The sequence below is a fragment of the Daucus carota genome, chromosome 7, assembly GCF_001625215.2.
Source record: "Daucus carota subsp. sativus chromosome 7, DH1 v3.0, whole genome shotgun sequence".
NCBI lineage: Eukaryota > Viridiplantae > Streptophyta > Magnoliopsida > Apiales > Apiaceae > Daucus > Daucus carota.
Window position 1 is genome coordinate 11827572 of NC_030387.2, and position 72089 is coordinate 11899660.

General features: G+C 33.6%; 4 protein-coding genes across 6 annotated transcripts in view; all 4 read left to right on the top strand.

Annotated features, from left to right (window-relative positions):
• The first annotated feature begins 15823 nt into the window (after positions 1-15823).
• On the top strand, positions 15824-22637 carry LOC108193876 (uncharacterized). 2 transcript variants are annotated; one of them, XM_064080899.1, is made up of 8 exons: positions 15824-17568; positions 17697-19289; positions 20018-20112; positions 21031-21214; positions 21305-21546; positions 21660-21747; positions 21860-21983; positions 22063-22637. In XM_064080899.1, the coding sequence occupies exons 4-7, from the start codon at positions 21177-21179 to the stop codon at positions 21930-21932; spliced, it is 441 nt and encodes a 146-aa protein (XP_063936969.1). In that variant the 5' UTR covers positions 15824-17568; positions 17697-19289; positions 20018-20112; positions 21031-21176; the 3' UTR covers positions 21933-21983; positions 22063-22637. The 2 variants fall into 2 exon arrangements, with proteins under 2 accessions (XP_063936969.1, XP_063936970.1); XM_064080900.1 differs by having other exon boundaries at positions 15824-17348; positions 17494-19289.
• An 8248-nt stretch (positions 22638-30885) lies between these two features.
• LOC135146744 (serine hydroxymethyltransferase 4-like) lies at positions 30886-33596 on the top strand. Its single transcript, XM_064081790.1, has 4 exons — positions 30886-31642; positions 32297-32687; positions 32773-32874; positions 33101-33596. Exons 1-4 carry the CDS (start codon positions 30965-30967, stop codon positions 33343-33345), a joined length of 1416 nt encoding a protein of 471 aa, XP_063937860.1. The 5' UTR covers positions 30886-30964; the 3' UTR covers positions 33346-33596.
• A 2831-nt stretch (positions 33597-36427) lies between these two features.
• On the top strand, positions 36428-43027 carry LOC108193898 (3'-5' exonuclease). 2 transcript variants are annotated; one of them, XM_017360745.2, is made up of 6 exons: positions 36432-36832; positions 40528-40707; positions 41422-41552; positions 41680-41841; positions 42488-42598; positions 42703-43027. In XM_017360745.2, exons 1-6 carry the CDS (start codon positions 36538-36540, stop codon positions 42796-42798), a joined length of 975 nt encoding a protein of 324 aa, XP_017216234.1. In that variant the 5' UTR covers positions 36432-36537; the 3' UTR covers positions 42799-43027. The 2 variants fall into 2 exon arrangements, with proteins under 2 accessions (XP_063938399.1, XP_017216234.1); XM_064082329.1 differs by lacking the exon at positions 40528-40707 and having other exon boundaries at positions 36428-36832.
• A 28695-nt stretch (positions 43028-71722) lies between these two features.
• The window catches only part of LOC108196659 (UDP-glucuronate 4-epimerase 6), a 1697-nt gene continuing 1330 nt past the window's right edge, over positions 71723-72089 (top strand). Inside the window, exon 1 of the mRNA XM_017364053.2 lies at positions 71723-72089. This exon is cut by the window's right edge and continues 1330 nt beyond it. Within this exon, the coding sequence (XP_017219542.1) occupies positions 71804-72089 (286 nt within the window). The 5' untranslated portion in view covers positions 71723-71803.

The window sequence follows — 72089 nt, forward strand, 5'->3', positions numbered from 1 at the left end:
CATATCATCATCTCATGCATCATATATGTAAAGTGCAGTATGTAAACGTGCATGGTTATGGCCTTTATCCTATATGATTCTTTCAAGCTAATGAAAGAATCTAGGTCAATCTATGGTGAAGATGTATAACTATTACAAGTCTTCATGCTCCTTGATTGCCCCTCCTTGTGGATCATCCTTCAATCTTCAAGTACATTACAATGAATAATTGAATACAACCTATTCTAATGTACTTACATGAGAAAACTCGAGTTACATTCGAGATTAAAATTACAAGAATGAATATCACGACATGCAAGTCGTATTTATACAACCAAAACCAAAAAACATTAAACTAGGGGTCCTTAAGGCCATAACCAGCACCATGCTCAAGTAAACAAACAAGAACACATAACCATACAAAGCGGGGGTCCGGGGGCGGCAGCCACCGGGCGGGGGTCCGGGGGCGGCAGCCACCGGGCGGGGGTCCGGGGGCGGCAGCCACCGGGCGGGGGTCCGGGGGCGGCAGCCCCAGGCTGGGGTCGAGCTGCCAGGTCAGCTCGGAAATTTTTGATTCCTGAATACAAGTGCTATACAAAAATCATCAATTTCGGAACAACAGATCATATCTGTTACCTTCTGCCACTACTGCATCATATGCAGTTTCAGAAGCATGTATCATATACATGCTGATCTTTCCCCAGTGACCAGATCATGTCCATACACCATCTTGTTGAACAGTTTATATCATTATATAAACAACACATCATATGCAGAACATACAAATCGCATACTAATCAGTCATGGCAAATCATAATCATGCTGGTATCATCATATCACTATATTTAACATAACAGAATCATATATGATCAATATAGCATGTTATAATCAACATATCTCAAAACCATATCAAGGCAGATTCATAAAACATGCATACATGCATCGAATACTGTAAACACGTAACCAAATCAGCCCCTTATAGACGTAGCTCTGATACCACTGTTGGGTTTCGGGGAAACAAAACGCAGCGGATAATCGACGTAAAATAAAAAATCCGAAACCCTAACCCGAGGATCCATCTATAAAGAACGGCTGATCATGGAGATACGAGATAATACCTTGTTGAAGCTTTACGTTAGCGAAAGATGGAGGTCCGGAACAAGCAATCACCACGCAGCCCTCGTCTAAGGATCGCGTCTCTAAGCAGTCCACACGAACGTCTGATCGCCAAAGATCACCGGAGCCGGTACTAGCCGAATGCAGCCTCTCTCTCTCTCTCTAGCCTCTCTTGATGTAGAGCTGCTAGGGTTTTATATTAAAACGAATTTTATGTTACTTAACCCTAAAACAATACATCATTATGTATTTATAGGGAAGAGAGATAGATGGGCCAAACCCTAATCGGATCTGGGCTTCTCCAAACCTAATCCGATTTTGGTTTTAATATTAAATTCGAAATTCTAATTACTTAATTAAGACTGGCTCAATTAAATAATTTATTTCGAACTTAATCATTTAATTTAAATTCAGAATTTAAATTAAAACTCCTTTAAACGTTCAAAGTGTGTGACCCTTTAGGTTATTATTACGCTGGCAATAATTTTAATATCCAATAATAAAATTATAAACAATGAGCGGCATCTAGTAATACATCATTGCTACCCAAGTAATAATAATAATTGGTGATTCAATTAAACCTTTTGTGAATAATGTACAATGTAATATAATCCCTTTAACCTTATATTATAGATCAGACTCAAGGCATGTATTGTGTCATCCTCCTCATCGTCTAATCCGAATTTCCTTGATCAATGAGTAGACTATTAAACAAATCAATATTTGAGCACGGCCATGCATTTTATAGTCTCACTCAATCAAGAGGCCAATAATATCACTCCTAAAATAGGAGGGTTAAATCCTTTCTAGATCATTCATATTTCTCATACGATTCATAATATACCCAATGTACATTTCATCATTACTTGGTCAAAGGTAACTTTTAGTGCAACCAAAGTATATTAATTCTCATATAGAAATATAATGATATCAAGTCAGAGGATCATTACATCATTATCACAGTGAGAATTTCTAATGACACTTATTAACATGTAAAATCTCACGGTGGGTCATTCCAGTGCCATGTGTCGATACATGCACTTATGTTCTTGACTTTAGCATCACTATACCTATGATCAATGAGATGTGATCATCAGTCAACAAACATACTAGTCTTAATGCATCATTATTGTCCCTTAACAATGATACTCGACTAGGGACATTTAGGAATATTGATATTATTCTCATAATCTCATTTCTAAGTCACGTACTTAGAGATATAGAATTACATATAATATTCCAAGGACATTTATTATGCTTTCAATTTATTACGCAGTAAATAAAGACACAATAAATATTTATTCCATAATCAATATAACATAATCCATAAATGTCTACGATAGAACACAATAGTATTGTCTCTAGGACATCAATACTAACATTTCCGACTACACACATGAGGTCAACCAAATGTTAGAATCCACCATTCCTACAATGAGTGAAGAGCGTGATGTTGAACTCGAGCATTTGCCATCACCAAATAAAACCGTTGAGTCACAACCGCCGGAGTTGGAACTCAAACCTCTTCCCGACACTCTTAAGTATGCTTTTCTAGGCCCTAACGAGTCCTACTCGTTATCATTGCCTCTAATTTGACTTCGTCACAAGGGGAAGAACTTTTAGGAATCCTTAGAAAGCATAAGGGAGCGATAGGGTGGAGCATCTCGGACATTAAAGGAATTAGCCCGGCGATTGTCCAACATAGGATTCATTTGGTAGAAGATGCAAAGCCCGTGAGAGAACCTCAAAGGAGGTTGAATCCTCCCATGATGGAGGTAGTTAAGCAAGAGATTCTTAAGTGCTTAGACAATGGGATCAGTTTGTTAGGGTTATACTGAAATATTCGTTTGAAGTATATAACAATTATTTGAGAATCTTGAATGCATGTTTTCACATTGTCTGAATATTATATATTGTAGACAATCTAGTATCAAACGGGATAGCAAAAGATTAGATTGTCGAGTTCCTTATATAATATAATAAAGGTTCACAGTCGAGGTGGTGTTAGACAAACCACTGGAACGACTGAAGTATAATTTGGAAATAGTTTATCTTGACTATTGAATAATACTTATATACTTTGTGTATATTGAACGGGATCAAAATAGTGGAATAATTGTTTCTTTAATTCTGACAATAAAGAACTAAGATTCTACGAAGTTATTATTGCTTAGGTTCTTAATCCAGATATATTGATTGACACTTGTATTTAATGCACATGCCTTGACTCATAAGTTAAGTAATTTATTTTAAATTACGAATATATGTATTGGGCAATGACATTATATACAAAGTGGGATATTGACTATAAAAGGAAACCGTGTCCGAAAAATATATTCGGGTGATGATGTCCCCCTGAAAGCTCATAAAGATAATTATGCTTTAGTCCTGCAGGCAGATTTGTTATTGCATAATTATAAGGTTGAGTGGATGATCAAGGATAAAAGATATTGATTAAATTAATTGTCAGAAATTAATTTAATTAATGGACATGCGATATCTTAAACATGGGGAATTTATAAGCAATTAATATGGGAGCCGAATTAAATAATTAATTTACGGGATTAGGAAAGGTAGTGCAAATATTAATTCTTTAGTGGATTGAATAAATAGTTAATGACATTGGGCCTGGCCCGGAATGTCATTGGAAGGCCTGACCTAATGGTCCATGATCCCTACTGTAGCCTATATATATTCTCGTTCTCCTAAAGCTGAGAGACACACCAAAAATAAATTCATCCTAGAGTTTGAGAGGGGCAGACGTTTTTCTCAAGGAGACAGCTAGGGTTTTGAGTTTTCGGAGCTTTAAGGAGAGGCACACCTTGGGAGATCGAAGGCCACACTTCGTCCAAGGAGAATCAGGGAATACAATAGAAGACGTGGATTTGAATCGCTTGCGCCGTAGCGATTAAGGTTAATATTATGTTCGAACTTTTAATTAGTATCATAAAACGCAGGGCCAAGATCCGATTGTTCCTACACATTTATCCCATTTCCGATAGTAAGCGGGTGAGTCCCGTCCATGTTGTGCCTAAGAAGTCGGGCATTACTTTGGTGACCAATGAGAACAATGAGCAAGTTCCAACCCGTGTCCAATCCGGTTGGCGAATGTGCATAGACTATAGGAAGCTCAATGCCGTCACTAGGAAAGATCATTTTCCTTTGCCCTTTATCGATCAAATGCTAGAGAGGTTAGCAGGTCATGCGTTTTATTGCTTCTTAGATGGTTATTCGGGATATTTTCAAATCCCGATTGCTCCCGAAGACCAAGAAAATACCACCTTCACTTGCTCTTTTGGAACCTTCGCTTATAGACGTCTAGCTTTTGACCTAACCACGGGCCCATCCACGTTCCAAAGGTGCATGACTAGCATTTTCTCGGGAATGATAGGTGACTTTCTAGAAGTCTTCATAGATGAATTTTATATCTTTGGACCATCTTTTCACCAATGCCTTAACAATCTAGACTTAGTTTTGAAAAGATGTGAGGAAACGGATCTAGTGTTAAATTGGGAGAAATGTCATTTCATGGTTGAGGAGGGAATCGTTCTAGGGCATAAAATTTCTGAAAATGGGATCGAAGTAGACAAGACTAAGGTTGACTTAATTGCTAATCTCCCTCCTCCCAAGTCCGTTAAGGAAATTCGTTCTTTCCTTGGACATGCGGGATTTTATCGTAGATTCATCCAAGACTTTAGCAAAAAGGCCCGACCTTTGACCAACCTTCTAGCTAAGGATGTCAAATTCGAGTTCACAAGTGAGTGTGTTCATTCTTTCGAAGACCTTAAGAAAGAATTGACTTCGGCCCCGATCATGAAGTCGCCCGATTAGAGTCAACCTTTTGAGCTCATGTGTGACGCATCCGATTATGCCATCAACGAATAGATAAGAGGCCTCATGTCATTTACTACGCTAGTAAGACCTTAAATGATGCCCCAACTCAATTAGTCTACCACTGAGAAGGAGCTTCTAGCCGTAGTCTTTGCTTTAGAAAAATTTCGCTCTTATCTTATTGGGTCCAAAATCATTGTTTACACCGACCATGCCGCCCTTAGGTATCTTTTCTCTAAAAAAGACTCAAAAGCCCGCTTACTTAGATGGATTTTGTTGCTCCAAGAGTTTGACTTAGAGATTAGGGATAAGAAAGGTTGTGAGAATGTTGTTGCCGATCATCTCTCTCGATTAGTGGTTGAATCGACTAACGACTTGCCCTTAAGCGAGCCCTTTCCCGACGAACACCTTCTCTCGATTTCCACTCTGCTTTGGTTCCCCGACATTGTCAATTACTTAGCAACCGGTGACATTCCCTCGACATGGTCCAAGAATGATAAAGCCAAGTTCTTTTCTCAAGTGAAACATTTCTTTTGGGATGACCCGTATCTCTTTAAGCATTGTCCCGACCAAATCATTAGGAGGTGTGTCCCAAATAGTGAGTTTCATAGTATCCTCTCATTTTGTCACGATCAAGCATGTGGCGGTCATTTTAGTGCGAAAAAGACCGCCGCTAAAATCCTCCAATGCGGTTTTTATTGGCCTACTTTGTTTAAGGATGCCGCCGAGTATTGTTCCGCTTGTAGTAGGTGCCAACATCTAGGAAGAATCACTAGGAGAAACATGATTCCTATGAGCCCAATCCTTGTTGTTGAACTTTTTGATGTGTGGGGCATAGATTTCATGGACCCATTCCCTAGTTTATTTGGCCACCTTTACATCCTTCTCGCGGTTCATTATGTTTCCAAGTGGGTAGAAGCCATTCCGACCCGGTCCAGTGACAACAAAGTTGTCCTTCGCTTCCTTAAAGAGAATATCTTTTCTCGATTTGGTACACCTAGGGCTATCATTAGTGACCAAGGGACGCATTTCAAGAACCGTCAATTCGAGTCACTTCTTAAGAAGTACTCCATCACTCATAGGCTTGCTACCCCTTATCATCCTCAAACTAGTGGCCAAGTAGAGGTTTCAAACCGGCAAATTAAGCAAATCTTAGAGAAGACGGTCAACTCAAATAGGAAAGATTGGTCAACCAAGTTGATAGATGCCTTGTGGGCCTATCAGATCGCCTTTAAGACCGTCTTAGGAATGTCTCCCTATAGACTCGTGTTCGCAAAAATCTACACGCAAGCGCACGTGATCACAAGTAATATATTAAGTTCGATCCCACAGAGACTGGTGAATTAAGAATACGCACCTATGCAACAATGTATAACCAATTTCACTGCTAAGACAATTAACAAGGATGGTTTCTTTTATACTAATAACTAAAATTACTAATCAAATTCAGAATAGGAAAACACATGGGATTCTAACTTCATTATCGAATTCATCTAGAATTGAAATTACTGATTAATATGCGACTGTTGATCCTAATCAGACAACACGAAAGTAATACATGCCAACTCTCGTTGCACACATATCATACCAATCAAAATCCGCAATTAAGACAGAAATCTCATGGACACCAACAAAGCTCAGACCCTATATCTCTATAGCGGTAGTGTAAGCAGAGAGGTTTAATAACAAGTCATCTATCGTGATTACACAGGGTGATAAAAATAGTTCAAGTCTATCACAAATTATGTTTCATTCATATAATCCTATGTTTACATGGCATAGTTCTAAATTCAATCATCCACTCTCGCTTCAGAAAGAATTAACAAACAACTTAGAAGTTAGCTACGCTTCTAAGAAGAATAAGCACGGCTCATGCAAAGAAATCAACGTACGTCACAAAATCAAGTAATTAATATTCGATACTAGATTACATCGATAAATCCATTAGAATCCCATGAAGGCGGTTAGTTCATAATCGAACTAATCGACATCATGGGTTCTAGTGAAAACATTATAAAGAAAAGACAAGAATTGAATGGAATAAAAATGCTTGAATTAATAATAATAAGGATCACACATTACAGATTTGATGTTCACGATCTCGCTCGAAACTGTCACTTCCTCGCAAAGAACGATCCAATACAACTGATAATGTGCTTCGATAAAAATTAAACTATGATATTGTTCTCTACTCAAACTACTTCTCTTCGGCTAGGGTTTTACACACGAGAAATTAAAATACATTGACCAAGTCAACCGGGCCTCGACCGCTGCGAAAATCCATCAGAAAAGCTGTAAAAATCGGCCCGGGGAAGTTCTGCTGGGCGCGGCCGCGCTAAACTAGCGCAGGCGCGCTAGTTGCAGCAGTCTGTAGTGCGGGCGCGCTAACAAGTAGCGCGGGCGCGCTACTGTCTGTCTTGGCAGCTCCGTTTCTTCGTTTCTCGCTCGTTCTCGCGTGCATGTCCTTCCTCGCTTCTAGTACCACTTCCGTAGGTGATCACGGTTGCATTTAGCACATGCAACAAGCCCTTTAAACCCCTAGATATCTCTAGTGGACGAGTGTGTTCTCGTGAGGGTTTGTAGAAGATGTACCCACAAAATCCCAAGTCGTGAGGAATCCACAATTCTCTATTCTTGCAAATAATGCACCAAAAACAACCTAAAATGATAGAAAATCACTTCATCACCTCAACTCGTGACCTGCACAGAAAAACACTAAAAACACATCAAAAGACACTAAACACTTAAGTACAACCAACCAATTTAAGTGGAAATGAAGGCCTATAAGTGCGTATAAATACCACTTATCACACCCCCAAACTTAAACTGATGCTTGTCCTCAAGCGTCAACGACACTAACAATAATACAATGCAATGCATGAATGCAACTACGTGATAAATGAGTAAACTATGAAGTAATTGCCTTGCCAATTTTTATACCTCAGATTGTGCTAATGTTCTCGAATTTCATCTCTCTCGCTACCAAGTCAATTACTCTTCTATTTACACGTGTGGAGTGCCAGTGTGTGCAAGCATGCTCTTTTATTGAGACAAGACAAAAACTACTACTCCCACCGAATCCCCATCAAGAATCGTAAAAGTTTAGAACTAACACCCCGTCACTCAAGTCCAACTAAAAGCCAAGGTCCCAAAGAATGTCCACACCCTTCTATTTTATTCACTATATATTTTTTTTTTCTATTGGTGATTAATTGCTCGGTCTAAGGTCAGAGCGCTTCGCAGTGTAAATGCGTTACGAACACCACAAGACTTCACACACCAATTATTCACTTTATTCTAGTGGTTTATTTAACCGTGCAATGGTTGAGATCCCTAAAGATTTATGCACTAGTACCCATGTAGCGAGCGTTGGGTCAACAATCCCAAACCACGAAGGGCTTTAGGTTGTTAGGCACAAAGTCCCCTCAGACTTAATTACTCGAGTACTAATGAGCTCAACCTAGTTAATTCTACCACTTATTTTTTCTAGTGAATTTATTTACTACTAATTTTTTTTTTCTTTTTCTTTTTTTTTTTTTTTAGAAAGGCATATCTACCCCTCAGTTCCCCCAAACTTAAGATTTACAGACCTAAGCTGAAGGATGCTCAATTCAATCCTAGAATTCATGGAATTTCGTCTAAATCCTATCTCAAGAACATATGTGAATTACAATTTCCAACACAAGCAATTTCCAAGTACTAACCTAGCATTGCAATTGAAACTACTAATCAAGAACTACGCACATAACTCATCATAGGCAATTAGCTTGGCTTAACTTCATAATTCATGCAAATGCTCGTGATACTAACTACAACAATTACTACTAAACATGCAAAATAATAATAAAAAAAATTGAGAAAAAATAGAATTAAACGTGAGAGATAATCAAAACAAAATAATAAAAAAAAACGTGAACTACATGAACTAACTAACACATGCAATAAAATATATAATATATGCTCTTCCTTAGATTACCACCCCCAAACTTAAAATTTTCAATGTCCCCATTGAAAGTGATAAAAAGGCTAGAGCACCCACATACCTACTCGGAGTCCGAGTCCTCCCCCTCCTCTGCTGGAGGTGAATCAGGTGGAGGGTACTGCATCCCTGCTCCGAATACTGGCCACTGAACTGTGACCCCCTGTGCCTGGAAAGCACTACCTAGAGCCTGTGTCAAATCAAACGCAAACCTCTGGTGGATGTCATGCATGGTGTCCATCCGTCTCGCTAATCGGCGATAATGAACATCTCCCATCGGTTCGGAGCTCCTCTCCGTCTGAGAAGTACCAGCTCCAGAAGCTCTAGGCTGCTCCCTCCTCACAAATGCTGGACGTCCCCCTGGCATCTCATCATATATGTATCCTAGGCCTCGAGGGTGGGGAACTCCTCCATCCCACTCTGTCATCCGACTGATCGCCGAATGATCAATAGGTGTCGCCGGCAACTGTAATTGCTCGTTGGCCGGCCAACGAACACCGCTTGATCGACAGAGCTTCGTCACAATTGTGCCATATGGAATGGCACCAGTGGTTCCTCCCTGTAAGAACCTCAGAATCCCCTGATGAATAACATGTCCCAGATCAATATACTTGCCCGAGACAATCCCAAAGAGCAGAATAGCTCTATCCACTGTCACCTCATGCCCATGTGAAGATGGCATGATGTTAGCACAGATGAAGGCGTTCCACGCCTTCGCATACCGGTTCAACGCGGCTGCAGGAAAAGAAACATGTGCCGGCAAAGGAGGTGCAGTCATCTTCCAATGCGTATCCGGCACACACATATCATACACCAACCGCTCAAAACCTATCGGATCATCATCAAACCGGCGTTTAGCACGCCCGATCCTCTCCACAACCCAATCTTCTTCATTACGGCGCTTGGCACGCCCCCCAATAACTCTACGGATCGCCTCCGCACTATAATCCACCCGGATTCCCCGCACCACCGTGAATCCATCGCGATTCTCCTTGGCATTAGCATAAAACTCTCGAATAATAGCCAAGGGAACCGCCTCCGGAGCCTCGCAAAAAGACTCCCAACCCCATTCTTGAATCATGTTCAAGAGCTCACCATCTTCCGCCGTGGGTAAGAATCCTCTCTCCTTAACTATCGACTTATTCATAAGCCGTTGAAATTCGGTTCGTGCACCATCGGAAGTGAACTCAACCTCACCCATCGAGGAAGAATCGCTAGATGTAGGGGCTTGGGTGCTTGGTCCTTGTGATCTTCGGGCTCTTTTGGGTGCCATTGATAGAGATTTAGAGTTGCAAGAGATTTGTGTGTAGTGGGTTTGAGAGAATTGGAGGTAGTTGTGTGTATGGATGTGTATATATAATTAGGGTTTAGAGAATTATAATAGGATTTGGAGATGGGTTTTGTGTTTATATAAGGATTGGAGAGCTGGGTTAGGGTTTTATGGGATGTATTTCGGGCTAGGCATGCAAAATTAGGATTGTGGGCTTTTAAAAACGAAAAGAAAATATTTTTGGGAGAAAAATCGCCAATCCCGACAGTCAGTAGCGCGGCCGCGCTAAGTGTAGCGCGGGCGCGCTGTGCAACTTAGCGCGGGCGCGCTGGACACTAGCGCGGGCGCGCTAGTGTCTGACACCGGGGGCTGATTTTTCTCGATTTTTGTGTTTTTGAGGTTTACAATGGTACAATGTGGTTCCAATGCGTGGGTTGCCTCCCTCGAAGCGCTTGTTTAACGTCGTTAGCTCGACGTGAAGTCCAGAATTAATCCGATTCCGATGAAGTATCCTGTGGAGGATACCTCGTTCCATAACCAAACGAATCCCAAGTAACATTAACATCTAATGCCAAGAATGCTTCAGCAAGAGAGTCCGTTAATATATCAGCAAAGCGACCAATTCGTTCTTCCACCGCATCAATACGCCGGATTATCCTTCGGTACTGTACTTCATTCAATGTTGAATCAGCAGGTGATTGAATCACAGATTGACTACTCGCACTGCTAGAGAGTAGAGGACAAGTGTCTCCACATGCATTAGGAATTGAGTCTGAGTGAGCTCTAATTCTGTGCCAATTAGTCATCTGAATTTCCTGAGTGACTTCGACCTCTTCATCATTCTCTGATTCTTCCTCTTTTGGAATTTTCCACTTTAGGTCTCTGTGCTCAGCAGCAGCCAGGTTCTCTATCAGTTCGTAAGCATCCTCGAAGCTCTTGCTCCAAAGATTTCCTCCAGCTGCAACGTCTAACACTGCTCTACATTGACCATTAAGACCTCTGTAGAAATAATGAATTGCCATTCCAGGAGGCATGTCATCTTCATTGAGATTTTCGAGAATCTTCTTGAATCGGTCCCAAGCTAGACAAAGATATTCTCCCGAGAATTGAGAGAATTTACTTTCGGTGTTTCTGATAGCTGATACTTTAATTAGAGGATAAAACCTGGTACAGAATATTTTCTCCAACTGGTTCCAGCTATTAGTAGTGGTTGCCGAGAGAGATAGAAACCACGATCGTGCTACATCACGTAGCGTGAATGGAAAGAGTCTCAGCTTCACTAGATCCTTAGGTCCGATATTGAAATTCAATGCAGTAATAAATTCCTCGAAATTCCTTAGATGCAGGTTTGGGTCCTCGAGAACAGACCCCCCAAATTGAATAGTATCTTGCAGCTTGAGAATGATTGATGGCTTGATGCGAATACCACTGGCTGATATCGCTGGCTCAATTGTGTCAGCCTGATTATCATTGATTTTCAACCGAGAAAATTCACGTGACGCCTCTCCAACTGCTGTCCTAGCATAATCCATTGTTTCAGAATCAGAAGAAAAAGATGAATCCATTGCTTTCTTACGGGTTTGAGAACTCGTTAGTATAAACGCGATCCAAGTACCTGAAATAAAGAAAAGAAGAAAAGTGAGAAGAGAATAGAATCCTAGTCAGTGAATTTTAATGCACACTGATGACAAGTACATAAACTAATTAATTAACACCGAGTCCCCGGCAGCGGCGCCAAAAACTTGTTCGCAAAAATCTACACGCAAGCGCACGTGATCACAAGTAATATATTAAGTTCGATCCCACAGAGACTGGTGAATTAAGAATACGCACCTATGCAACAATGTATAACCAATTTCACTGCTAAGACAATTAACAAGGATGGTTTCTTTTATACTAATAACTAAAATTACTAATCAAATTCAGAATAGGAAAACACATGGGATTCTAACTTCATTATCGAATTCATCTAGAATTGAAATTACTGATTAATATGCGACTGTTGATCCTAATCAGACAACACGAAAGTAATACATGCCAACTCTCGTTGCACACATATCATACCAATCAAAATCCGCAATTAAGACAGAAATCTCATGGACACCAACAAAGCTCAGACCCTATATCTCTATAGCGGTAGTGTAAGCAGAGAGGTTTAATAACAAGTCATCTATCGTGATTACACAGGGTGATAAAAATAGTTCAAGTCTATCACAAATTATGTTTCATTCACATAATCCTATGTTTACATGGCATAGTTCTAAATTCAATCATCCACTCTCGCTTCAGAAAGAATTAACAAACAACTTAGAAGTTAGCTACGCTTCTAAGAAGAATAAGCACGGCTCATGCAAAGAAATCAACGTACGTCACAAAATCAAGTAATTAATATTCGATACTAGATTACATCGATAAATCCATTAGAATCCCATGAAGGCGGTTAGTTCATAATCGAACTAATCGACATCATGGGTTCTAGTGAAAACATTATAAAGAAAAGACAAGAATTGAATGGAATAAAAATGCTTGAATTAATAATAATAAGGATCACACGTTACAGATTTGATGTTCACGATCTCGCTCGAAACTGTCACTTCCTCGCAAAGAACGATCCAATACAACTGATAATGTGCTTCGATAAAAATTAAACTATGATATTGTTCTCTACTCAAACTACTTCTCTTCGGCTAGGGTTTTACACACGAGAAATTAAAATACATTGACCAAGTCAACCGGGCCTCGACCGCTGCGAAAATCCATCAGAAAAGCTGTAAAAATCGGCCCGGGGAAGTTCTGCTGGGCGCGGCCGCGCTAAACTAGCGCAGGCGCGCTAGTTGCAGCAGTCTGTAGCGCGGGCGCGCTAACAAGTAGCGCGGGCGCGCTACTGTCTGTCTTGGCAGCTCCGTTTCTTCGTTTCTCGCTCGTTCTCGCGTGCATGTCCTTCCTCGCTTCTAGTACCACTTCCGTAGGTGATCACGGTTGCATTTAGCACATGCAACAAGCCCTTTAAACCCCTAGATATCTCTAGTGGACGAGTGTGTTCTCGTGAGGGTTTGTAGAAGATGTACCCACAAAATCCCAAGTCGTGAGGAATCCACAATTCTCTATTCTTGCAAATAATGCACCAAAAACAACCTAAAATGATAGAAAATCACTTCATCACCTCAACTCGTGACCTGCACAGAAAAACACTAAAAACACATCAAAAGACACTAAACACTTAAGTACAACCAACCAATTTAAGTGGAAATGAAGGCCTATAAGTGCGTATAAATACCACTTATCAACTCGTGTATGGTAAACCTTGCCATTTGCCGGTTGAGTTAGAGCATAGGGCCATGTGGGCCATTAGAGAATTGAACTTCGACTTACCCACCGCTGGTAGTCATCGGAAGTTACAATTGACTGAGTTAGACAAACTTAGGAATGATGCCTACGAAAATGCTAAAATTTACAAAGAGAGAACCAAGGCCTTCCATGATAAGACCATTTTGAGAAAATCCTTTTCTTCCGGCCAAAAAGTTCTTCTCTACAACTTTTCTTCATTTGTTTCCCGGCAAGTTGCGTTCTAGATGGGATGGTCCTTACATTGTTCAAGTTATTTTTCCTCATGGTGCTATTGAAATTCAAGATCCTAAAAATGGTAATGTTTTTAAAGTTAATGGTCAACGTCTTAAACCATTTTCAGAATTGCTTGTTGATTCGGAGGAAGAGGTCATCCACCTCATCGACCCTTGATCATGTAAGTTGCTTCAGTAGTTAATAAAAATCCATTCATCTCCTATTCAGGTATTTTTCCTCTTTACTCTTACATTTCAATTCTCTCTTTTGCATACATTGAGGACAATGCATGATTTAGGTATGGGGAGGGCTTTAGTGTAATTCTTAAAAAATGAAAAACCCTAAAAATGAAAAATTAGAAAAATCCAAAAATAGAGATACTTTTAGCTAAGTTGTCTTTCCCTCACTCGAACTTTAGGAGTCGTTGGTGTTTAGCATGTTTTCGAAAAGTATATATATGTAGTGTCTTTTAGATAATTTGAACGTAGTTGAGTAAGGTTGTCTTTTTGAAGCTTGTATCGACCGATTTGTACTCGTAATTCCAAGATGACACACACATTTGCACAAGACCTTTGATGGAGAGATCGTCTAGTGATATTATTCGATACCTGAGAGAGAACCCACATGTTGAAATAATGTCGAATCGAACATTTGCGAATAAAAAAAAGAGATAGAAAAAGAAAAGGAATAACTACTTCAATACCCATTGTTCTTTATAGATAAAATCTTTAGATAAATAGGCAAAAGTAGATTGGCTAGTCTCGTTTTGTGGCCTTTGTTACTCGAGTTATTAAGTCCGTCGGGGGATTTCAAAATCTAGTGCCCTAAGACAGTTTGGTTTGGAAGTCACTGACCTAAAGCTCGCTACATGGGTAACATAGAAAGCCTAAGAAAACGGACAAAATAAAGTCAACGCAAAAAAAAAAAGAATAAGAGTTTGTGAAGTTTGGCTAGATATTTGTTTCGATAGAGATTGGGTCAGTTCAAAATTGGTTGAAAAAGAGAAAATATTCTTAGACGATTAGGATCCATCAAAGGCCTTAAATTCATTACACTCCTTGGATTTCGAGTAAAGTTTTGAGTCGATTTCAAGTAGATTAGAGGCAACTGTATCTTGATTATTAGTAAAAGAGTCTTTGAGTCGTATTTTCCATAAAAACACTTTTTGTTAACACCATAGAAATTAGAGTAGAGTCGAGTAGACACTTGCTAGAAGGTCTCGAAGATTTTATGGGTATATCTTTTGTAAACCCTTAGGAGACAACATTCCTCTTGTAGAGATCGTCTACGAGTTTAACGGGTTGGTGAACCTAAAATCACCCGTCACGCCTACGAAAAGGAGCCTAGGAATCGCATCTAGTTTTCTTAGTTTATTTTCTTTTCTTTTGATTTTTACTCGAGGACGAGCAAAAGATAGGTATGGGGAAGTTTGATTAGTCCATATTTTTGCATATTTAAGTGCCTATCCTTGGTTTATTTTCGTAGTATTAATCGCTTATTTATTTTATTTCAGGAAATTGTAGATAAATAAAGAAAGAAGAGTCAATGCAAAAAAAGAAAGAAAAAGAAAAGAAAAGAAAAAAAATCAAAGAGAGTTGGCAAGCAAGGGGACACATGGAGGGTTATGATCTACCCAACACACATCACACATGGATGGATTAGATTTAGCCACCCTACCCCTAAACCCTACAATTCTAGTTATAAATACCCCCACCCCTTTACTTGTAATCACCTTCTTTTTAACTTAGTATTTTCCTAGTTGGTAGTATAGTGCTGGATCTTCTTTTGTTCTCTCATTTTCATACTACATTTGTAAACACTTTTATTTTAATGCAAATCTTCTTTTAGCTTAATCTTGTATTGTCTCTTTTTTTTGCTCTAAGTGGCATATTCTTCTTATTACCACCATATGCCTAAGGGCTTTTGGGAATGGGAGAAGCCTTCTAATTAGTGTAGATTTTATGATTGCTTAAATTAGTCGTTAAATCTCTTTTAAATCCTAACACAAAAATCATTTGTGTGGGGGTTTAATGTTTTGAGAATCGAAGTCTACAATATAGTTAATTCAGCAGTTTCATTTTATCAGCAGCCCCTTTTGTGTTCATTTATTCAGCCGTTTTTATGATGTTTTTCTTTTGTTTCTTTTAAAGAAAACCCGTACTCACTCCTCTATTTTTCTCGCATCTCCCCCTCCCCTGCTTGCTTCGTTTTATTAAAATAACCAAATCAATTTTCTGTTTTCTTTTCACTGAGTTTGCTGCACTTTATTTGTCTGAGTCGCGTTGTTTTCATTTGGGGTTTGTTTTGTACTGAGTTCACACACTGAGTCACCAGTCGAGTCACAATTCCGAGTTCCCAGTTGAGTAGCGTAGCGAGTCACTGAGTCTTAGAGTAGATTAGTTGAGTTCTAGTGTTTGAGTTCGAGTTTCTTGCTAAGTCGTTTTCATGGTCATGTGATGAGTCCGTTTTCTGGGTTCTCCGAGTCCATCGAGTCGCCTCTGTTCTATTGCCGAGTTGGGGTTTGTGGTAGTTGAGTCAGTTTGTTATGCTTCGTGTTTAGTATTTTTTCGAGTCTGTGTTTTTGCTGGGCGGTTTAAAAGCAGAGTCAGAATAGCTGGGTATTTCGTTTTTTTCGATTTTCTGGTGTTGCTCAATGCTGTAGTTTAATCGAGTCATGTGCTGAGTTTACTAGAGTCCAAATTTTCGAGTCTTTAGTTTTGTTTCTAAATTTTTCGAGTCATAGCGAGTTCTTCTGCTGAGTCAGCTGTTGATTTGTTTGGGTTTTGGCTGTTAGTTTTTAGTGTCCTAGTTTCATCAACTGAGTCAGTCACTTCTGCTTCGATCGAGTCACTGTCTGTAGTCGAGTACTGGGCGTTTTCTGTTTGTTAAATCATCTTCTTCGTTTCGTTGCTGCGTTTTTTTTCCGAGTAGCTGAGTCGTGTGTTGCCAAGTCGGTATCTGCTTGCTGCGTTTTGACAAGTTGTATCACTGATTAGTTTTGTTGAGTAAGAGTTTTAAGGCTGTGTTTTCTTGTTTGTAGCAGGTTAATAACGTAAATGGTTTGGCAGTAGCGTGGTGTTGTATGTCTGAGTTCTGAGTAGCTGCTTTTCTTTGGTTAATATAAAGTTGCTGTGATTCGTTTTTGTTTAGTTTACATCGGGTCCTTTGCCATGCTACCTATCATTTTGTTTGCATATTTCCCCGTATCGAGTTTAATTTAGATTTATTAATAGTTAATATTTTTGGATAATTGGTAATTAATTAGTTTAGTTAATTTGGAACTTTGAATTAATTTAGAAAAACCCCTCTTCACATTAATTATTCTAATTCGCCTAGGTTAATTATTAAAGGATTGCGAAAATAATTTTAATCTCTGTGGATCGAATCATAAATATCAAAATGGTGATCGTGCGCTTGCGATATTAATTGTAATATTTTTAGCACATCATAAAGTCGGATTTGATAGTATGGTACGAAGCTCTAATGAACCATAAACATGTTTTTGGGGCCGTTGACTGGTCAATCCGTGATCTTATGCGACACAAAGATGAGAATAACCTAAATAAACCGTTTGGAGGAAAGACAATCTTATTGGGTGGTGATTTTAGACAGGTACTTCCTGTTCTGCCCCGGAAAGGCCGTGAAGACATTGTGATGGCATCTATTAACAAATCATATTTATGGGGTTATTGTAAAGTTTTTAAACTTGATAAAAATATGCGAATAGAAACTGATGTACGACCATTCACAATTTCAGGACAGCAGATACCATATGCAGATTGGGTTGTTGGTGTTGGCAATGGGATCGTGCCAACGATACCATTTATTAAGGGTAATGAACCATGTTGGATAGAGATTCCATCTGAATTAAACCTTGATCCTGGAGATGATGGGAAAAAGGTTATTTTTGGTTGTGTATGGTGAATTATGCAACAACTCTAATGATTCAGGATATTTCAGGGACCGTGCTATCTTGACTCCATTGAATGAAGACGTTGATCTTATTAACAAAGAGGTTATGAAAAGAATTCCTAGTGAGTAAATAATTATCTTCATCAGTTTATATAATATAATGGGTTATATTATGGAACAATATAGTTTTTTTATAGGGAACATAATGCTCCCATCAAGTATTTAGGTTTCTTAGACCTCTGCACAAATGTGACTATATCTTTGTATAGTGTGGACATAAACATGTCGGCGTGTGTATTCCTTCCTCCTTCCTGCCCGTTCTACCATAATTGTATGAACTATTAGGGAAAATGGCAACATGTACTATGTATCATATGATCAGATGTGGAAGTTCAGAGTGTAGTAGTGACTGTATTTATATATAAAACTAATATGCAACTCAATAGAAATGTTTAATTTCTGTTAAATAATTCCTGCAATCATTGATTTTATAATAATTAGTTTAAGTAGAATGATATGTTAAAAGTTCGTTCATAAATCAAAAGAATTAGAACTTATTCTTAAATGAAGAGGTAAGTTGTTCCCTACGATTAACTTTCTATATTATTCCTTCTACTTCTTCAAATATTTTCTCACTGTTATTTCAGATATATGCTACACCACTATAATTTAACTTTCATCGGATTGTTTGCAGGCCAGTCAAAAATATCGAAGTGTAGATTCAATTTGTAAAAGCACAATTAATTATGAATCAATCGAAAACATGTACACACCAGAATATTTCATTTCTTTAAGAATTGCAGGAATACCTAATCATCAACTCGAGCTAAAAATTGAAGCTCCAATTATTCTGTTAAGATATCTTGCTCCTAATAAGGGATTGTGCAACGGAACACGGCTGATTGTCACTCAATTATGTTCCCGAGTTATAGAAGTTGTCATAGTTACCGGCAATCATATTGGTGAGAAGGCTTTCATCCCACGTATTTGTATGAGACCGACAGACACAACACTGCCTTTTGCACTAAAAAGAGTTCAATTTCATGTATCCCTCTGTTAAGCAATGACGATAAACAAAAGCCAAGGACAGACACTAAAATATGTTGGGTTATATTTGGTAAGACCAGTTTTCAGTCATGGACAATTTTATGTGGCGATATCGAGAGTAACCATACCATTGGGGTTGCATATAGTGTGTGAAAAAGAAACCCATCCAATTGTTGGCATGACAAAAAATGTTGTTTATCATGAGGTTTTTGCGAACTTGTGATGATAGGAACAAATGAACTTCAATTTTGTGGGGATTGCCTGGATTTATTATTCTTTCTTGGTAATATTTTAATTCTATGCAATTTAATCTGCCTACTACATTTAGAAAATTAATATATAAATGATGTGGATCGTTTCAATCTCAGAACTATTTCATTCGGAATATATTCATTATATTAAGCAACTTCATTGAGTGTTGTCATGTATACTGATCACATTTTTGTGTAAACAAATGCAGGGATTTAGGGACCTGGTATTGGTCTTTGCATTAGTAATTGTTCAATTTATTTTAATATAATACTTGGCCTCTGCAAGTAATTATTGTGACGTATGCACTTCTTGGGGATTGGTCGGATTTACTATTGCACCATGGTAATATTTTGAACTTATACAATTTCATATTGTACCTACTAGAATATAGCAACTTAATATATAGATGATATGGATTTCTTTAGACCAGTAGTTATGATTTCTACTATGTATACAGTCCTGAGCTTGCTGTCATCATAAGTCTAAAGAATAGGAAAATATTGCATCATGAAGATATGAGGCTGTACAGAACACACTTTGATTTTTGTTTTTGAGTCAGGCTGCTGAATTTTGCTCTCTACATACAACAAAAGTAACAAACCAACAATGTCATCATGTAATGCCTAATGTGTCATTAGAACTTAAAGGCCTTAGAAAAATGACGAATTACGTATCGAGTCCCTCATCAGGTTCTCAGATTATAATTTTCTAAAGGTCTAGATATACCATGTGATCAATATAAATTTAGCTTGCATACAATCAAAATATCAAATAAATACACCTTCACTGAAGATGATCTATTATTTTGCTAAAACCATACCGCTTTGGAAGGTCATTAAATCAGCTTTTACATCTTACACTTGTATATATATATCATCATTAATAGAACCTCACAAGACCTGCCTGGGTTCAATCATAGTATTTCATTATACACTTCTGCATCCCATTTTCCTATCCAAAATCCATATCAAACCTAGAGAGATATAAAGATACCAATATAAGAAAATGAGAAAATGTAGTTTGCAATGTTGCATATGTCTTAACTCGGATTCTATTGCTTTCTAAAACAGGCCAATTTGAAGGATCTAGAGACCTGGTGTTTGCCTTTGGATTATTAATTGTTCAATTTATTGATAATAATACTTGGCCTGTGCAACTGAGTACTGTAAGCCCGTCATCATCTTCATCACTTGTTCTTTCCTTATTATGTCGTTATTTGTCAACAGAACTTGTCTTTTTTATCATTTCTACTCTTAGTGGCAATTGAGACTCTTAAAAAAATAATTGATTTGTTTATTAAAAATTAAAATAAACCCATTCAAAATCTAATATTAACTTTTGTTAATTAAGCAAATATTACTTGGCATATTATAATTACTGAAAGACAACATAAAAATAAAAATTAGTATAAATGAAATTTTTCTATTTCTATATAATGTCGTAATACCTGACATAATATTTATACAATTCATTTATATATCTTAAAAATATGTAACAAAATATTTTTCTAAAAATAATATGTACATTCTCCAAAACTATAATTCCTTCTTAACCAATAAATAAAATATCAAGATTTCTAAATAAGAAAAAAAAACCTTTTAACAAATTAGTATAAAAAACATCTAATTTTGGATTTAATGTGATAGTACCTAATATGATATTTATACAATTTATTTATATATGTTAAAAACATGTAACAAGATATTTGTCCAAAATAAATTACATTTAAATAAAATAAATATTCCATATGTAAAATAAAATATAAATTTCCAAATTCAAAATAAGTGTATGATATTTAAAATTTATTTAGCTAGAAAAATAAAATAAGATAAATATTGATAGTACTGAAAATTATAATCCTAATAACTCTCAAAATTATAGTTTCTCACAATTTCTAATATGTTAGACAACAAATAGAATTATATTGCTCAACTTCATATTTTATAATCCTATTAAAATCAATCTCATCAAATAGAATTATACTATTATTAAATCTCTACACTTTCAATCAATGATCTCTTATATATATATAAATTCCCTTTTGCACGAGCCTTCTTCTAACTCCAACCAAATCATCTCCCAGCAACCAAAGCAACCAAAAATTCGAATCATCAAACAGAGTAATGGAGCCATGCAGATTATTGAAGAAACTAACTCTTGGAAGAGGAACAAGATTCATTAAAGTTATAATTTCAAGGGAATGGGAAGGGAGGAAAGCAGGAGCAACATATGCCACAACCAAAACCTATATCATTATTGACGAAGAGGTTTGTTTTACTCCTATGTATGTGTTTGCTTTCCCAAACTATATGAAAAATTTACTTGGGAAACTTTTTAATACAACAAACATACTACAGAGGGAACCCAACTTCAGGCCGGAAAAGTTTGCAACTTGGAACTGTATACTTGATCTCAAACTACGATGTAGTCCCTGCGCCCGAGACTTACAGGCCTATGGCGGGAGAGTATGCTATCAACTTCCATCAAAAGACTAGTGTCAAGAAAATTGGTGATGTACCAGCTATACCTATGTTTCAATTTCGGCTGAAGACTTTCGAACAGGCAAGAGCAAGACTGGGAGATTTTGTAATTCTTATAGGTAGTAACTCATACATCCATTACTCCCAGCCTTTTTTAAAAACTTTGAAATACTCAAGTACTAAAGCATCATTTAGTTTTATAGAATACTCATATACATATATTATTTTCCAGATGTTGTGGGAAAGTTGAAAGATTATACCGATATACAAACTACAAAAAGCGGGAAGAAGTCATTAGATATTGTCCTCTCAGGCGAAAGGTAAATTTTTATTACACACGTGCAAGAATTCAAAACCAAAAATTACACATTGCTTTAAATAACATAGTTAAGAAATCTTCTTTATCCATGGATATTACTATTTTTCTTTCAGGGATGAGATAAAAGTCACACTATGGGAGAATCAAGCATTTGATTTCCTTAAGCGGGAAAATGAGTACAATTAGCCAAATGTCATTGTTATCATAACTGGTACTTCCACAAGACTCTTGTCAGAGGTAAGAATTCAATTGTTTTCAAACTTATCATAACAATGGCTCATATAATCTTAATCACTGTCATCTCGCAACTTTGTAGGAGAATTTGTGTTGTGGTCAAGCAGTTCAACATAGTACTTTTTCAATATTGACCACGCAGCTGTCACAACACTACGTGAGAGTACTAAATTCGATAATACTATAATCCCACCCTTGTGCCATCTATGAGGAGCCAGGAGCAACCAATTACGAAAAATGTTAAAACTGTACCAATAGAAGAACTGTTTGGAGCACAACTACCGGATGGAGAAAATGTAAGAATAACTATCATAATTTTTGTCATTGATAATGCAAACTATAACAAAAAAAACTTATTTACTCACAATATACATTGCCTGCTGTTAATTTAATGTGCAGTTTATTGAATTCTATACTAAAGCAACTGTGATTAGGTTATTTCATGCCCATGGATGGAATTATATTGGCTGCAACAAGTGCGGCAAAAAAATGAATGACTTTGGCCAATGTAGCAAATGTTCTGATGAAACAAAACCAATACCGGTATATATAGTAACACTTGTAGTTCAGGATTCAACTTTCGATACGTCCTTTGTCATATTTGATAGACATGTCATGCAACTAATAAAAGTCTCAGCACAACATTTACTCAACAGTGACCAGGAACTTTATAACCTGTTACGAATGCTTCCCTTAATACAATCGCATTATTTTTTAATCATTGCATATGTTGGTTCTCATGCTACAGAAAGCAACCCTAGAGATTATGCCATTGGTTTTAAATAATATGTTGGGCAGGACATACATATTTTGCCCAACATATTTAAGCTAAAACTGAATCAATACAATACAATTTAGCGTAGAGAAGGCTTCACAGTGACGGAGATAGAAGAAGTGGAAATGACAAAACCAACTACCATTTCCAGAATTGATTCTGGTGAAGATAAGCCAGAGCATAACTTGGTCCCTGAAACCAAAGAACCGTCCAAACGTCACCTGCAGAACAAGATAAAAACACAAGACTAAGATAAGAATTCATACCAAATTCTACATGATCCAGAAATTACATCAAATAGCTTCTCAGAAGTCGAACAAGATCATGATGCTCCAAAGGATTCAAAGAATGGAGATCAGATTCTACCAGCAAATACTCGTATGAAGGGAAAGTCTGGAAACAAGAACTTTAGACGTTCTAAGAGTTAATCTGGCCTTTTTTGAAAATACAGCTAGAGTTTAAAAATCCGCCATTATTATTATTATTATTATTATTATTATTATTATTATTATTATTATTATTATTATTATTATTATTATTATTATTATTATTATTATTAAGCGTACCATTAGTAGAGTTATTCACATTACAAATCTGGAACAATTTCATATTGTCAACTCACATATGACTTTGATATATAAGGGTTTATTCGCTATTTTCACGTTAAATTTTATATTATAGCTCCATCATGAATATTGATTGCACATGTGAGTTGACATGCAAATTAATTTTGTTTATGGTTAATGCTCAAGCAAGCCCCAGGGGCCTAGCACATCTTAGGTTCAGAGTCTAATACTAGTTAAATTTCTCAAAACATCCCCTGTAGTCACCTTGTTTTTCTGGACTGCAATGGACTTCAAAACCAGGATTACACTTGGTCGTAAGCAACTCAGTACCAGTTGTAAAACCAGACAAAGATCTATCATTCATTGTCCTAATATGTATTTGGCCTGTTTAAGAAAATCACAGTTTGGCATATGGTTTTCATTTCTCTGGTTTACTGTACCCTGACATTATTTCATTTGCGTGAGTGTTTATTTTAATACATTTGCTATCATATAATGTCAGGATGTTCTCGGATTGATTGTCATTGTCTCCTATCTTCAATATTATGCTCACATTATGTTTACTTGGCCACATCTCTAAGTTTTTATTTAAGTTTTATCGTCATTAACAATTTCATATTAAATATAAATTTTACCTGGATGTTTCTATAAATTAACTTAATGCTATGTGAAACTTATATTTAATCATTATTCTATAGTTCCTTACTCTCTTATAATAATCAAATCATATTTAAGTTATGAACCTCTCTGGGTACCTTCTGATTCTGAGAGAAAAGTACCAATGCATGTAGCAGGAACATCTATTTTCATAGGTCAATCTTCATGGCATATCGAATCAACTAATCGACTAAAAAGAAACAAAATGGATTAAAAAATCATGTACTAACAGAATTCATAAAACTAATGTAAGTTCGAGCAAATAATATCCACACTTAACCACATCCCTTATGCTTCACTGGAATTATTCAAAAACATTTACAGTTATAAATTCATTTTTAAAGTATTAATATATAAATCGTGAATCTATCTAAAATTATATATTTTAAAGTTTTAAAACATATAAGTATGTTTATAAATTATTTTATGATTAATAAAACAAGATTAACTTTCAAAACTCCTAACTTACTATGAATCATGTGGTGCACAACGATAAAAATTCTACTCCTACTAACTTTCTAACTCCACAATTTTGATTCAGTTTGTCTAGCAAATTTAACAAGCATGCAGATTTAGGAATACATCCTCTCCAAACAAGGCACATATATTCATATCACCTGTCCTTATACGTGCAAGACAAAACAACCACCTAAACATGAAACACTCAAGAACAGAAGATTATGAAATTTTAGGATTATCTGAAGATACCATGACAACATATGCTTCAAATCCAAATGCTTTGCAAATATCTCCTATTAAGATTAGACCTCTGTACAATCCTCTTTATATTTATGCATTCAATTAATTGAAATTAATTTTAAAATTCTCTCAAAAAAACTTTCCACTATGACTATAGCCAAGTGGAGATTATGGTCTGCATCGTAAAAAATCTTTTGCAACAATAAGGTCTCATGCTGCAAACACCAAACCCACAAAACATACACCGAAGTCATCTTTCAAAACTGATTTCAGGTAATGGAACCATCTCCCAGCAGATTTATTGAGGCTAGTAATAAAGAGACTAAACTATCATGAAAGAGTTTGTTTGCGTGCTACATGCAAGAATTGGAACTATATTCAATATTCAGCCAATGACTCCATACATGATATCCCTATAAGAACTGTTGCCCTTATACTCATGAAGACATCAAGTGAAAGGTTTAAACACTTCTTCAATTTCCTGATTTTTTGGATAAAAGATCAGAATGACACAACAGTAAGAGCTTTACTGGAACATATTCCCATTCATGAATTATTAAATGGGGCACGTTATAAACAGACCTGATGAAAGCATGTTTACATACTTCATGACAATGGCACAATGCCTAGGCAATCACGACGCGGAATTCTGCTGGGTATGTAAAAGTGTAGTCCTGAGAAATCATGTTTATTATGATATCTTGGATATATCATACAAGATTATCCGAGATCTATCTACCAGAGGTCACATGCTCTCCTCTCTATTCAAAAATATGATGGACATATATTTCTTCCCAAAACAAAAAAGGAGTGACGCAGTAACTGCTATAGCCCAAATTATCACTACGCCAACGACAAGGCCAAAAATTAATAGCATGATACTAGCTCTGAAAAAGACGGCGGACACATATATCCAGATACAATATTCGACAAGTTAAGTGGATACCCCATCTACAATGCTCAATTTTCAAATGAGGCCAATCATTATATACCGGATGGATACCCCGTACACCCAGATCAGATGGATGAATTTACATGTCTTCATTGTAAAGTTGCACTACTTATGGGATGCCTTTCAGCTTATCTTACACAATCCATTGGCTTCTATCTAGATCTATTATAAAATTATTATCAATTTATTTATATATAAGACTTATAAGTTATAATGCAAGTGATTTTGATATTTCAGATTACGGTTTTTCTATGGTGTGCCCATGGGCACATGCTAAGCGCGGAAAATTTTGTGCTTGGATCATTTTGATTGGTTCCTATCTCATGATAATGGTGGACCCCCCTGCAAATACACCAACCACACCAATCAAAATCTCCCAAATACAAAAATTTCCGCGCTTAGCATGTGCCCATGGGCACACACTAGCCAAACCGTTCAGATTATTATCATTGGCAACAATTGTATTAGTACGGTTATTCACTTTGATATGTGACATAATTTTATATTGTCGACTTTTATATGACTTTGATATATAATGAGTTATTCACTAATTTTCGGCTGATATGAGGGCTAAAGGTTATCCTATAATCTTGCTTATGAATGTTGGTGTGTCTCTTCTAGATACCCATTCCAATTATTGCTATCCTTCCAGATGCTCACACATGTACATTCAGTACAATCATTTGGAAAATCAGGCCAGTGAATGCCAGGCATGCACCATTTCTGACATCCCTGTTGCAGCCTATAAATTTATATAACCATTCTCTTCTCATTATTCATATTTCAGACTAATATCCTTCATTACATTACTCAATAAATTACTATAACAGTCTCAACAATTATATATGACTTATGTAAGATTCTGCATTTTAAAGCACTCAAGGACACCTTCTGCAGGTCCTACTGTCGAAATTGGTGATTCAAAACACCTGTCGAAGCACATGCAAGGAAGACAATCATATGAGGTGTGTGCAAATTGACCTACATGCTCAGATATTTCTAATATCCTTTCATTGCTTTCATTACTTGTCACATATCATGTTTGTGAACTGAAATATTCACTGAAAGATAAATTATGATTACTTTTTACGTAGACGGTGTTGGTCAGAATCCTGTTGGCGACAAAAACATTGAGTAGATATTTGTGGAATAAATATCCAGTTCTAATGTGATACTATTAAATTTACCTCTTACTTGGAGCAAATGTATGCGAATTTAACATATGGAAGTTGTATCTTGACAAAAGCTGGAGCATAAAAAATTACAATTCTTCGCGCATGATATATGACCAACACCCCGCTCATTTGGTTTACTGATCATTATCTTTGCTTTTAAATAAATATTACTCCCTCCGTCCCCCTGAATTGTATACATTGGGGGACGGGAACGCGGCACGGACTTTAATGCTCCTGTAAAGTATAGTTGTGTAATTTATTTTTAAAATTTTCTTTTTCTGAATTAAAGTTTGGATGTTCTATTTTTATTCAGAAAAAGAAAATCTGAAAAATAAGTAATGGAACTATATTTTATAAGAGCATTGAAATGCGTGTCGAACAATTAAAAAGAAACGTATACAATTAAATGGGACAGAGAGAGTAACTTTCTAACAAAATATTTCTGGACATGAACTTCAATCAAACAAATCCAAATCATAAACATATGCATAATTTTATATGACTAATAAATTTGTAATTACTAAATATTATATCTAAATAATGTAATAACACTAAATATTTTTTAATAAACAAAGACGCCCGTGCTTTGCACGGGTTTTAGGCTAGTAGTGATACATAATAGAAGACATAAATCATAATACGCGGAAAGAAAAATAGAATAGAATAGATTAGAACTAATATGAGAGGGCAAAATCAATATTAACCGAACCTCATCACTGCCGAAGATACATTCATCAACTATAATAAGAAATTGATAAATCTTGAACACCTATTTTGGCCCTTCACCATCTCAAACTCCCTCTTTATACTCAAATCGTTAATTGAGTGTCGAGCTCTCCAATTTGGTAGAATAACATATCACCGCTTGTCTCTAATTGATTTGAATTAGCAGTGAAATCAAGTTACGTGGCTTTGATCGTCTCGACTCTGCGCCGATTCTTTTCCCCGCGGGGCACTTTTGTAATAATATTATATTTAGGGTATATTAGTGGTTTCACTCACATTTTCTTAGCTCTTTTTGCCCCTTGTTGGCATATAATATATGAGTAAATTACATATTGTGTATATGAAATTTGGACAAAATGCAATATGTGTATCTGTTGTTTCAATGATACAAAATGTGTACCTCACTTTTACATTCTTGTACAACATGTGTACTTCCGTTGAGTTGATGTTAAGTGGGTTAACCCAAAATTACTACACCACATGTTGTTCACGTACGCAGACATATCACATATATACCAATAAAAACTAAAAAGACATTTAGCACATTTATTTAAATAATTAATATTTGATAATATTTTAGATAGTTAAAATATTAAACTTATTTTTTATGAATAAAATTTAAAAGTAATAATTTGATTATGAAACTGAACATTCAAAATTTGACTATCTTAACTATTATAATGATAAAATTATTTGAAAACCATAATATATTTTTATACTCTTTCCAATATAATATGATTATTGATCAAGATAAAATTTTAAACTGTGACTTTAAAATTTTCACTTTGTACTTTCTCATTCTTTATAAATTTTTAAATAAAAGTATGACTTCCAAATTAGACGAGTTTGTTGATTTTGGGCACATGATTTAAAGTCCATTAACCGCATAGTTACATAATTTTATTTTTTTAACATTTTTTTCTTGTAAACAAAAGTTTAATTATGAAATTTTAATTTATAAAATAAAAATAGAAATCAATATATCACCAAAATAGGTGGTCAATTCATTTTAAATTACATATTCCAAATTAACTAGCTCATTTAATTTGATATGAAATTAAATAATAGCTCATTTAATTTTAAGATAGTTGTGTAACTTCATCCCAAATGATATGAGCTAGTTAAAGTATATTGACCACTTCTTTTCATACTTTTTTTAATTTTATAAATAAAAATTTCATACTTTAACTTTTATTTACAAGAAAAAGTGTTTATAAATAAATTACATAGCTATGCGGTCAATGGCTCTTAAATCGTTGTTCAAGGTTAGCGAACTCGTCTAATTTAGATGTAGTAATATTTTTATTTAAAAATACCAAAAATACAATTTTTATACAAAGAATGAGAAACTACAAAATGAAAATTTTAAAAATAACAATTTTAATATTTATTGTAATCAATAATCATATTATAGAAAAGAGTATAATAATTAATCATTTGTTTAAATAAACTTTTATGAAATTTTTTATTACCATAGTAGTTGAGAATGAACAAATTTTGAATGTTTCAATTTAAATATACTTAAAAAGATATGAATAAGATTAGTCATCATATTGCGGTATACTAGTTAGTAAAATAGAAATTGAAAATAAAATTAATGATAACATAGACTGAATCATTGTCTATTTAAAAAAAAATACTCCATTTATATTCAATTAGCTGACCTTTAAATTTATAGTCATATTTTTTTTAATATTTTAGAAAAATATTAGATTATAAATTTAATATTTTAACTACCTAGCTAATATTATCAAATATTAATTATTAGAATAAATATGCTAACACTGATATATATATATGCCTGCATACATGAATAATTTGTCGTCTATTAATTATGGGATCATCCACTAAACGTCAAATTAGCGGAAGTACACATGTTGTACAAGAATGTAAATGTGAGTTACTCATTTTTTATTATTGAAACAATAGGTACACATATTACATTTTTTCCAAGTTTCGTATACACAATATGTAATTTACTCATAATATATAGAAGAAGTAGATTTGGAGAAGATTTTCTTCACTCTACTTGGAAATTAGACGCACACATGCTGATATGTTATAACTTCTCATGTTTTGATATTATTATTAATATTTTTCTCTTATTTAAAATTTCTAATACCAACATTTTCTATCTTTATCTATTTAATTTAAAATTATTCTCTATTTTTTTATATTACTTTCTAGTTTTTTAATAATGTCTTTGAATTTTTTTATAGTAATTTTAATTTTTTTATTAATTCTAAGTTATTCTTTGATTGATTTCAAAAAAAAAAAAGTTATTCTTTGATTATTTAAAACTACTATTTACATTTTTAAATAAAATTTGCCCCTCCTTGAATGTTGGATGCTATCATGCAATGATTTGTATGGTTTGTCCTCATGTCATCCCTAATATCCGTCCTATCCGATCTGTGATACACACATGTTAGGAAAAATAAAAATAATATGAGATGTAATAAATTAATGTGAGTAAATTGATGAGACTTTAATATTTAATAATGATAACTGCTAAAAAGAATGGCTAAAAATACCTGTTTTTTTTTTTTTTTTGATAAAAAAGAATCAATTCATTAATCAAAAGCCATACGGCATCTACAAACACAATCGAAACTGGACAGACGCTGAAGAATATCGCTGTTGAATCCTTCCTTCTTGAAGAGGCAACTAAGCGATTTGAAGATGATTTGAATATATACATTTGTTTCCATCTGATTGGTTTTCACCTGAATGTTCTGAACAATCGACCATAGATGCGATCCCATAATAACCTTCAAACCTGAATCAAACCCATGAAAATCATGCCGATCTATAACCTCGGTCATGAAAAACATCAAAACACACCAAAACAAAACAAACCAACTCTCACAAGATGGAGAGACTAACAAAACCCAAATAAATTGGGAACTTATTGAATGAAAAATAAGATTTCAAAACAAGAAAGTAGAAAAAAAGAAGAAATCGGGGCTTTCCACCGGTAGAAATCGATGGAAGCCCCTTCAAAAATCTGTGATGGAGGCTAGGGTTTTGAGAGAGAGTGAAAGAGGATATCTCTTTCTCTAATTTGGATGTTAATTAGCTTTTATAATATATAGATTATCACATATGACATTTGAAAGTAATGGATGAGAGAGATAGAAGGAGATAAAGAGACTGCACGGTATCATGGGAGCACAATTATGCAAATACTAGCTTGTTAATCCAACGACCTGGATTGTGGTATTATCCTTTTATTTTCACTAATCAAAATCTTGACAACCACCAACGATCACCTAATCTATCTACCATTAAAAAAACAAGAAACAAACAAAACCCTCCATTAAAATCATAATTAGTAAGTTAAACACAAACACACATCCGCCTTATTTATATTCTCTTTCGAATCTTAATATTTCATGCACATTATCGTCAAGTGACCATATTCTCATATCAGCATGGATCCTGTTAATGCATGGGGCAACACACCCCTTATCACCATCGATCCCGAAATGCATGACCTTATCGAAAAAGAAAAACGTCGACAATGTCGTGGCATCGAGCTCATTGCCTCTGAAAATTTCACCTCATTTGCTGTCATTGAAGCTCTAGGCAGTGCTTTGACGAATAAATACTCTGAGGGCATGCCAGGAAATAGGTACTACGGTGGAAATGAATTTATTGATCAAATCGAAAATCTTTGTCGTTCACGTGCACTGCAAGCCTATCGCCTTGATTCTGCGAAATGGGGAGTTAATGTGCAGCCTTATTCAGGGAGTCCAGCTAATTTTGCTGCCTATACTGCATTGTTGAACCCGCATGATCGGATCATGGGACTTGACTTGCCATCAGGTGGACATTTGACACATGGGTATTATACTTCTAATGGGAAAAAGATATCGGCTACTTCGATTTATTTTGAGAGTTTGCCTTATAAGGTTGATCCGAAAACAGGATATATTGATTATGATAAGCTGGAGGAGAAGGCTTTGGATTTTAGGCCTAAGATGTTGATTTGTGGTGGAAGTTCATATCCGAGAGATTGGGATTATAAGAGGTTTAGGGAGGTTGCTGATAAATGTGGTGCACTTTTGCTTTGTGATATGGCTCACATCAGTGGCCTTGTTGCTGCTCAGGTATAATTGTAGATGTATTGGAACATTTTTAATTGTAGGATATATGTTAATAATATTTTGTACTAGTTAATCAGGTTTAGAGCATTGCTAGATGTGTCGATTCGGATGCCAGATGCCTATATCATTATATGCATTTATATTAAGACATTTTTCATGTATGTGTCAATATGTGTGTGTTCTTGAGAAGACATTTATCATAATGCATCATTGCATTATGCAACCTCTAGAATGCAGAACATTTTGTGGAAGATCTTGTATTTTATCATTTCTTGCGCCAGTGTCGCCTTTTTTCAACTTGATTAAATTCAGTTAGGGGAATGGACATATAGGTTTGGTTGATGGTATATAAAGCTAGCTTTGTATACCTATCGTTGGTCTTACTTGCCTACATGGATAAGTTTATCTCGCCTATTCTGAATAGGAAACACATGCCTCCTTATGGCTCAGATTGTAAGATAATTTTGATTGCACTTGTTGAGGAACCACCGATTTGCTTGATTATGTGAAGTATAAAGTATATGACTATTGTTTGTTATCTATACATGTGTTGGCAACAAATGCAATGTTCCATTTTATATTTCACTGATTATTAAAAACACTTTAAAAAATTTTTGTCAACTCATGGGAGTAATTATTGTAATATTCTGGATGTAGGAAGCTGCAGATCCTTTCGAGTATTGTGACATAGTCACAACCACGACTCACAAGAGTTTGAGGGGTCCTAGGTCTGGTATGATCTTCTACAGGAAGGGACCTAAACCCGCAAAGAAAGGGCAGCCTGAAGGTGCAGTTTATGATTTTGAAGACAGGATCAACTTTGCTGTTTTCCCCTCCCTTCAGGGCGGTCCTCACAATCACCAGATTGGTGCCTTAGCCGTAGGCCTAAAACAGGCTGCATCCCCTGCTTTCAAGGCGTATGCTAAACAGGTTAGGGCTAATGCTGTTGCTGTTGGAAAATACCTGATGAGCAAAGACTACACTATCGTCACTGGTGGTACTGAAAATCACCTTGTTCTTTGGGATCTTCGCCCTCTTGGTTTGACTGGTATGATGATTGGCTTTAAATATTTAAAGGATGGTAACACTTTTGTTAATATTGGAAATGTTTTATCTGTTGTTGAATTTTGCAGGCAATAAGGTGGAGAAGCTTTGTGATTTGTGCAGCATCACTCTAAACAAGAATGCTGTTTTTGGCGACAATAGTGCGTTATCCCCTGGAGGGGTTCGAGTTGGTAACTAAGAATGCATCTAATTTTTTTCTTACAAGAATTGTTTTTCTAAAATCCTTCAAGTAATGAGAGATAAGCTAGACAATGCAAATTTGACATTCAAATTAGAAAATCATGTCCACCAGGACCTGTTTTCCGATTTTGAATACAGATTTCATCATTAATTACCACTCTTTTTCTTGAACACGAGTCCCTAAAAGGTTTTCTACTTTACAAAAAAAATTTACAGGTACTCCTGCTATGACTTCAAGGGGTCTGCTTGAAAAGGATTTTGAGCAGATTGCAGAGTTCCTCCACCGGGCTGTCACCGTTACTTTGAAAATCCAGAAGGAGCATGGGAAACTGTTGAAGGACTTCAACAAAGGTCTCGATAACAACAAGGAGATTGAGCAACTCAAAACTGATGTTGAGAAGTTTGCATCCTCTTTTGACATGCCTGGATTCTCGGTTGCAGACATGAAGTACAAAGATTAGGATCATCATGTCTACGTTCATTTAGTTTTCAAATCCAAAAATGTTAATAAGGTCTATGGTTTAACCTACAGGGTGTTGGCTTGGTACTGTGGTAGATGCAATATTGATAGTATAGCATTTTAGGTCATTAACGTTGCACGAGCTTGGCTCTTCTAGTGGTGATATTGAAGAAGTATTTTATGTACATAAACTTTTGAAATCGCATCATATCTAAAATTGTTGCTCTCATTTTGAGGTCGCAGAATTGCTGAAAATACTGGTGTAGTAAATTGCTAATAAGCAGGCAGGCCTTCAGCAAATATATTAAATGGTTGTGACTTGTGACCTATGAGCCGTTGACATTGTTCACGGCATTGAGTCATCTAAAACCCAAGTTAAAAAATTCAGTTTACATAATGTTGAAGATAAACAATTAGAAAAACTAAATTTTGAGACTCGACAGAATTTTTTACATGTTGATATGGGTGATTGCCACGGGTGTTGGCCTTGTTAGTCACAATGACTAACAATATGGACCTTAAAGTCACGATCCAGCAAAATGACCCCGGGTGTCACGCCAAAACGCGTTTTGAACCAGTGTTTAGGGTTTTTACTAAAACGTGAGTTCAGGTCACGTTATATGGTTATTATTTTAAAATGGAAAAAAGCAAAACTTCACATCAATAAGTGTTATATAGCAAAACGTGACTTCGGGTCACGTGTTGGTGTGTTTATCAAAATTAAAACGTGCTTTCGTGTAACGTTCTTAATATGTTTTATATATTTTTTAATAATTTAAAATTTTAAAACATAACTTAAAATGCCGTTTTATAATTTTATTCCGGTTTTATATTTTTATTGTGGATCTTCGGCATTAGGGCCTCACGGCCCTAAAGCCTCGTGTTAATTAGAGTTTAGGCTCGAGCGTTTAGCGCCTAAAGGCCCTAAACCCTCCATCCTAAACCCTAATATTCGGTCAATTAATTTACAGTTATAAACGAATCTTTCTAAACCCCATGTATGAACCCTAAGATGTTAACTATTATTAATATCAGTTTTTGAAATGAATTTTTTTATTCAGGTTCCTCGGCTTTAGGGCCTCACAGCCCTAAAGCCTCGAGTTAATTAGGGTTTAGGCTCGAGCGTTTAGGGACTAAAGTCCCTAAACCCTCCATCCTAAACCCTAATGTTCGGTTAATTAATTTACAGTTATAAAAGAATCTTTCTAAACCCCATGTATGAACCCTTAGATGTTAACTAATATTAATATCTGTTTTCAAAATCAATATTTTTATTCCAATTGCTTGGTTTTAGGGCCTCACGGCCCTAAAACCTCGAATTAATTAGGGTTTAGGCTCGAGCGTTTAGGGCCTAAAGGCCCTTAAACCTCAATCCTAAACCCTAACGCATTTTGAGGCTCTTATTAAGTATGCTTACATAATATATATATTTCTAAAATAATTCCTAAAAAAAATTTTGACGTTTAAACTTTTATTCAAAGAAAGAAAAAAATTAAAAAAACGTTATAAAACTATACTTTACAATAGTCTCAAAATACGTGCAAACAGTGTACGTAAACAATCAGGCGGGACGAAGGCAGCATTAATATTTGTTATGACGTTGGCCCGTGAGTGTGAATTTCTTTTTATATGGAAATAAGCAAGACCATGAATAAAACTTAGATCATTAAACGTAACTTCATGTTACGTTTTACTTTTTTCTTAAAATATTAAACCTGGAAACGCGGCTCTGTGTGCCGTTTATGATGGAAAAAGAAAATATAAGTTTAAGTAGTGTTATAGAGTGACAACGAGAGCCATTTTTAATTAGAGTGACAACTGGGACATTTAATACTAAAAAAACGCCACTGGAGGCCTTTTCTCTATTGGAGCTCCCTCTTCACAAGGATGATTGATATCACGAACGAACTTAAGTTGCTGATGCTTGATTCAGAACATATTGCATGAAGTTGTACGCTATAAATCTAATCACTTGTCACTAGGAATGAGATTATCCATCAAGGGGTGCAATATTATGATACAGATTCCAGAGTTTGAGTTCGCTTAAAGCGAATCCTCTTGATGTCACAAACTGAGTGACAAATACCCTAATCAAGAGGCATTTTATGTACATGTAGAAGCGGAAAAGTTAAGGTTTTTTTTTTTCATATATACTCATATTCAAAAGAATTATTGCAAAAATACTATTATTTTTTTTAAACAAATTGCAAAAATACTATCTTTCGAAAAAAATTGCAAAAAAACGGTGGTTGCATCTGCAACTCCTAGCAACCTTATATGCAACGACAAATGCAATTTTGAAAAAATCTACTAAGAATTATATTTAATTGCAAAATAAGTTGCACTTGGTTGCAAATTTAGTGCCCCTGCAAGGCCTATATTAATATAACAAAAGCAACCACAAAATCAATTCAAAACAATCATTATTCCTAATTTTTAACAAAAACAACCACAAAATCAAATCAAAACAATCATTATCCCTAATTGTACACACCTAAATAAAAGCTTTACACACCCACCACTGCTCCATCGGTGCCAAGCTGCACCCACACTATACTTCTTATATCCCATAGATCAATTCTTTTACGATCAATCTTGTTGGTGTTGTCACCAATCTTTACCTCAAATCGAACAAAACTGCTCTGATCTTGAATCTAGGAACATGATTTGCTTCGCGATCGAGAGAACTAAGTGTCGATCATCATGTCGATGAGAGAGATGCGAGGCGAAAGAAGAGAGAGGAGAGTGGAAGAAAGCTGATCTTGATGAAAAAGAAAGAAAAATGCAAGAGAGAAGATGTAGATGTGAAGCCTTGTAAGTATGCAAACTTTCTGGTTAAAGTTAAAGAAGAACCGTATATTTGCAATCTTTATGGGCAGGTAGTAGTTCTGCAAATAATATAATAAAAATCGGCTCTGTTGCTAAGTTCCCAAAAATTAATGCCTAAATATTGAGATTCATTTTGATCACTATTATTTTTTAAAATTTAAAGTTAGGTGTTCCAAAAAAAAATGTAAAGTTAGGTAACAAATCACTACTAAATTTAGAATTAATCTTACCAGAAAAAACGTGCTTTTTATAAAGAAAAAAAATCTTGAAAACCTCCAAAATTTAAATCTCTCAAATCATTAAACCCGCCGGAATACACACACTTTTTAGTTTCTACATCTCATCTTCAATTCTTCATTTTGAAATGGAAAATCAACAACCACCCACTTCATTACTCTCAGATTTAGACCAACCCTTTACAGATGAAGAGCTAAAAGCCATTGATGCTGCTTTTGAAGCTGTTTCATCTTCATCCTCCACTTCTTCTGTTAAAAAACTCGTTTCCGGCGACTCCCCCTCCGACCCTCGGCCCAAAACTCGCCGGAGATTGCCGGAGTCAGTTAAAGAATCCATTCGAAAAACCCCATTAAAAGAAAACAATTTAAGGTCATCTAGCAGGTTGAAATGGCTCAAGAATCTTGATTTGCCCTCTCAACAAGGTAACAAACTAAAAGACTTCTTTTTTATTAATGTTATTTTTTCAAAATTGTTCAATTTGAAATTGTTAGATTACAGTAGAAATGGGGGATAGGTATTGATTGGACTTGCTTCTCATTTTCTAATAATTTTATTCTAATATGTATTGAATATTTTGATTTCTTGACATTATTATTCTCGAGGCAAGAATGAATAAAGGAGGGATTTTTCTTGAGTATATGTTTCTTTAATGTGTGTTTAGTTGAATGACTGTATGGTAATGTGTGATTATGTTGTTAAAAATTAAGGACACCGAGTTCTGTAGTATATGACTAACAGAAGCAATGCTCTATTCAAAGGACACCCTCCCTCCGTTTGAATTTGTCGATACAATTTGAATGCTATGAACTCATGGTGATCGTTGCAAGATTTGTTGTTTTTAACAACTTGAGGAAATCTCGTTAAAGTTTCTTGCTTGAATGATCTCATTGCATAATTTGATTTTAATCCACTATGATTAAACTATAGAAAACGTGTCTCGAACATGTCTCTGGCAACAACTAAATGCATTGATCACATAAATAATAAACTGCAACATGTGTGCCTAAACTATGCCTCTTGTTCATAATGTGTACCTTAACAATCAATTAAGAAAAATAAGTACCTAAACTAGAGTAAATGGTGCAATGTGTGTGCTGCTGTTAAACTCCTTTAACAGACGTTAGGTGCTTGTCTACAAGAGAGTAGTACAATGTTCTTTCCCTCCCTTTTTTTCCTCCATTAATCACCTACTGCACAACTACACCATATTCCTGAAAATGAAGAAAAGAAACGCCAGCAAAACTTGCAAGTAGAGTAGATGAAATCTGAGATGCTCATCCTACAAAGCCAGCTTTACTATATGGACTCTGCTGTTGTTTGTGGTGACGTATTGAATGTTAGTGAAGGATTGAGAAGGACTACTTTTAATAGTGATAAGGATTCTGAAAGCCTTGATTTTGGAGAACACATAATGAAACAAGATATACGTGCATATGAAGGCGTAATGTCCCCTGATGAACCACAAGAAACTCTAAAAAAAACTCAGAATTTGAAAGTTCACACTCAAAGGCCTTCACTAAGTGATTGATGGGAATGCCTGATTATGAAATTACTGAACTTATAGAGGACACTAGAGATAAAGAATATATTGATTCAGGTAAAGAAAAGAAAAAAGGACTTTATGGAAAGGAAAATGCATTACATTTTTCTGTAGAATTCATAGGTGATGGTTTTTTTCCGAAGTACAATATATTGGAAGGCTGGCTGTAAACAATTTTTTGAACTTCTTGAACACCGGGCTCTAAATATCAATGGGTCTTTCTCTGCTCATGGCATCCTAAATATGAATCATGTGCCGTCTGACAAGAGAAGAGCTGTCTTTGATACAGCAAAGCTACAGATAGAAGAATATTTAATTATAAATGGTCCAGATGCGTTCAAATGATGATGTTGTATGTTATTGTTGCTTTCTTCTCGTCTTTCTTTGGAATTTTCAGCATTCTTTCGTGGTATATCTTGCTGCACACTTCTTGTATGCTCTATGTATAAATACTAGGCCAAGTTACATCTTCTGGGTCATTATGCTCATATACACAGAAATTTATATAATGGTACAGTATCTGTATCAGATCATCATCCAAAATTGTAGTTACAATATCCAGTCAACCATTCTTCATGTGGTCGGGTTTCCTAAGAAACCAATGTCATCATTATTTGTCATAAGTTTGTTGCCTCATTTTCTAATCTACTTATATACCATTCTGCAAAGCTTCATAACAGCCAAAGATAGTGGCTGGATGTCCTGGACTGGATTCAGTAACTTAAAGGAGAGTGACAAATATCAGCACGATTATGCTCTTAGTACTAGCTGGTGTAGAAGGCTGTATAAGATGCTTCAACCTACTATTGTCATGGTGAAAATTATAACAAAAAAAGTGTTATAGATGCCTAAAATCTCTGACACGAGAAACTGAAACTCCTCCGTACTTGGTACAATTCATCGAGAGCATTAAAAAAAGTGAAGACCCCAATGTTGCTTTAGCTGTTTTTGAGGTGGTGCATATATGCCAACTCCTCCAGCGCTTTAGCTATTTAGCTGTTTTTGAGGTGGCAATTGGATGGAGTTTATTAGAAAATCTGCTGCCCAGTACTGGAGGGGGAAATCTCTGCATTGCCTTGTTAATAAGCTAGCTGGCAGTTGAGATATTTCATATTTGGCAAGAGAGAAATAGGAGATTATTTCAGTGCAAACGGAAGTAAGGTTGGCAGTTAATTACAAATATTAGTGATAATGTCCGTAAGAAACTAATGGGTCTGAGGATGGTAAACTCGTCTAGCTAGGGTGAGGGATGAGCTTAATAGGTGGGGTGTTAGTGGAGTGCTCCCTTCAATCCAAATCTACTGGTAATGGGAGGTTGCAGATTATGATGGTTAGGTGCTGCAGGATGGAGGATTTTTCTCTGCCTTGGCTCAGGAGGCGTATGAGTGGGTTTGCATGCATGCAATGGAGTGCCAGATGGTGGTTTGTGCTCGTTATGTGGCCAGATTTCGTTTATCTTCCTTCAAGTCATCGAGTCTGTTGGATGTAGTGGTGTATGGTTAGCTGGAGACATTTATGTGAATTCTATCAGTACGGTCCCAGGTAAGAACTAATAGGCTTCCTGCTGAGTGATTTCCAAAAAAATTGTATATGTTGATGTCCAAAAGGCAACCTGTAAAGACGAGAAAGCCTATGTGCTTTACGTTTTATTACTAACGGAACTAACAGAAGTTGGCTCCTGTACACAGATTGCACCCATTTACATAGTTTAAATACACAAAATGTTGAATAGATATTTGAGGTACACAAAATGCGTAACAGCCATACTTTAGATACACTCTACATTTCAGTCTCACATAAAATGCCTGCTCTATGCTATCTTGTATCTCAAAAACTTGCCTTTGTAATGTTTGCTAAACAACTCTGAACAAGCATCCCTCTTTACTTTAAAGAAGTTCTCATATTTCTATTATGAATAAAGAATTGATGTCTGTCTATAGAAGATAGAGTAACTTCCATTAGTCATGTGCTTGGGGTAGCTGATTGAATTTTGTAAACCACATTAAGAACAAAGGATGTTGATAAAAAGCATGTGTAGAAGCTCTTCATTAATAATCCTGCATGTCAGTTAAATTCCGAACTTTGTAAGCCAGAAGCTTTAGAGGCTAGTTTGTACTCAAGTGGGTAGCCTTAGGACTACTTAAGCATGTTTTCCCCTTCTCGTGGTGTTATAAACTGCTCTTCCATCAAGTTTATGTCAAATATATATAAAAAGATGGTACATTAAGCAGTCGTTTAAGTCTTAAATGTTTCACAAGAGTTGGACAATTCTGCATTGATAGATTTAGAAAGGAAAAATGTTTTTTATTTAAAAAATAAGTGAATAACTGAAGCAGCCCTGAAGTGAGAGAGAACTCCTATAATATATATTTCATATGCATTGGGTGTTTAAGAACGTTTCAATACTTTAATGTTTGATAGGAATATAGGATCGATGGTCGTGTTTGTATAACCATATGCACTTCACATGAGTAGTTCTGCTGAGTTGTTTCTTAATATTGCATGAGTATTGTTATGCTATAGTTTGTTGTTATTAATAACAATACATTATCACACTTAATGCGCTGCCTGTATCAGACAAAGCAACGGTAATATACCCAGAAGTAAGGTTTCAGGGCACAATCGTGTATAGCAGAACTGCTTCCGAGGTGGATAGGGCTTCAAAGGAGCTTCTTAAATTTGTTCAAGCTAAGAAGAGAGAAGCAGGTCACACTGTTCTAGGGTTTGACATAGAGTGGAGACCCACATTTAGAAGAGGTTTGTTTATGAACCAGACTAATATGACAATCTTTTTAGTTTATGTTGATATCTGTTCATGCTATCGTCATTACAAGTCTTTGTCCTTGATATGTATATTTTAATCTTTTTTTGCTATTCTGTTTACATGCTTCTTTAGTGAATGATTTAGAAATAAATCAATAATTGAATTATCGTCGGAGTCTTGGGGCTTACTATAATGATAGAACACGTCGTCTTATATTGGCCTGTGAGTATCTAGTGTCAAATGGCATCTTTAGAATATCAGAATTGATTTCTCATCAGTCATTCAAATCTTGGATTTTTATTCAATCAAGTTTATATTTTTTTAACTGTTTGTATGATAAGGTTTTTACTTGCTATGTTCCCTTTGGCCTTCTCTGGCTAAAATGGTTTGTACACTTACAAAATCCTCTTTGGAAGCTAGTCTAATGCCGTGCAGTGTGCGATGTGGATTAAGACCATTTTAGTATTACAGTTAGAGCTTCTGCAACATGTTTCCGATGTCTGATTTTATTTTTATCTGCTTGAGTTGACTTTTGTTCTACATGATCAGTCACATGTTAGAACTTTTATCAGAATAAAGTTGAGCAGAACAATCTCAGAGAATATGAAACCTCTTGTACTTTTGCTTCATCAATTTTCCAGTTTTAAAAAACATAATTCCTATATTCTTTTAGGGATGATCTAACAAAGGAAGGCTAAAATTTGCAGGTGTTCTTCCAGGAAAGGCCGCAGTTATGCAGATATGTGGAGATGCAAATCATTGTCATGTAATGCATATTATCCATTCTGGAATTCCCTTGAGTTTGAAATCTCTTCTTGAGGATCCTTCTTGTATTAAGGTTAGATGGTATAGATTATATAACCTTTGAAATCAAACATCTAGATTTTCTTGATAGGGGTATGTAAATGTTTTTCGATTATACCAATGCTTGTGAGAGTCTTTCATACCACTGAAAACCTCAACAGGTTGGTGTTAACGTTGGAGGTGATGCTAATAAGGTATACAAAGATCATAATGTATCTGTAGAAGCTCTGCAAGATTTGTCAAGTCTAGCCAACCAGAAGCTCGGGGGCAAGCCAAAGAGGTGGAGTTTAGGATCTCTAACAGAAACGCTTATTTGCAAAAAGGTTGGTTTTTATTGAATTTCAGATATTCTGTCATTAGAGTTCCTTATTTCTTGTGCAATTTAATCCTGGAAACTTAATTAGGATCAAAACTACTTCAGGATCCTAGCATTTCTAAATTGTTTAGTTGTACTTCTGGAAATTTGCCATACCATATTGCAACTATTCGGAATCTATAAGGTACAATTGAATCAGAGGCATAAGCTCTGAGTATTGGTAAGAATTGGTGATTCAGTCTTGAGACATGTTGACATATAATATAAGTGGAAATATCTCTCAAATATAGTGGCTTTTGTGTGGAGTCAGCTTTATCACTGACGCTAATGTGCACATGGATCAAAATCTTATGTGGTGAATTGATAGGTTGTATAACAGTTTCAGTAAGATATCATTGAACCTGTTGGTGTAATTGTGTTTCTTATAATTCTACGCTAACGTGATTAAAATGCCTGGCTGGATTATCCTTTTGGTCCATTTTGGTTCATAGGACAGCCTTGCTAAACTCTAATTTATTAGCATCTTTTAAATTGACATGATTTCTAAAAGCTTCATGGTTTATTTTTAAGGGGTATTTGATGGAGTTGTATACTGCTTTTTTCCTACGTTTAGCTCCTTTAGAAAATCTCTAACTGCAGTTTCTTACATATAGCTTCCAAAGCCCACCCGTGTCAGATTGGGAAACTGGGAGGTTGCTTCTTTATCCAAGGCCCAACTCGAATATGCTGCAACAGACGCTTTTGCTTCCTGGTACATGTACGAGGTAATAAACAACTGTTATACTAAACTAGAAAACATTATATCTTGTAATATACTGTAAATCATTTGGCTTGCAGATCACTAATCTTTGCCTTTTTATCGCTACAGGTGCTAAAGAAATTTCCAGATCCTTCTAGTAACAAGAATGAGGAACTAGAAACTGTAGCAGCAGAGCAACCTTTAGCAGTGGCCAGCTGTAAGTAATATTTGTAAATAGTTCGCATCACATTGTCCATTGTCATTCTCATGAAGATGGGCCGAGTGATTCAAAATAAACGCATTTATAAATTAATGTTTGCAAACATTAATTTCTTATAGTGCAGTTATATTGTGACTATGTCCTCAGATCACATTTTTGTCACCCCCCCTCTTAACATTGTAATTTCAGTTAATTTATTACTTATATGAATTTTTAGTAATCTTATTACAGTAACATGAGTATCCTATAAGCGTAAGATATTACTCTTAAATTTTCTTAGACCCAAAATAGAAATACAGTACATCAATCAGATAGCTATGCAAAGAGATGTCGAAAACCACTGGTTTTTTGTTGTTGTAACTGCCTGTGTATCGACATGCTTCGTGATCCACTAATACGTATCAAACCATACGATATAAATTTGATGTATGTGGTGGGAGCATGTGAGTTTGTTAAGTTAAAGGGGAAGAAAGACAAAATAAAGTGGGAAGCTGGGGAAAATGGAGAAGGTGACGTGAAATTGAAAGGATGAATTAAGCATGAATCTCTTTTGCAATATGCATGTGCATGTGGGCCTTCTGTCTATTCTGATTGTTACATCTGCTTTCATGTTAGTAACATGTAATTCGAATGCATACACGACTAGGCGGAATCAAAAATTGAAATTACTCTGAAATCCAAGCAATAATTTATTTATTGATTATTTGAAATTAGCCGGGAGAATATACTGAATTTTAAGAACAAATCATTATCATAAACTAAAAAAATAATAAGTAGCCGGGTTTCGGGGTTAGCTCTCCTGGCTCCGTCCTTGTGTACCGAGTATTTAATAAAACATTAGGGAGAAGACTGAAGAGGGGGTTCGGGGATCATTCATAATGTTGGCGGTGGAGGATAACGAGGGCAAGATCATGTGAGTGTAGAGTATGGGATCTATCCATCTCTATTTGCAGATGGGACAATTGGGCTAACAAACTTTACAACAAGTTGTTGCACTGAGTAGTAGAGATGATGCCTGCATTAACAACCCTGAGACACACTCACTAACTTCTTTGCATGCAGATGGAAGGTTTAAGTATTGATAAGACATCTTACGTACTCTTTGATGGTGACGGAATCAGGATTCGGAAAAGTTAGGATAATAATTGAAGATAGAAATTTTCACATAGAAATTTCTTCAAATTTTCACCTTCTAGCTTCATAAAAAAGATAGTAACCAAATTTTGATGGTAGATATTGGGGCCGTTTGGGCAAACTTAAAAGAAGTGACTTCTTGCATAAACTAAAGAAGTGAAGCAGAAGAGAGAAGTAAATAAGTTAATAAAGTGTTTGGAAAAAAGAAGAAGCTGTGAGAGAGAAGTTAGAATTCTCAGCTTTTTAAAAGTACTTCTCCTTCTTTATACAAACAGGTCAAGAAAAGTAGAAGCCAGAAGTAGGAGCTTACTCCTCGTTAACAAACAGGCCCATTGATTGTACCACTGATGTTATGTGGAAGCAGCTTGTTGGGATGTCTCCAGAAGACTCTAGCTACTTCAGCATTTACTGGCCCTGCACAAGTACTTCTGCAACTGCAACTTCAAATACCAAATATTCTTTAGCTACCTATGCAGCATATTTATCCGGTAAAAGAGGCTCAAAGTTATGATAATAATATTTTTATTGATTATATAGGATCAGCCGAGACTCAACAAAAAAGTATCTACCGATTTTCAAAGCCAAAATAAGGCCAAACTTTTTAAAAGAAAATCACTGAATTTTTCAATTTAGCTGGAGTTTCGCTCCAGGTATTCTTCCAATATATTATAGAAATAACAAATATTTAAATATTCTGGATTCTAATAGTCACCTCGATATTTCTAATTTTCTTGGTGAATTTATTTCCTTCCAATAGATTGTGGTAACTGGTAAATCATATCTTCGGCATAGATCAAACTTCAAATCTTCGTAGGCAGCTTGTAGTATTATATTTATCAAGGACCCATTTCATAAAAACTTACGAAACGACAACAAGGTAGACGTCGAACCAAACATTCATAACCATGTTTATATATCTCTTGTCACTTTCCTTGCCACAATTTGTCGGCACGGCAAATTGTTTTCTTCATCACTGTTGTTAAATAATGTTTGGAGAAAAACCTATATTTACTTGAGTTTAAAACGCAAAGTACTTGTTCTTATTTACTGCAACTATAAAAAGGGGTGATACTCTTGTCTATACATTTTAGTTCTTCATCTACTCTTCTTCACTTTACAGAAAATAAAAATATTCTGACAGAATAGATGTTTTAAAAAGACCAAACACCTCTTTAATGGCCGAGTAAGAGTACGAGAAGTTTGATAAAAATATTAAAGCAGAGACCGAAGGAAGTGCAGAATAAATGATAAAGAGAAACTTAAAGAACGTTGCACAACTGTGTCTGACTGCTTTTATGTATGCATCTTCTAGCTGAGAGTAATACCCTTCACTCTTTCCATTGAAGAGAGTCTCTGTAAATGAGAGAGCTATCTAGCTTGCGGACAAGTAATTTGGGACGAACGAAACATCTTGGGTATTGATAAAATGATAATCATCTTATAGTCTCCGTCATAACGGGTAAAATAGATAATGATAGACTTAATTATCAAAAAAAACTATATAACTATTGTGCTTTTTACAATTTAATCATGATAGTATATTTGTTATAAGATAATGCAAATAACTTTTAAAAACTTTATTTTCAAAACCCAATCTCACTCGTTCATAATTATGATTAAGTTAAAATTAAGATGATTGCATATATATTATCAAGTTATTAATTAAATTATTTGATCATGAGTTTTATTAATACTTTTACTATTTTATTAAGGGTCAAAATCCTAATTCACAATCTACACAAACACAGAGCGTACTAAAACTTATGTTCGACTGTGATTTTTTGAAAATACCGTCCATCAGGTATTGTCTATCGATTATTATCATGTGATTTATACTGATTTATATCGAATTGATAATTTTATTTAAGAAAAAAATAGATTTTTCGTCACCCAACTTATTCTGTATTTAGAAACTTAGCACTAAACTATGATTTTTTTTGTCACTGATGTTAGGTTCGGATTTTTTTTGTCACTAAAATTAGATTCGGATTTGATTATTAACATTATATTATTCTTTTTAGCATTATTAAAATATAGCAGTAGTTTGCAATATTTTGGTGTTCTAATATGTGTCTATATCTTATTTGTAGTACTCCGTATGTGCTCTAAATAGTTTACTTTGAAGGACGAGAGTTTGACACGCATTTTTAAGGCTTCTGAAAGATTTGGTTTCATAAATTATTTTATTATTTTTCCCATATAAAAATTTATCATTTGAAATTTTAGACACAAAAAGAAAATGTAAATATAGCTAAATTTTAATGTTTGTATAATAAATTATGTAAAATTTTAAAATAAAAATAAAAAATTGATGTCTTGTGCTGCATATGACATTCATGTCAACTATGAATTAATCATGATTACAGATTCATTAAAATTGGGTTATGTAAAATAGATTTTGTATTACTTGGTTGCATTATTCTGCAACAAAAATAGTTTTATGGTTAAAATGAAAAAATCACATAAGTTTGATAGTTTTTTTAGTAATTAAATTGATAATTTTTCCATACCCCAAGTATATCTTTATCCCTTTTAATTTGGGACCTAGATATCTGAATCAATACAAGAACATTGAAATGGAATAGAATTAAATAAACATGCAGAGGTACAAAACAACATATAAGTACTAGGTAGCTAGGTCGAAACGTACGAGTAATAATGTTGGTTTTACCCCACATGTTGTGGGCGGTTAAAGATACTGGTTTGATTAGCTTCATCGAATCAGGGTCCTCCCCGTCCGGGTCCGATCTCTGTACTTTACGGAACAAGATTTTGGTGATTATTTCAATTATCGGAAGAAATATGTGAATTATAATTTGTGAATTACAGAGATTATGACAAGCCCGGTATTATAGTGTCTTCACATCCCGATTTTTCCTGAATTCTCATCCTGTCTCTGTTCCTTATCTTATATCTTATGAATTCGATCAAGATATGAAATCTGCTAGACGAAATTTGAAACAAATAAGAATCCATTTCAAATTTATCAGAGATCGAAGACGACGGAGATAACATTACATTCTGCTTTAAACTGAATATACAAAGATAAAAATGCTGATTTATAAGAGCATCTCCAATGGAGGTGCCAAAATGCCATGTGGCATGACATGGCATAACAATCTTTTTGGCTATCCATTGGAGTGATAGGGGTGCCAAGCAAAGTTGCCAATTTTTGGCACCCTTTGGCACCCTCCCAAAATGGGAAAAATTCATTTATTGTCATAAAAGCCTATAATATCCTATTTAATTTTAGATAAACAAAATTATAGTATTTTTGACAACTTTAATTGCCAACCATTGGAGTGAATATTGATAAGAGGGGTGCCAAAAGTAACTTAAAAGAAAGAGAAAATAAAATATTGATATTTTTGATGAATAAGCATGTTTAGCAATTTTGGTTGGCACCTGACATTGGAGATGCTGTAAGATTTGTGCTGATTTTGTAACTTTTTTAAAACAGGACTAAACTTGTCTCCCTGAATGAAACACACGCAGAAATGTTAAATCAACCTATGCCTTTGCCAAAAATATATGCTCCCTCGTCCCATTTTATATTAGCTTGTTTGACTTTCGCGGAGATTAAGAAAAAAATATGAAAAAAGAGTTAAGTTTAGTTGAAAAGTGGGTAAAGTGGTGGTATTTATCACAATTTAAAATTTAATACTCCGTTCGTTTTAAATTAGATATCCACTTTCAGAAAATCACACAGTTTAAGAAAAGTGTATGCTCACAAATTATTTGCATTAAATGAACATGATATGTGGAATTAGATTGATCTAGTAAATATAAATAAGAGATATGTGGAGTAGAATTGCCTTTGAAAATATGATTTTGTATTGAAAGTTGAAGTGGACAACTAATTTGAAATAAATTTTTTTTTTAAATGGACATGTAAATTAAAACGGAGAGAGTAATAGATTTGAAATAGTGGAGGAAAACAGTGGATGTAATAGTAATTTAACAAAATAGAATGTAAAATAAAGTAATAGTGGATGCAATAGCGAAAAGTAGTGTTAAAAAATTGTAAGTATAATAGGTTCATTTTTTTACGACCCATAAAATAATAAGAGTCACAAATTGGGACAGAGGGAGTAGTAATCTATTGAGCTTTTTTTTTTTTTTTTTTTTTGAAATTTGGCTCGATGTCAAAGTGTTCGGCGCATATTAATCACACTACAACAATTTTCACACACCACAACAAAAATTTATGTCGACAATTAACAAATTTTGTTGGTAATCCCGTTGCATAAATCCCCGTAGGAATGTACTACAACGATTCTTTTTCAGCGGGAAAATTTTGCGATGAATCTGCAATAGTTTAACATCGGAATTCTAGTTGTTTTTTACACCTTCCATGTACCTAAATACCAATAAAATATCTGTCGGGAATTTTGCAACAGTTAATTATAACCGAAATGTCCGTTAGGAATTTTGCAACTTCTAATTATGACTGAAATTTCCGTTCGAAATTAATGAAACTTAACACCGATTAATAACTATGGAAATTTTTATTATGAATTAGCAACATAATTTTCTGTTGAGAACTATAAAAATGTAACAACTGAATTTTTTGTCACAAATTTAACAATAATCCAGAACCACGGAAATTTCCGTTGTAAAATTAGCATTATTTGACAACTAAATACCCACAAAATTTCGTCAATAATTACCAACACATTTTCGACATAATAGAACCTATATCTCTGTCGGCAAATAATAAAAAATAATACCTGTTTTATTCTAATTTACTATAAACAAATTGACCAATCAAAACAAAATAATAAAATCAAACCAACACAAGTCTTCGCAAATAATTGAACCAAACACAATATTGTCCATAAAATACTTTAACCATCATAATTAACTGGTTAGGATGACTTAAGATTCTGAGTTTGTATATATAGTAGCAAGATAGCAAATAGTATGCATGCGTTAAGTCAATATTACATATGCAGAGCAAATATATTAGTACTACTTAAAAGTCTCGTCACATGTGCTCCATATCCAACTAACCAACAAAAACATGTCAACCTATTTCAAAAGTAGTCATCGAGTAATCAAGCCATCCACCAAATTGTTAACCTAAAAAAGTTTATACAAAAAACAAATTAGTAAATGCACTAATGTGATTAACAGAATGTATACAACAATGTCATTAACTATATATAAACCAGGGTCAATTACAAAGCATCACATTCAAAAAAATAAGTATAAAAAAATATGCTTTAATAAAAGAAATTCACATGCAGCATATGCCTATGAATGCCAAGCATGCCTATCTAAAATAATGTGTTTATTTCATCTTTTCTGTGGAGTCTGTGATAGCCATTATGTTTGTCCTGCCTATATTCTATTATATGCCTACACATATAATTCGTAGTAAGGCTCATATATTTTCCCCAGAGTTAGTCAAGAACTAACTTACCTTAAAACTACCTACTGATTCTTACATTGCAGCCTCTTTACTATTTAGCTCTTCATCTCCCTCATCTACTGCTTCACTTCATCTATCTCTTTAATTATTTTCTTCATCCCCTCAAGCTCGGTCTCTAGCTTTTGGTAATCTTAACTATTAGGATGGATAGAGCTTAGATGAGCAACTGTGCTACTACTTGGCTCATAAAAGATATCCAGAGATTAACCTAAGCCATATATTCTATTACACTTGTTACGTCCACCAACCACTTCATTATATAACTTGTTTCCATCAACTGGTTGAGGTTCAGATGAGCCATCTACAGGCTGAAACCGCTCAGCGCGAAGTGTCTTGAACTTTTCCTGTGTAGGCAAAAATAAAAACCAAAATTGCAAATCTAAGATAAATTAACTTGTAAACTATTTACTTTAATAACAAATTCCAGATCACAAGACAGTTGAGACCCCAAAAGAGAATAAAAAAAACTCAGGTGTGATCATGTAGGTAAAAGTGGAAACCACTGAAAGTGAGAACCCTTGAGACAAGATTACGTGGTATTTTTAACTTATTTTTAGTATAAAAAGTTGTTAGGATTTATGGATGATAGATAACAGTCAATTTAACATTTTATTATTTAGTTTATTCTAAGTAGAACATACTGTCACAGCCAGAGTATGTCATTTTAGCTTTACAATAACTGTCATGTAATAAGAATGTCCTTGGAAGAAGTTCATTAATTTTTTCATGCCTCAAGTCGCACATTGGAATGACAACAAGAATAAAGGAAAGTTACTGTCAATCGATTGATAGCAGAACTACAGAAGACAACTAGTTGTAGGTCATGACTGTTGGTTTATATCTGACAGCAACATTGGTGAAAACTCTGCCGACAACAAGTTTCGTATGCATGACAGCAACTTGAAATGTGATATTAAAGTGGGCAGTTACTTTTTGGGATGAAGGGGGTTGATGAAGTCCATATATAGTGGTCTAGTACCATTTTGACAAGTGCACCAAGAATGCATATGATCAACTTCACCGGAATCTCGAAAATCTATTATATTATACTAATTTGCAAGTCTCATTTTCCAACATTGGTATCAGAGCTATTGGTTTTTTATGGGTCTGTTCAGAAGTTATTCTTCCTCGGAGGCTTTGCTGAGTCTGTGCTTCTGGTACAAGAGATTGGTGTGTCCTTTATTATGGTTCTCTCACAAACTTGCATCTATGTGGAACCATATGAACTTTGATGTAGTGGAGCATATGTACTTTGATTTGGCTTGACTTGTGGCTTGTCTTGTCACATCTGCATATATCCTTCTTTTTATTAGGGTTAAATGGAAATTAGGTCACTCAATTCGATACTAACTTTTAGTTGGGTCATCCAACTCAAAAAGCTATCAGTCAACTCACTTTTCGCTTAAAAAATTTCAAAAGGATCACCTAGCGTTAACGACGTTTAAAAATGGATGGGAAGTTGAATTGGCAGTTTGACGTGGCAAGCATCTCAGCTGAGCATGTTAAAACCCGACCCAGTTGTTATTTAGCACATTCAGTCTCTCATTCCCCCATTGTCACATCTCAATTAGGGTTTTCCCCCCCCTCCCCCTTCCATCTTCTATGTCAGTTTCAAAGAGTAGTAGGTCTTCACCATCATTTGCATCGACTTGCATCATCTTCATCATCTTTACCATCACCATCATTTCGTCTTCATCATTTCGCTTCTAGATTACATAAACTCCAGCACCTGATCGCGTTCGAACCATTTTCTCAGCCGCAAATTATAAACCAGCGATTGATTTGGGTGTGGGCTTAATTAGGGATTTGGGTGTGGCAACTAATTTAGGGTGGGTTATGGCTCGGGTTTTCTAATTTGGATTAAGTACCGATGTGGCTGATTATGTGGCAAATTACGTGGCCGCTGATGTGGGAGAATAGACGGACTTCCGTCTATTGTCAACGCAACTTAACGGTTGTAAAATTTTAATCGTGTTTGATGATTAGTTTGAATATTATTCTTTGATCTGTGACCTAATTAACAGCTTTTTGAGTTGGATGACACAACTGAAAGTTAGTATGGAGTTGAGTGACCTTATTGTCATTTAACCCTTTTTATATATATATATAAATTTCATTACTATTGTTGTTTTATTTTTTAGGGATTGCATATTACCCCTTATTTGCTGTTGCATGTTTGGAACTTTGGTTATTATCTCATCCGCAACGATCTTGTTTATTGTCTACTTTTTACCATATTTTTTTTTGTGTGGATGTGTTACGCCATGTTTTTTTTATGTTTTGTGAACTTTTTTTGCATCGATTTTGTGAGTTTTAGTTATGCCTTATTGTTCATCCTGTATTTCGTGTTTATTATGTCATTTTATTTTCTCCCTCCAGATCTGGCTTGTGCTAAGTTCTTGTTATATTAATTTTGTATATTCTCCCTGATGTGTTATGCTACTGTTTGGTAAATTCTCTTGTTTTTGACTTGCTGCTAATTTATAATTGCATGTACTGCATTGGTTCATCGAGTTCATGTCTGTTAATTTGTTTTAGCCTTGTGTAATTTGGATTGCGTGAATATATATTTTTGATTATTTTGATTGAGATCGATTAGCCGTTTTTGATATTTCTTTTATTATATGGCTGATTATTGGAATGCACGAGATTCGGAATCCACCGTCGAAACAGATGGTATTGTACTAAAAAATTTCAATGACTCAAAAAAAAAGCACAAACATAAATGTGGCCTAATATTGTACGAAAAAGTACTAGAGGAATTTATAGTAAGAATCAGAATGGATAATATGAAAAATATGGTTTGTAAATGGGGGACCATGTAGTTGTGTAATTAAAATCTAGTTTGGTGTTCAAAATTATTTTTGAAAATTGAGAAGACTCAAATTATATTGAGTGGAGTAAGAAAATAAGAAATAAATTGTTTATGTACAATTTGAGATATTGTTTTGGAATCATTATTTTTATGAAACCGCGAAAAAAATAATTTTGAGATAATATGATAATCATTGTTGGAAAAGACCGTATTTACGAGATGAATTTCTATTAACTCTTGGAAAAGAGAGTATTAAAAAAACCAATATGAAACGATATGGATTTCGTGAAAAGTGGTAGTCGTGTAAATTTTTTTAAATTGACGACAAGTAAATGCTTGAGATCAAGAATCATCGTTGAAATAGACGACTAAAATGATAAATGATTTATTGTTCGTGAATTCGAAATATTAAATTTAATAAAATGATGTTGAAATAGATAAAATTTATCATAATGCTCGAAACTGTGAGCAACTGAAATATCAATTTATTGGTATAGTTGAATGCAATATTGATAGTTTGACGAAGTGTATAATAGATGGTGGATTCAATTGGGTGCGACCTGTAATGTTACAAAAGAAAAGGAAAACTGAATTATTTTAATATAATTTGGAAATAGATTTCATATTTTTGTTATATTTTTAAATCTGGATAAAAGATTCAAAATGATAATTAAAGTGATGTGAGTAAGAGGATGATTATTTTGATATATGTGTTTAACTGAATCCAATCAAGAATAATGATTCGGATCTCAATATTTTAATTCAACCATTGTATATGGTTAGAATTAATTAAGTGATGAGGAATTGTCGAAATGAATGAAAGACTATTATGTTTATAATAGGTAAAATCATCGGTCAAGTGTGAACAAATGAGATTTGGTTTTTGGGAAACGAGATCGAAAAAATTTCACTGATGAATGAAAATCATCGAGTTATTGAAAAAGAAACAAATGTGGGAGTTGCTTGTTATTCTGAAAGATAGAAAAGTCACAAGTTTGTGAGTGAATATTGAAAAAAAAATATAAGACTAATAAGTCTGTTTTAAAGCTGAGACTTGTCTTACTGTAAATTTTTATATCAAGAAAGAATTAGATGATTGAGTCTGCACTTTGAGAAGAAGTGAAAGTTTATTTAGAAAGTTTTTTTTTTGAATTAGACGGTGTTGTGTTTTTTGAAAATTGGGAATTTTTTTTGATAAATGTATGATGACGATTGTGTCTCCACTTTAAAAAGTGGGTGTTTGTTTAGAAAATCATTTATTATTGTGAAATGAGGATCTTAAAGAGTATGTTATATAAATGGGTGATTAGTCAGATTGCCGAATTTATTGTATATTACAATGTAGGTATCGAGGTCGATACTAATAATTAGAATCAATTTCGGACACTACTTTTATGGGAGCTGAATTTGGGATGTAAAATAAAGATATGGTATATATTTTAACTAGTGATATGGTGTTAGATTTTTATTGAGAATGACCCTACGAAAATGTGTGTTAGAAATGTTGGTTTATATATGATTTTAAAATGTTCAAGTCATGACACATGAACGAATGGTGAGAGTGAAAATTAATGTTATATTAAAATTATAGACTCTATAAATATGGGAGTCAACAAGAATATTTGACAAAATAAGTCAAAATGGGAGATGTTATATTTGACTTGTATTTGTCGAATATAATTAAGAATAAAATACATATTAATTATATATTTGAAGGTTATAAATATTGATTAAGTAGTATTTGATATGTAAGTTATATTTTATTGTATAATGGTATTTATGTGTCTTTAAATGTGATACTAAAGTCGGCGGTTACATTTTGGGATGAAGGGGATTGATGAAGCCCATATACAGTGGTCTAGTACCATTTTGACAAGTGCACCAAGAATGCATATGATCAACTTCACTGGAATCTCAAAAATCTATTATATTATACTAATTTGCAGGTCTCATTTTTCAACAAGAATGACATAAAATTATCACAAAGGCTAGAATAAGCAACGATGAGCTAAGTATTTTACTATCGATTTTTCTATGTTGTACTCATGGTCACGCAATAAGCGCTAACTTCTATGAGTTTAGTATATTTTTATTGCTTTTCTAATCATAAATATAGATAGACCCACTGCATTCACACTTATTCCACCAATAAAAATCTACCAAACTCATCAAATTTAGTATTTATTGTGCGCCCTTGGGCACACAAAACCAAACTCATCAAATTTAGTATTTATTGTGTTTACTATGCATACCATCTCCCTTGCATTAGCCCAAATACGTACCATCAGAATCAAACTAAGAAGCTACATGTATATTTATTCACCGGATTTTTTGTCAGAATTCAGTTACAAAAGTTGACATACACAACTGCATAATCAATAATCAATCCTCGTTAATGGCGCCTTTAGAAGACCTACAAGCAGCTTCCTCGAGAGAAGTGTTGTCCACACCACATCCATCGCTGGCTCGCTAAAAATACTTTTGTCCACGTATCTATTCTTAAAAATCTTCCGCGAAAGTACAAAAACCGATTGGGTATTTGAACGCTATTAGAAGTGTTATGTTTCACTCCACGATAAAATATTTCCTCCCTCCGTCTCCATTTTGAAAAAATCATACATATCGAGGAATAATTGATTCAATGAACTTTTTCCTTGAACACCTTTAATTAATGTTTTGAGAATGATGGAAAACCCCTGATTAGTATATTGAAAACGTGAATTTAATCAAGTCTTAAATAAGTCAAGTCTTGGAAGTGGAAATTAAGGGATAGATTTGAAAAACTATCAATTGATTTATTTTGAAAATATAAATGAACATGTAAATATAGACAAAATTTATTTTGATAATGCACATATAAAATGGAACGGAGGGAGTACTGTTTTAAATTTTTACTATATATAATTTTTGTAATACAAATATGGTGTTGGTCTGATTTTTGTTATTTGTTATCGGAAAATAAATTCTGTCTAAAACTTAAAAAGGATGATATGTGAAAAAAATATGATATAATATAGGGTTAATTATCCGCTTAAAAGATATTTTATTACTGACAAATTTTTTATCCTATTTGCACGACTCATTTCAAATTACATCTGGACAAAGTTTTGTGATATAATCATAATAAAGGTCTTTTGTCAAATTATATTATATGAATATGATTGGGACTTGATGTGAATATAGAGGTTGAATTCAAATAGAAAAGGAATATAAATAGATGTTTAGAGAGTAGAAATGAAGTAGTTGAAAAAAATGGATATTTACATTTTTGAAAAAAAATAAATCAATAGTCAGGCCTTTTAATTTATAGAAAATTCTAAAACTGACATAATGTAACTTTGTTTTATATTCCCTTCTTCCCATTTTGATAATCTTGTTTCTCAAAATAAAATATCTTATAATATTTGTCCTCTTTTCTTTGTTCAATGCATTTTTATACTAATTCCAGCTTTGACAATCATTAACTTACATAACATTCAAAATTATTAAGCAAATAACTATGAAATATTAATCTATTTATATCATAATTCCTCAACAATGCCACGTCAAGAAGTCCACGAAATTCATAAATACCACGTTATAAAGTCACATATTTTTAATATGCCACATCAGCAGCGCCATCTAATCAACTGATTCATATACAGTATGTCAAGTTTTAGACAGTCCCACAAACTATGCACGGATTCATGGATTTGTTTTTAATTGTCTTAACTAAAAATCATTCCCATCCTAATTTTTAGCTTATTTTATAAATGTAGTTATTGACTTCTTATATCTCTAATTTAAATATGAAAAGACTTCTCAAGTACTCTCCAAGATATGAAACTAATCATCATTATTTCAAAATCAAATCAATTCTTACCATCTATTTGAGAAATCCAAATCTATTTATCTATTTATATCATAATTCCTGAACGATGCCACGTTAAGAAGTCCACGTAGTTCATAAATGCCACGTCATAAAATCACATATTTTTAATATGCCACATCAGCAACGCCATCTAATCAATTAATTCATATATGTCAAGTTTCAGACCGTCCCACAAATTATGCATGCATTCATGGATTTGTTTTTAATTGTCTTAACTAAAAATCATTCTCTTCCTAATTTTTAGCTTATTTTATAAATGTAGTTATTGACTTCTTATATCTCTAATTTATATATGAAAAGAATTCTCAAGTACTCTCCAAGATATGAAACTAATCATCATTATTTCAAAATCAAATCAATTCTTATCAACTATTTTAAAAATTCAAATTCACAGGTATCTCTCTCATCTTTTTTTTTTCTCCTCCTCTCTAAGTATGGTTTCCAGCTCTATGTTAATTGAATAATTAAGTATAACTTGCACAGGAAGTTTATTTCATACAATTAATACTAATTGTAACAGACTTTACTTTATTTATTTTGATTTTTTTTAATTGATTTCATATGTATGTACGTGTATATATTCATATATTTGCGTGGCTATAATTGTAATTACTTACTTCCTATTTCTCTCTGATTAAATATGGAAAGACTTCATAAGCACTCTGAAGACTTTATTGTACAATGTTGCATGAAAAATTAAAAATTCAAAAATTGAATTATCTCTTAAATTGCTAATCGCCTTTTCTTAAATATTTAAAGTTAAAATACATTTTAATTTTTTTTAAACAATAATTTTCTTATCTTTATACATTTAATTTATTTCACATTTACATGTATATTTTCGTATATTTACCTATTTTCAATTGTAATTGTTAGCTTCTTATCTTTTTCGAAATAAACATGGAAAGACTTCCTAAGCACTTAGAATTTTTTTTTTTATGATATTGCATTAAAAATTCAATAGATCGAAAAGGTGATTACCTCTTAAACTGCTAATCGTCTATTCTTAAAATATTTAAAAATAAAGTATAGTTAAAATATTTTCATAAGATTACATAAAAAAGAATAAGGTGTTAATGCACTATTAAATATGTTATACTTTGAAAAATTATGATTCGACTATTGTTTTGTTAAATTTATTTATGTGTTATTGTCTTCTTCATTATTTTATTTTTTTAGTTTTAATAAAGTAATTCTTATATATAAAAAATGTGAGATGCGTCATTATATATGTTTTACTCTCTAATTTTTTTATATTAAAATAAATATGAAATTAGTTCAAATTTATATACCAGAGCAGTAACAGAGCGTCGTAATGGTAAGGTGTGTGAAGCAGCATTTAGTTGATATTTAAGCATCCACAATCAGCTGTATAATCGGTGTTTTTTAAATATTTAATTGGTTTGAATTTTTTTTAATTTTGTTTGAAGAATAATATCTTTTGAGAATCAGAAATTGTAAGCAATTTGGAAGGAACATGTAGTCACTGTGTAGCTCTCCTTGATTATATGCATGATTGGTGCTTCAGAATGGGAGGGGAGTGAATTTCATTTGTTTCTTTCCATTACCATCTAAAAATTTGAATTCAAAGTAAGTATTTGCAAAATTGAAATCATATTGGTTGTCTCTCTTCAATTTGATATTCAAAATTCCTTAGATTATAGCTTTCGTTGAACAATAGCATGACAAGATTTAAAACAATGATTTTATTTATGCTAATTTGTTTGATTGATTTCATATCTATGTATATGTATATGTATATGTCTATATATCTATATATTTGGTAGAGAGTGGATATATATATAACCATTATCAAGACCTCATATCTTTCTTTGTATTCATTTTTGTTTTTTTTTTCTTTTTTGACTTTATAGTTTGAGATTGTCATTCTTTTTTCTATATCTGTAAGCAATTCATTTCAATTATATTTTTAATTTACAAGATATGTGGATGCGAATGTTAATGGAATCTTTTTTTACAATTTGTAGCTATCAAAGGCCGAGGAAACTACATTACAATGAAGAAAGCATGGCTGAGACTAGTCGTGAGACTCAAATAACCTAAAGGCATCGTATTTCCTACTACATTCAACTGATTTTTGGTGTTATCATATGTTTTGCTGGCTTGATTATCATGTTTATCATTTAATTGACACTAATTATTAATTTTTGTGAATGTGTATATAGAATACTTGAACCACCATTTGTTTGGCTGCTCAATTCCTCTGATAAGCAACACACCAATCAGGATATACAGATTCATCCGATACAAATTTTAGAGTTGTCAATAATGGAGAATGATATATTGTTGTCTCACTTGGTAAATTGAACCTCATCATTTTCTATGCAAGTTTGTGAAAATTTTTATTGATACTTATTTATATTGATTATATAACAAATGAAATCATTTATTGGAAACTTAATATCAATCATTAGAATTTACATATGTATGTATAACTTATGTGTATGTATGATACAGTTGCTTAGATAGTTGTCAGTTGTCTACAAGCATCTAGAAAGGAATGACGAAAGTTTGGGTGCTCTTTTAACAATCTCAAAGTCATTTAAAACAACTAATTATTGATTTGAGCAGCAGGTATTCAAAGCAGTTGACGCAGAGACTATTTGGTGTGTGAAACTTTGGTAAAGCTCATCAGCCAGATTCTCAATACAAAGGAAGCAGTAAAGAGATCAGAAATGGTAAGACGGGAGTGAAGAATGTAGACGATGAGGCTAGCAATGCAGTTAACATTGAGGAAGCATCACGTGAGATGGAGAAGTTTGACGAAATGATGTCAATGTAATTGTCTCCCTATTTACATTGATGTAGTCTTTGTTTATTATCTTGAGAATATATAATTCGCAAGTTAGTACTTTTAGTCACTCAAGTTCATTGTGAAGTAGTTGTTTTGGTTATAAATTTTATATTGAAAGTTCTCATTTAGCTCATGCATTGTCTCGGGAGTAAGTTATAATTTTGATCACATGATCTATTTAAATGAACCATTGACGGGTTTTTAGATTTTTTATCTATTGTTTCCGAAAGAGATAATAAAATTTTCATAATTTGTATTTTATAATATTTTTATAAGAACTTATAAGAACATAAAGGACTTGAGTAAAAATACAATGACAATGATGAAAAGAATTTGTCTTTCCATGTAAATTTAAGTATAGCGTATCCCTTAGATTTAGGCAACATTCAAATTATAGTGTATCCGTTGCAAATTTCAAATTTCAATGCGGATGGAAATATCATTATAATCCGTGATTTTAATTTATTGATTTAATCTCTTATTCATTGAGGTAACATATATGAGTAACAATGATGTAATTAGTTTACTTCTCTGTTAAATACGTCTTAATTTTATTTAACTCTTAATCAAATGAAGTGTATAAACGAAATCTATGTATATTTATAATAAAAGACATATGTATTATATATATATATATATTAGAAAGATTATATTTAAGTCAAGTGAAGTGAATCAATTATACATCTACATTGACTATCCCTTAATTTATGCATACATTATAGCATTTATATTTAATTGACATACTCTAACTGGTGTTATTTAATTGTCATCTCTAAATGCTTGATGAAATGCAAACCCTGTATTCTGACTAATACATGGAACAACATACCTAAATTTCATGGCTGATAATCGATCTGAAGAATCTGAATTGCTAGCTTCCTTCTGTATTATTTATTTATTTTTGATGAAATAATGTGTATAAAAATAATATATTTAAAAAAATTCATTTTTAAAATATTTAAATTTAGTTAAATAATTCATTACTATTCCCAAAACGGTATAATTCATTAGTATGTCAAAATATTATATTTTAGTTAAATAATTCATTTTAAAAATATTATAATTTAGTTAAATTTTTTAGTTAAATATCTTCTAGAAAATCGATGTCTTAATGCATTACTATGCCAAAATATATCACATAGATTACAATACATTACTATGCCAAAAAGTTGTAACAAACAATATCTATTATAAATGCATTTTAGACATTGATAATTATGTAAAATAAATTTTATTGGTTACAAAATTTGAATTTCAATACTCATCAAACATTATAATACAAAATCTCATTCTGTATTTTACTCGCTAAATTAAATTTGTTACTAACATAAACTAAACAAATCAAAAACTCTTATTTATTTACTTTCTTTTTTGTTAAAATATTGTCTTTGTATCTGTTGCAAATCTCTAATCTCACTCTAAGAGGGGTGTATTGGATTGAGATTTTAAAGCATTTTTTTACATTCATGAAATCCGAGGGTATTCGATTGGAATTGTTTGAAATCCTTTAAAATCTTGAGTTATTCAATCGGGATTTTAAATTATGCTACAAAATCCGGTGGTATTTAATTGGGATTTTAAATTATACTTTAAAATCTGATGGTATTCAATTGGGATTGTTTAAAATCCATTAAAATCTGATGGTATTCAAATGCTGATGGATTTTTTTGCATTTCATAAATTGATGGATTTTGTGGCATTCTTCAGTGTATTTTAAGTTTTTTGAAATCCCACCAAAATCAATGGGATTTTGAAACATTGTGCTTAAATCCTATAAACTCTGCGACATTTTATCAAGAATCCACACAAAATCAAAATCACACACAATCCATTAAAATCCATAGACAAAACAATCCATTAAAATTCCAATCGAATACACCCCCATAAATCATAATATCATAAAAAAAACTCGCATCTATTATTATGCTTCCTTAATTTATTCAATTTTAAAGTTAGATGGAATAATTCACAAGTATGATTTAATTAATTTCTTTTGGCAATAGAAAAATATATAGTTACTCATTCAATGCTACACAATTAAAATGTACCATGTAAATTTAGGTATAGCGTATCCCTTAGATTTAGGAAACATTCAGATTCAATTAAGTACATAGTAGCCGTTGCAAATTTTAAATTTCAATGCAGTTTAAAATATTAGTATGTAAATTATAATCCATGATTTTAATTTATTATTTAATCTCTTATTCATTTAGGTAACATATATAAGTAGAAACAATATAATTAGTTTACTTCTCTATTAAAGACGTCTTTATTTTATTTAATTGTTAATCAAATGAAGTGTAGAAACGATATCTATTTATATTTTTAATAACAAGCGTATATATTATATATTTTTTAGAAAGATTGTATTTAAGTCAAGTTAAGTCAATCAATTATATATGTAGGTTGACTATGCCTGAATTTATGTATATATTATACCATTAGTATTTAATTGACATGACTAATTGGTGTTATTTGATTGTCATCTTTGAATGCTCGATGAAATACAAATCATGTATTCAGACTAATACATGGAACATCAGACGTAAATTTTATGGATGATGATCGATCTGAAGGATATGAATTGCTAGCTTGCTAACGTATTTTTTATCTATTTATTAATTTGTGATAAAATAAAGTGTATGAATACAATATATATATATATATATATATATATATATATATATATATATATATATATTCCATTTTCAAAATATTTAAATTTAGTTAAATAATTCATTACTATTCTCAAAACGATACAATTCATTAGTATGCCAAAATATTATAGTTTAGTTAAATAATTCATTTTAAAAATATTATAATTTAGATAAATTTTTTAGTTAATCTTAATTAAGTACAATGCCAGAAAATACTACACAATCTAAATACATTACTATGCCAAAAAACTGTAACAAAAAAAATATCTATTTTAAATGCATTTTAGTCATTGATAATTCTGAAAAGTAAATTCTATCTTCTATTATAAATTTTGAATTTCAATACTCATCAAATATTATAATACAAAATCTCATTCACTATTTTACTCGCTAAATTAAATCTGTTACTAACATAAACCACATAAATCAAAAACTCTTATTTATTTACTTTCTTTTCTATTGAAATGTTGTTTTTGTATATATTGCAAATCTCTATTCTCACAAAAAAAAAAAACTGCACACGTCAATTCCAACTATAAAATTGCATCTGCTACAGTTATAACATATATACAAAGATTCTTTGCCGCTACGTTGAAGAAATATATAAATTTACAGTTACAGTTTTTTGGCATAGTAATGTATTGTAATGGGAGGTAAAATGATAAATAGATATATTATAAAATATTAATTGAGAAATATTTTATACTTTAAGTTATTACATACATGTATGGGTATGCAGGGAGTCATTCATTGTTGACTTGAGTGGAGAATTCGCAGAATATGTGATTCATATTTACTAAGTGGTCTTGGTTCTAGCAAGTATGAAGGTTCAAATGTGTGAAGGTTGAATCATAATTTTCATTCGTCACAATCATATACACATATAAATACATTTAATTCCCAAACTTGTTTGATGACAATCTATACAACTAAAAGAAATATCAGCTTTATCAACACACCGATATTGAAAATCGATGTTAATCCAAATTTGAGTGCGGTATATAGCATGAGACATAGTTATTTATTTAATTTGCTCATTCATTCATACAGAATCGTATAAATATTGTATATTTCATATCAAAATAATATGAGAATAATTTATATTATTATTTTTTTTGTTCCGGGCTTGATCGTGATGGACATGTATAGCGGCTAGATCTCTGATTATAACATCTCCAAAAATGCTGAATAATCGTACTGCATTATTTCGATTTTTATGAAACAATAATGTAATAAGTATTTGAGATTATGCTCAAATTCTTTAACTGACTATGAGGTTATCATCCGGACTATGTTCATTTTGGATCATATTTTATTTATAATTTAGGATTATTTGATAGTTTGATATTCTATTCTTACTCACAAAAATTTTTTCATTAACGCCAAAAAAACAACAATAATATCAAGACACCCGTACGCGGAGTGCGGGCAAGAAAAACTAATAAAATAGATAAAAACTTGATTACATTCATTTGTAATAATGTAATTATGATGAAAACAATAATAACAAAACATTAGTGCGCATTGTGAAATTAGATTATTCTAATTGACTAATTTTATTGCATGATTTAGTTTTAGCTCTATAATTTTAGTTTTATTTTGAATATCAAGTTGACTATCTTTAAATTTGTTTTATCTTTGGAATTTGACTTTTCTCTACATGCTTTAATTTGAATTTTTGTGTTTTTATTAGGAGATTAATCGATAGAATCTTTATTACTGATTATTGTACCTGAATCCATAATTCATAGGGCCATACAAAATGGTTTTATTGTGCCTTAATAATGTATTATTGCATCTTTAATGATTGATTGGTATATAGTAAATTTATATATTGCTGATAATGATAATTAGTTATAATTGTGATACATTTGTTTGCCAAGATCTTGTCTCATATTTGAGTAGATATATCTCAGCTATGTTTTCAATTTCAATTATATTTTTTATTTTTAAATATTTATAGATATATCATTCAGTTATTTTCTGATGAGATTATGTATCTGACCAAAGAGATCTCATTATCTTTTTTGTGTAGATTTTTTTGATGATTTGTTTTACATAAGTTTTAATTTTACTTTCCTTGTTCTATAAAAAAATATATTATATTCGTATCTTTTTTCTTTTTAATTATGAGTTTATTGACTTTTTCCTAAGTCATTTTAGATTATTCTATTATTTTATTGTCGCTATGAACTTATTATGTTCTTTTAATTATATTGTATTTTCAGGTTACGCCGGTGGAAAAAAGAATGATAGTGTGACTTCTTATGAGTGTTTTATTATCAAACGTTAAATTTTTATTGTCCAGTATTCTCGGTCACGCATGTCTGAGGGTTAAATGATAAAATTTGTTGAACGAAAGGAGCTCTTGCTAACTGCTATTGTATTCAATTTATTATACCAAAAAGTATCTTATGACAATAAAAAACAATAATAAAATATTATATTTAATATTTTTTAATATGTGTGGAATTTGTAAAGAAAACTATTAAAATGGGAAGAAGAAAGAGAGTGATGCAAACGAGATCAAAAATTTGTCGATGAACTATTTGATATATTAAAACAAAAATTTTGATTTATTTGATAATTAATCCGGAAATTATATCAGATGGCATCCAAATTGGCTGTTCACAAATATTTTAACAATTTCAAACTAAGAAAAAAATTATTATATTATCAAAAATAAAAAAATATTCTCTTTGTTATGCTCCGACAGCAAAAATATTATATTAACATAATTATTACTTATCAATTATCAATTAATCGGTATAAAGTTACTAATTTTTAATGCAGAAATTCAGCTTATATATAAAAATAAATTACAAGATATCAAAGATTTTTTTTTCTTTTGACCGGTAGCTCAATTAATCTGGGACGAAACCAACAGAGAGAAGAGACGAGATCTACATTAAATTCCGTATAAACTGGTTTATGCACTTTCATCCTTTGTAATTTACTATGCATATTGTCAGTTTGTTCTCTTTGTTTAACTAGCTAGTACTCTCGAACCATCTCAATTCTCAACCTTAAAACTATTTTGTCGGTGACAAATCCATCCCACACGCTGACAAACATCAATAATAAATTTATTTAATTGAATTCGATGTATAAACTATTTGAGCAGGTTTACTATCTTCGTAACTCATTGACCAAAGCAAACAAGACCCTCTTATTATGCAGGTCTTCTTTTAACTATATATTGCTCAGGTCTTCGTTTTAATTAATTCGGAGTGGTACTGCATGATAACTCCAATTCTCGTTCCGGTACTTCATTCGTCGTGTACCGGTGTCTTGTGATGTAGCTGCTGGATGGGAGCTTACAAAACAACACCGTAGGGGGATTGAGCCCCGCGACGTTTCCAGCGTGAGAATGAGTACATGCGTCAGGATAGATGAACGGAAAATAAGCTATCTAACAATGTAGAGAGCGAGTGTATGGCAGTATGGCTGCTGTATGGATGCTTGAGTGTTTAGCTTTTTTTTTGACAAATATGGCTTATAGCCTTACAAGTGAGTATCTGTTCTAAGATATTCTCGAGATGAGCCAGGGTCGAACCCAAGACCTGGGACGACAGAGGATAAGCCCTTAACCACTGGGCTATCCAACCGTGCTGAGTGCAAGTGTGTGTAAAATGAGTGTCCAGAGAGAGTAATACTTAAACCTCTATTCTTTGGTTTATTTATAAGTCAATGACTAGGGTTTAAGGGAACGTATTTTGAATCCTGGTCATACGCCTGTAGGGGTGGATTCTTTACACGTGTTCAGGTGTCAGCAGGAGAATAGTGTTTTCGAATGTTCCTTTATTTGTCTTTATCGCTCGGTAGTTGACCGTTGGGTGTGGTCCCTATCATGTCTGTCTGTGACTTGCGCAAGTGTTGGCTTTGGACTTATATGAATAGACGGGTGAAGGGGTGCCCGGCTGCGGCCACGTGGATGACTAGATTTGTGAAACCAATAAAGATCTGTAACATATATTACGTCATCAATTACCATATTAAAATAATACAATTTATTTATAACAACTTGAAATAATAATAATATGTTATATTTAAAATATAATCAGTCAATAAAATGTATTTCTACATGATCAAATTCTAGATAATATCTTACAATTTCAATTTAGCAAACCATTTTGACCAAACACATTGGAGATACTCTTAAAAATGTCAAAATGATTCTTACATTTATTCCTTAATATATGGTAAATTTTTAATACACACATACATACGTCATTCGGTTAGAAAAATTATTTATTATGTAACATTTCACCAGTTTAAAAAATATTTGGTCAGTTTCTCAATTTTCTAGTAATTTTCATAAAATTATAGTAGTAGCTGATCAGTATGGATCACTAACATTTATAAATATATTTTTTCAAATTAACTTGATTACCATAACATTTTTCATCAATTCACGCTCTACAAATGAGAGTTTGTTAAACCGGGGTACCTTTTTTTAATACTCATCTGAAATTTATTAACATTTGAATCATAATTTATAGTTCAATCTTAGCTTGAGTTATACTCCCTCTGTCCCATTTAATTGTATACGTTTCTTTTCAACTGCTCGACACGCATTTCAATGCTCTTATAAAATATAGTTCCGTAACTTATTTTTGAGATTTTCTTTTTCTGAATAAAAATATAACATCCAAACTTTAATTCAGAAAAAGAAAATTTTAAAAATAAATTACACAACTACACTTTACAGGAGCATTTAAGTCCGTGCCGCGTCCCCGTCCCCCAATGTATACAACTCAGGGGGACGGAGGGAGTACGATATACATAAAAGACTAGTAGCAAATCCAATAATTTGTAGACTTATAGCGCATTTTATGTAGACATGTTGAAATATACAAATGAGTGTCATGACGTGACAAGGACTAGTTACACACTAGAGGCCTCGAAATATTATTTGCCGACACTAATGCTGGCATCTCAAAGAGTTCACAGAATTAAATTCCGGTTTCGACATTGGATTCCCATTCTTTGGTAGAATTTACGAGAAAGTTTAGGATCTCGTAAAGTAGTATCCGTTCTGAGAGAATTCCGAAAATTTACGGCACCGTGTGATTTCTGCCAATACATTTGTCTTTAACCTTGTCTAGGTAAGTACATTTGTTACCTCGTATGGACTGCATACACTGAAACGAACCAAATGGCAGTGCTACGAGACTTGCCGATTCCGATTGACAGCACCTTTGTGTTTGTTCTTTATGCTTAAAAATCTACTGCACTATAATTTTACGCATTTTACTCGATCAGCATCCAAGTCAACAGCAAACACACGCAAATTATACATGTGTATCAACCATGGATTGTTGCTATCCATCTTTGTTGCGGAATTGACTACCAAAAGCATGAACTAAAGTTGTTTTACTTGCATGCATGTTCAGCGGTCCTCAGAAATTACTACTACCTCCGTCCAATTGAATTGTATACGATTTTCTTTCTGGTACGTCTCACCAATTATTTACGTAAGTTTTTATACTATAAAAACTTAACTACACTTACTATTTTCTTTCACTACAACCGCTTCATACATTAAATATTAATAAGTCCCACAACTTTACGCACACTATACTCATTTTACACATTAAATATTATTGGGTCCCACCATTTCACCCACTTTTCTTACTTTTTTTCACTAAATTACATTTATTCTTAACCTCCGTGCCACTCCTCGTATGTATACTAATCAATGGGATGAAGGGGTACATAACTACATGTCAGTAAAGCTCCTCCCAACAAATTGCCGGTGTGGGTAGAGAATGCTCGATTTTATTTGGATATATTTATATAAATTGTAGTCAAATCAGGATTTGGAAATAGTCGAGATTAATTAATAAAATATTAATATTGTAGATTAGTTCGAGATCAAAAATCAACATAAATTTTAAACTAAATTTAGATATTTTTTTTTACTAATTTCTAATATTCAGCCGGGATAATATTTTAACGCAGAATCCGATGTACATGCTTATATCGAATCTCGACTAGTGTCATATTTTGTTTACGAGACGGTCAATTTGGTTGGACGCTAACTGATACGCAAACTGATTATAATCTGCAATAAAATATCAGATCAGCAGTAGCTGTATTAGTTTCTTTTAGACTAAGCGGTGAATATGACACATACAGTAATTAACAAGAAGTAGATCAGAACCCTTGAATATATATAGGGATGGCAACGGGTCGGGTCGGGTCGGGTCTTTTGAGATCCAGACCCGATCCATTATATTTCGGGTCGGTTCGGGTTCGGGTCCGGATCTGGAAAATGAAGATCCAGATCCGATCCGTCGGGTTTTTTCGGGTTTCGGTTCGGGTTCGGGTCTAATTCGGGTATTTAAAAAATAAAATTAATTAAATATTAAAAAGTATATATATCCATAAAAAAAATGTGATGATTGATTTTTTTAAAATTTAGGAACATAAAAAGGGTTTTACAAGTTTCATCTAATACAATAAACACGTGAAACATGTTAACTTAACTGTATACAATCATTCAACTTATCATTTATATTTTATATTTTTATTATATTTAGATTTTTAATGCACGATAACTGAGAAAAATATTGATGAAATGAATATAAATTAAGTAAAATGTTAATATTCATACCTAATAATCCATAATATTTCAATACGTATACTTTACATTAAACACATAATATATATATATACATATATATATATATATATAATATTTTGTATCGGGTTTTTATCGGGTTTCGGGTTCGGATCGGGTTTATATCGGGTTTCGGGTTTCGGGTCGGGTCTCGGTTCGGAATACCTGAGATCCAGATCCAGATCCAAACTCTTTCGGGTCTAAAAATAAGATCCAGATCCAAAAAAATCGGGTTCGGGTAGACCCAATCGGATCGGAACGGGTCGGGTATCCATCGGGTCGGGTAAAACTGCCATCCCTAAATATATATATCTATACTATACTATTAAAGCCGAAAGATTAAAAGTTTGGTCGGTCGGTACTTGGGCTTTATGGGCTTTTTATATAATCAATTACTAAAAGTTTTGTCCGCCGATACTTGGCCCAAATTATGAGCTTTTTATATAATCAATTACTAAAACTATTATCTTTTATATATTTTTTAACTAAAAAATTTAAAATTTTAAAAATAACATTGGACAACATAGCAATCATCTTTTTTAACTAAAACACGTTATCTTTTTCAAATTTTTAACTAAAAAACCCATACTTCTATACTATACTATGAAAGCCGAAACATTAAAAGTTTGGTCAGTCGGTACGCGGGCTTTTATACGGACTTTTATAATTAACGGGCTTCAAATAAAATTAACGGGCTTCAAACAAAATTAGTGGGTTCAAATAAAATATAAACAAATCAAAACATAAAACAAATATACGATCAAAACATAAAACAAATATATAATCTATTTGACTATACCAAAACTAAAGTCAAACCTTAAAAAAATACTATATCTATATTATTATACTATTAAAGCCGAAACATTGAAAGTTTAGTCGGTCGGTACTTGGGCCGAAATATGGGCCTATCTATATAATCAATTATCCTTTTAACTAAAATATATCATCTTTTTATATTTTCTAACTAAAAACTCTCAATCTTCTAGAATAACATGGAACAATATAGTAGTTTAATTAAAACATATTATCTTTTTTAGATTTCGTAACTAAAAAAACCTATCTTCTAATTAACACGGGCAACATATATATAAAAATATAATGTTATTATATATATATTATTAATAAATAACCGGTGATATTTTTCAACCAAAATACATTAACATCATTTTTAAATTTTCTGATGATCTCACTTTAAAAAGTAATTTATCAATTCATGATATACTATATTATCATATTATTAAAGCCGAAACAAAAAAAGTTCAGTTGGTCGGTCGATCGGTCTCTCAAGTTTGATGATCCGGTTGGTATTTAAATTCATAATATGTTATAATATTTTTTTTATTATCTATTAAATTATTAAAGCTGAAACATTGAAGTTTGGTCGGTTAGTCGATCGGTACTTGGGCCGAAAAATAAAAAATATTATAACCGCTCGTGCATTGCACGGGTTATAAGCTAGTATATATATATACACGTGATCATCACATGGTTTAGGGATTTGTATACATACCTTTCAATTTATTACTACTGCTAATGAGCTGTCTAGTGCCCTTCTTCTCAGTTTCTTGATCCACCTCCATTAATGAATACTGTTGCAGTCCAATACAATTCACATGCGTGCCTGCAATTTTATCCACTTCTCATGGGCATTCTTGTCATTTTATCCTAACCCATGTCCCATACAAACTGTCCCAATCTCCCGACCCCTAATCACCATGCAATTATTCTTACAGCTCAGGGGCAGCAAGGTCATTCTGAGAATATTTTGGTCCCAAAAGGGCAGCCCCATTATTGTGTTCACCCTTACAGCTCTTTTTTTCCTTCCCACCATGCCCATTCATAAAAAACAAAAAATGATGGCCATAGTATTTCAAAATGATTATGCATCAACTTATTTCCGGGTTGGAACAGTATATAATTTTATCAAACAAACACGAATTCAGTATGTTCGTGATTCAATTTTACCAAAATACAAATTTTATTAAGATATATATATATATATATATATATATATATATATATATATATATATATATATATATATATATATATATATATATATATATATATATATATATATATATATAGTCATGCTCCATTGAGAACCAATATTAGTGTGAAATATGAGATCCAATCCTAACCACTCATTTTATATCTTATATCAATCTCTCATCATACATTAATTTTTAATATTTAAATATTTTATCACTGTCTTTATTCTAATTCCACCACCTGCCACCTCCAACCACTGCCGACCATCATTTCTGGAGACCACCAGAAAATCACCACCGTCAAACATAAAATCACCACCGTCAAACCAAAAATCACCACCGGAAAACTAAAAATCACTTCTGGAAAAATAAAAATTACCACCAGAATATGAAAACTACTACACCCAGCCATTATTCATGCCCACCAAATCCGGCCACCAACATCGTTTATAAACTCCGGTCATCAACATCATAAAAATAATCACCAGATTTTACTGGAAATCGTAACAATAATCAGTACGTACCACCACATCACCACTATCACCATCTACAAACCACCACCACCTTCTACAAATCCCCCAAATCTGAAAAATCACTGATTACAAAACGAAATCACTAAAAAGGAACTCCGGTCACCAACATAATAACAATAATCACCAAAAACGCCATCATTCATCACCGCCATAAGCATCTATACAAACCACCACCACCATCTACAAACCCTCCAAATCAGAAAAATCACCGATTACAAAATAAAATCACTAAAAGTGAATAAAAATGAATAACCTTCTACTTGATAATTAATGCTTGAGGTGTCAGGAATTAATTAGGGAGATTGTAATCACCAAATGGAGGTCGGAGAGTCGCCGGAATGCTCCACCGATGGACTCTCGTTTGCGAGAGCGAGGAAGAGCAGAGGGGAGGCAGAAAGTGCGGGGAGATAGGGAGGAGATGAAAGGAGGATGAGGTTTTGTATAGTCAAGGATGTGGAGTGGAGTTGCGATGTCGCCGGCGGTGACAACGACACCGCGACATCGGTGGTAGCAGCAAAGAAAGAGGCAGGAGGAAGAAGAGATTGACGGGAAGGGGAGAGGGGATTGCTTGCTGTTTGTGTATGGCCGAGCCCACCGCAGCAGCGGCGGAGAGAGGGGGCTGAGCCATTGACGGCGATGACGGCAACATGGGGTGGGGGTGGAGTTTTGAAGAGGTGAGAGAAGACAGTGGGTGAGTAGTGAGGAAGATGGGTGGATAAAAGTATATTTTAAAATAGAAATTGTGTGGTTGCGATTTAATTTAGGGATAAACATTTGTGGCTGAGATTAGATCTCACATCTCACACTAGTTGGGTTCTCATTTGAGCACTTGCCTATATATATATATCTCCCGGACCTAGTTCTAAATATTTTTCGAATAAATTTAGTGAATATCATATGGGATAAATATTAAAAGACACATGGTATATTTCAAATTAAAAATAAAAATTCAACTGCATTTTGTTTCAAAGGGCATTTAGGTAGTTTCAGACGAAGCCATGTCCCAAACTAACATTCTGAATCCCTCCTCCCAAACTCCTTTATATCCATCCAATCCCCTGCCATTCCGACTCAGGGCTCATCATCTCTCCTCCTTTGAGCTCAGTTTCAAGACAAACACTCTCGATCTCTCTCAATGGCTTTCTCACCAGACACAAGCAAAACAACAAAAGTAGAAAGATACAACAGCTACATACGGAGAGTCAACACAACCAAACTCCTCGCAGCTTCCTCCAAAGTGCTCTTCCGGGCTACTCTACTCATCTCAATCGTCCTCATATTTTTCTTCACAATCAATTACCATCCACTTTCGAACAATTCCATCACTAGTCCGCATCGCCACCTCTCCGCCTTTTACGGCAGCGGCGCCGCCTGGGAGAAGCAAGTCCGCCACTCCTCCACACCGCGGCGGCCTAATGGCT

Coding starts and splice junctions, on each gene's coding strand:
- LOC108193876 (XM_064080899.1), top strand. CDS start 21,177: ATGCCACAACCAAAACCTATATCATTATTGACGAAGAG. Junction 21,215..21,304: donor ATATCATTATTGACGAAGAG/GTTTGTTTTACT, acceptor AACATACTACAG/AGGGAACCCAACTTCAGGCC. Junction 21,547..21,659: donor AGATTTTGTAATTCTTATAG/GTAGTAACTCAT, acceptor ATTATTTTCCAG/ATGTTGTGGGAAAGTTGAAA.
- LOC135146744 (XM_064081790.1), top strand. CDS start 30,965: ATGGATCCTGTTAATGCATGGGGCAACACACCCCTTATCACCATCGAT. Junction 32,688..32,772: donor TCGCCCTCTTGGTTTGACTG/GTATGATGATTG, acceptor TGAATTTTGCAG/GCAATAAGGTGGAGAAGCTT. Junction 32,875..33,100: donor CCCTGGAGGGGTTCGAGTTG/GTAACTAAGAAT, acceptor AAAAATTTACAG/GTACTCCTGCTATGACTTCA.
- LOC108193898 (XM_017360745.2), top strand. CDS start 36,538: ATGGAAAATCAACAACCACCCACTTCATTACTCTCAGATTTAGACCAA. Junction 41,842..42,487: donor AAACGCTTATTTGCAAAAAG/GTTGGTTTTTAT, acceptor TCTTACATATAG/CTTCCAAAGCCCACCCGTGT. Junction 42,599..42,702: donor CTTCCTGGTACATGTACGAG/GTAATAAACAAC, acceptor TTATCGCTACAG/GTGCTAAAGAAATTTCCAGA.